At 48.1% G+C, this 72,089-nt stretch overlaps 1 pseudogene; it reads left to right on the forward strand.

Moving 5' to 3' along the window:
* The first annotated feature begins 9,859 nt into the window (after positions 1-9,859).
* LOC146174596 (uncharacterized) lies at positions 9,860-46,920 on the forward strand (annotated as a pseudogene).
* Positions 46,921-72,089: the final 25,169 nt, after the last annotated feature.

Raw genomic sequence — 72,089 nt, forward strand, 5'->3', positions numbered from 1 at the left:
AAGACTATATGAATGATCGGCTGACCCAACAAATGTAGCGTGATTAGCATTGCTCCTAAACGTGACATGAAAAGGCTACATTCGCTTGCTTTTTCCCTCAAATTGTTACGGTAAGCCGTTTCTAGAAATCATTTAAGAATAAAAAGTAGCCATCGCGGCCAGTGGTGCGCCGCTGCCTCTCTGTGCCACATCAAAGGTACACACTAATTGTAATCAGGCTTGTATAGCCTTCAGTCAACCTGATCAGGAGCATAATTTTTTGTCATTTCTGACCGAATAGCTTCGCTGCTACTGAAAACTTTTTTTCTTTCAGCTAGGTACTTTCAGAAAGCAAAACATTGCACGCGAAAGCTCCAAAATGCCGATTTGTGCTACTTGTCGCCTGTTCCGCGGATGGGGCCCCACATACCAGCATGGCGGTTGTTCACAACTCGGCCGTTAGATGGCGCCACATACACAAAATGGCAGCGCTCATGATAAAACGGTCTATAGATAGACGCGCTCCCGTCTGTACACCGAGCATGCCACAAAATGCACCGTGAGGCGAAGGGGTGTCGGGCAGGTGAAGGCGCAGGTAAAAAAAATATGATGCATGTAGTTAGCCCTGTGACAGCTAACTCAATTTCAAAATTAAATTAAAACATTAGTGCACTGAAATTCGGCGAGCCTGGTGGCACTCAATTATTTGACTGCCGAGCAAGCCAGCGGAGCGGACCTTGCTCAAGAAATACAAGTCACTACAAGCCCCGATTGCACAAACAAAAAGGAGCTAACGCCCGCGGACGAGTAGAGAGAGAGAGATGTTCTTGTTGGGGATGGGTGGAAAGGGGGTAGCGTGGTGCTTTCAACTATCTCCTCGATTGAGGGAATCACCGCCGTTGCACCACGCGGGTTGTGGGAATTAAAAAGAAGGGTTGGTCGTGGCAAAGAGGGCAAGGACAAGGAAAAGAGCAGATCCGCGCCAGGAGCGCGCGCACGAAGTGCGAAAGAGTCGACCGAATGTCCGGCGCGCGGACCTATGAGAAGCGCAGGAGCTGATTGGCTCGTTGTGAGTGCCAATCCCCGAAGGGCAGAGGAGGTCGCCAGAATGCTGGTGCTGGCATAGAGCGGGCTTAGAGCACGCGTTGGAGTGCGTGGTAGAGGCACAAGTTGTGCGTTTGAGTAGGAAAGAGATGAGGAGGTTAGAAAATAGTAAGACGACGAAGAAATAAAAAAAGACAATAGTAATATATAAAAAAAGGTAAAACTGGCTTTACAGCCGCGCAAGAATGCGCGCGTCCTCGGCGAATTTGAGGAAATAGCCGTGTACGTGTCGCGTTTTTTCTCGCGATGCCTTAGGGAATAGGAGATCATTTGAGGAAGCCGGCGGCATCCCGAGTTTGCCGAGGGCATCCTGAAGAGTACGCCTGTGTGCGTCCAGTGCGGGACATTCACATAGCAAATGCGAGAGTGTTTCCACTGCTCCGCAGTCCTGACAGAGAGCGGAGCCGATGCCGCGAAGTCTGCTCAGGCGCTCTGCTGTCCAAACGCATCCAATTCGCATCTTGAGGATGCTCGATCTCTCAGTGGCGTCGTAATCAGCATGATGCAGGACACGTGGCGCATTGCCTGAGGCGACACGGTTATCAGGGTGCTTTTTTAGCTCACATCCTCCCGCTTCGCACATATGACGTTCTCGCGCTACAAGAAACATATGTGCGAGCGGAGGACCTAGCGCTACCTGGCTTCGTCGGGTACAGCAGCGCAACCCAGTGCAAACTGGATTCGTGTCAGGATTCGCCCTGTTTCGACAACTCCCACCCGCCCAGCGCACCTCGCGCGGCTATTTAACGTTCGATCTGCTCTCCCGCACGCGGCTATCTCACTACACAACATCGGAACGGCTCGCATAGAGTGTGTAGCGGTCAAGGTCCGCCTTACTGGTACTGACACTTCCGTGGCATCAGTGTATGTCCGCCCCCTTTTCTCGAAATGGGATGTACGCTTTTTAAACCGCTTTTCCGCATGCTTATCATCTGATAAAATTATCTGCGGGGATTTCAGTGCCCATCTCTCTTAATGGGGCTGCAGCAACAGCACAAAACAGGGCCGTGATCTGCTGGATGCAATTCGGGCGGTGGGTCTCACGATACTTAAAGACGGCAGCCCCACCCGTGTCAGTCCGAGCACCACCCCCTCCGCCATAGACCCAACTCTGGCGTCACCGCGCTGCTCCTACAGCTGGAAAGCCAGTCCTGACACACAGGGCTCCGACCATCTGGGGATCCAGATAATACCAAGGGATGCTCCTCCAGCAAGCAGAAAAGTCTATGCAGTAGTGCGGTGGTCACGATTCCGCGAACTTTCATCTAGGGAGTGCGGAGACAATGACTTCGTCTCTCATATAGCCGAGTGAGCACGTGCAGCTACGAAAATGTGCTCCGTTGCATTTGGGGCCCCGGTCCTGGACATCAAACTCCTCAATGTACGCGCCGCCAGGCGCAGGGCGCAACGCAGGGCGAGACGGACTGGCAAGGCAGAACATTGGACGATATATAACCGCTTAGACGCGGTTTGTCGCAGCCACGAGAAACTACTACGCCGACGTAGCTAGGCTCGGCTCTGCAAATCACTTGACAATATCTCGCCAGGCTGACAGCTTTCTTAGGCGCTAGGAGTGGGCAGACGACGACACCGCCGCCACCGGTACTCCCTATTGTCCCAGCCCATCTCGACCCGATGTCCTAGCACTTTGCACAGAGCAATTCTCAATGCGGGAACTCGAGGCTTGTATCGCGGGGAAGAAAACGAAGTGCGCCGGGCCCCGACGGTGTCATGTATCAAATGCTAAAAAACCTGGACACCAATGAACGGTACCGTTTGCTCCGCAGCTATAATGCCATATTCAGGGATGGCAACCTTCCTGAAATATGGCTTACAGCAAATGTTATACCGATTCATAAGAAAAGGAAGGCGGCGAATAATTTAAATGCATATAGACCCGTCTCGCTCACGTCTGCACCTTGCAAAGTCATGGAAGCGATGACGCTCAAAAAACTGCAATGGATTGCAGACGCAACCGAAGCCCTCGCACCGGAGCAAAGCGGATTCCGAAATTCCCGCTTCACTATCGACGCCATCGCAGATGTTGCGGCTTTTTTAGAGCAGGCCAAACATAATAAGGAGGCCGCCTACCTCTTACTATTGGATGTACAGAGTGCCTTCGATTGCCTTTCACATGAATCCATACTCATGACAGTGCGATCAATGGGCGTGACGGGCAATCTCTACAACTTTGTAAAGGCATTTCTCTCTGGGCGCACATTCCGCGCCAAGGCCGGCTGATATTTCAGCGCTCCTCGTCCTATCACTGCTGGAGTGCCGCAAGGCAGCGTACTCAGCCCGTTTTTATTTAATTTAGTCATGGCTAAACTCCCCTCACTTATACCGAGCAATTGTACATCACCAGTTCGCGTATGTCTATACGCCGACGACATAGCACTTTTTTGCCGCGGCCTTACGCTCCAAGGGAGAACCGTTCGAGCGAACATGCAGTATGCTCTCAGCATAACACAGGACTTCCTCAAATCTGTCGGGCTGGCACTATCTGTCACCAAAACGGTAGCCCTGGTCTTCCACTCACACCCCGCAGCAAGAAGCCTTATTCCCCCCCTCCAGCTAAACGGAGAGGCTATCTCATGGAGGAAAACCGCCAAATACCTTGGCCTGGCATTCGACTGCCAACTAACTTGGCAACCAGCGGGCAGACAACTTAGGAAAGAGGCCGGGCAAGTTCTCACGGCAGGAGGCGCTGCGGTAGCTCGAGGGAGCGGACGTGCTTCGCATGAGCTCCGCAAATTTCGAGCAGCCAGGCCCGATCATCTCAACGGATCTCCAAAATTCTTGTTGGAGCTTGAAGAGGAACAGAAGCGGACCACTTGGACAGCAAATTCGAAGAGGTGGGCCCATTTTTGGGTTTTCTACCGGACTTTGCGTTTGCCGAGCGGTGGGGTGCGAGCTAAGCCTCGTTAGGCCTAGCGCGACAACGGGCGTTCGAGGACTCTCCGGCCTCGTCACGAGCGACGACGGCGATGGAGACGGCCCTCTACCTCGACAACCGACTCAACACTGAGAGGGCATCAGAAGCATCACCAAAAGATTTCATGGAAACCCAGGAGATAGAAGAAGATTGCCACGTCAGCACTCGGCCAGCGGCTGAGGCGGGAAACGCGGCGATTTTCGCGCTAAACGAGGTCGCCATGTTGGACCCGCAGGGCTCGCAGAGCGAAATCGAGCAGGAAGACGACCAAAATTGGGAATTAGCCAGATTGAAACGCAAGAGGAAACCCCGCAAGGAACGGAAAAACCCCGGAGGTCTCCCGCCTCCCGCCCAAGCGGAATTAAGCGCGAAAACCCTGGGGGGCGCATCGACGGCAGCTGGAATGCCAGCTGCGCTGAAGCAAGACAAGAAGGATGCGGCGCGCCGGCCAGGCCCAAGATTGCCGCCGCTCCCGAAAGACGACTTCAAGGTGATCCTGAGACCGAGGGGCCTCGTGATACGATCGCTACAAACCCATCAAGTCGCCCGAGCCGTTGTCGCAGCGACCGGTGCAAAGTTCAAGAGCGAAGACATAATTATAAGACTACGAAACGGTTCGAACATCATCATAGTCAGCACAGACGATGAAGATACGGCCCAGAACGTAAGACGTATTACCCATCTTACGTTTGACAACAGAGCGTATGAAGTCAACGCCTACGTAGCAGCCCCCGAAGGCACTCAGAGAGGCGTGATCCACGGTATAGAACCGGGGACATCATCTGCCGAACTCAAAGCCAACCTAAGGGTGCGGACGCAGGGAGTCAAGATCCACAGCGCCCGGATGCTTGGAAAGTCAAGTTCAGCCGTCATCACGTTTGACGGACCCACCACCCCAACACAAGTACTATAGTACGGAGGAGAGATGTGGTGCTACCCATACCGCCCGGCGCGGCAGATTTGCTATATCTGCTGTCAACAAGGACACAGATCGGACGTCTGCCCCAACCCGGGAAGCAAGGCCTGCAGACTCTGCGGAACGCAGAATCCAATGGAAGGATACTCGTGCACAACCAAGTGCCTGGTCTGCGGAGGCGATCACGCAGCCGGCACGAGGGAGTGCAAGCACTGGCTCAAGACGGCCGAAGAGCTGCGAGGAGGACCCACACGAGGCGGGCCCACACAGCGACAAAGCCGGAACCGAAAGGGAGGACGTGGACCAAGGTGGTTCAGCTCGGAGCGGACCGGGAGCCAGGCCCGGGATGAGGCGAGCCCGTCCAGAAGCCGGTCGCGGAGCCAGAGCCGGGGCCAGAGTAGGACCAGAGACGAGTCCTACCCACCCCTGGTAAAGCAAAGCGGAGACCCGGGACAACAAAACCAACAGAAAAAGGTGGAGTGAAGGTGAGCTGGGATGCAGGCCCTCCCAAATCACTTTTTCCGCACTCGGGACAACAAAATGAAACAAACAATGAAAAGAAACTCGCTGAGGAGAATAGGGCACTTAAAAAGGAGCTCGAACTCTGCCGCGAGGAAACGCGGAAACTTAAAAAAAGAATAGATGACCTCATACAGGAAATGCAGCTCCAGAGACAGGGTTCGCCCCGAGAATAATGAACCCGGTCCCGCAAGCGCCGGAACAGCCCTTGGAGCAGCACACACAACAACCACAAATCTTAGAAAGCAAATTGGAAAATTTTATGAGTATGATGCAAAACCAACTGATGCAATTGCAGCAGAAAGTAGCGCTACAAAATCAAAATTTTCGAACATACGGTAAAAGCCAAAACACACAAAAAACCACAAACGACGCCAGAGAGAGGCTTTTTAATGAAAGAAGATTCGGGGCAGAAAACCAAAGTAGAAAAAGCAGTGATGCAACATGGCAGGACAGAACCAATTAGATATATGGCAGTGGAACTGCAGGGGATACCGGCGCAAGCAAGGACTCCTCCAGCAGTTCATCAATACCAGACACACACCTCCAGACATCATCATGCTACAGGAGACTAACACCACACCCACCCTGAAGGGATACACATGTCAGGAAAACGGACGCGTCGCTACCCTCATCAGCAATAAGCTGGTCACCATAGTACACAAAGAGATAGAGGGCACACAGATAGAACATATAATAACAGAAATTATACCTAAAAAGAAGCACAAGGCAAAGAGCACCTTCGTAGTTAACCTTTACAGCCCCCCAAAACAAAAGGGTGGCGATTTCCGCAAGCTCTTTTCGGAAGCAAATAAACTAGCCAAGACGAACACCTTAGTACTCGCGGGTGACTTCAACGCAAGAAGCGCGAGCTGGGGATACCAAAAAACAGAGAGAAAGGGGAAACAGATATGCGTGGCGGCGGAAAGCATAAACTGTGACCTCCTAACGGACGAAAATCAACCGACTAGGCGAGGTAACAGTGTGAGTCCAGATACCTGCCCTGACCTCACCTATATTAAAGGAACAAAGCAGGCCGAGTGGGAAAATCTGCTGGAAGACCTAGGCAGTGACCACTACATACTAAGAACGACAATTGAAGCAGCCAACGTAAAGAAGAAGATCGGGACGGCCCACCTTACCAACTGGGACGCCTTCCGCAAACACTGCGAACAACTAAAAGGGGAAATCACTTCCGTGGAGGAGTGGGGCCAACAACTGAAACAAATACAAGAACTCTATACGAAAGAAATAGATAGAACAGAACAAATACCGGAGGTGGACAAGCGGCTGCTCGGGCTATGGGAGGCAAGACGCGGGCTCACCAAATGCTGGAAAAAGCAAAAGCTAAATAAAAAACTCAAAAAGAGGATCGCGGAAATCACGATAAAGGCAGAGGAGTACGCAACACAACTGGCCAGGCAGGGATGGCAGCAGTTCAGCAGCTCACTGAACGGCACGCTCAGCACGGCCAACACGTGGCGCATACTAAAGGCCCTCATGGACCCAACCAAGACAAAAACAGAAAGTGGCAAGGCAATTCAGAAATTGGTCCACCAGTACGACGGAACAGAAGAAGAACTGCTAGAAGCAGTCCGCATCAAATGCTACGGAAAGGGCAACCCCCAGGGCTACGACGGGGAGTACCAAGGGGCGGACAATCCTGCAATGGACAGGCCGATCACGAGAGAGGAAGTCCAGGCAGCGATAAGAGCGACAACACGAAATACAGCAGCCGGCGCAGACAAGATCAAGAACGCCTTGATTCGCAACCTCAGCGACGAAGCAGTCGACCAGCTCACGGTGTACCTCAACATGCTGTGGGCAGAGGGGATGGTCCCGAAGGAGTGGAAGCACGCTGTCGTGGTTATGATACCCAAGCCCGACAAGAAGCTTCAGATAGAGAACCTGAGACCCATTTCCCTCACGTCGTGCCTTGGCAAATTGTACGAGAGAATCGTCACCAGGCGAATCCAACAATATCTAGAGGCCGAGGAGCAGTACCCGCACAGCATGTTCGGCTTCCGGGCGAACCTGTCAACGCAAGACGTCCTACTGCAGATCAAGGAAGAAATCATAGACACGGCACCCAGAACTGGCGAAAACATTATCATGGCCCTGGACATCAAAGGGGCCTTCGACAATGTTAGCCACGAAGCCATCATGGAAGGCCTAAACAACGCCAATTGCGGAAGGAGGACCCACGACTACGTAAAATGCTTCCTATCAGAACGCACAGTGACAGTGGGCTTGGGAGACCTGCGAAGCGACACCTTCACCACCCCACGAAAGGGCACGCCGCAAGGATCCGTAATCTCACCAGTGCTCTTCAACACTGGCCAGAAAACTGGCCAGAAAACTCAGCAAGATCGATGGCATCCAGCACGCAATGTACGCCGACGACTTTACGGTCTGGACGAATCGAGGCTCGCTAGGACAAAAGCAAGAGAGACTGCAGGAAGCAGCAACATGTGTAAGAAGAGTACGTGAGAGAAAGGGGCCTAACCTGTGCCACGGAGAAGTCGGAACTTCTTAGGGTAGGGTCCAACCCCACCAAGGTGGACCTGACAGTAAGGTTAGAAGGCCAAAATATACCGGAAAGGGACATGATACGCATCCTAAGCATGTGGATCCAAGGAAGCAGAAGATGTACCCACACAATCAGTCTACTCAAGACGTCAACAGAACAAGTAAGCCGCATGATAAAGAGGATATCGCAGAACAGAAGCGGGATGAAGGAAAGCGACACGATCAAGCTCGTCAAAAGCCTGATAGTCAGCAGAGTCACGTACTCATTGCCATACCACCGCATGACCAAGAAAGACAAAGAACAGACGGAGGCGCTGCTAAGAATAGCGTACAAGACGGCACTCCACCTACCAAAAAACACATCAAATGAAAAGTTGCTACAAATGGGCCTAAACAACACATTCGAAGAACTAACGGACGCCCAGCTAAGTGCGCAAATAGTCAGGCTCCAACAGACAGTCACCGGCCGCAAGCTCCTAGAGAGATTAGGACACGACGTAGAAGGGATCGCAGATAGAACAGCCACCATTCCAGACGAGGTCTGTCAAACACTGGATGTCAGCCCCCTGCCGAGAAACATGGATCCCAACCTCCACGCCGCTAGAAGGCAGGCCAGGGCAGACTATGTGCAGCGGAACCTAGCCACAATTGAAAATACGGTATACACAGACGCGGCCCTATACCCATGGGACCGCAGGACCAGAAAGTTCAGAGTCGCGGCAGCAGTGGTAGACCACATGGGGGAACCAATCAGCAGTGCGACGTTAAGAAACTGTACGGTAACGGAGGGGGAGGAGGCTGCCGTAGCTCTAGCGGCCGCCGAAGGTTACCGTAGGAACAAGTCTCTCATAATCCTAACAGACTCCAAAGCAGCATGCAGGGCAAAATAAGCAAGGAAGCGCTGAGCATCCTCCTCGAAGCAAGGCTTCCAAATAAGACCTTAAGACACACGATTTTCTGGATACCGGCACACACCAGGATAGAGGGTAACTCGAGGGTAGACAGCCTAGTTCGCGAGATCACGAACCGAGCAGGGCAGTCAGAAGCCCTGGAGGACCCCATAACGGTGGAACCAACGTATACAGAAATACTAAACTGTCACAGAGGGCGGAGATTCAAATACCCACCACCCCACACATCATTAACACAGCACGAGGCGGTCTGCTGGCGGAGACTGCAAGCAGGGACATTCCACAATCTATACATACTACACAAGATGTTCCCTACACAATACAGGAACACATGTCCGTGGTGCGGGGCAACCCCCACACTATACCACATCACATGGGAATGCGAACGAAACAGAGCCTTCCACAAACTAAATAACCCGAGTGCGGAACAATGGGAGGGTCTGCTGACCAGCAGCGAGCTCACGGCCCAAAGGGCACTGGTGCGGCACGCCTGCGAAGCAGCAAGACTCAGCGGTGCCCTGGAATAGGGGCGCCGACCTTGTGAAGAGGCCGACGATATGAAGACATCGGCCCGCCGCTAAAACGAGAAACTTTTTAGAGCAATAAATGCTTTCTCTCTCTCTCACGGCAGCCTCTAAACTCATGGCCAAAGGCGATGGCTGCTCCCCTCTGCTGGCTCTCCGCTTTTATGACGGCATCGCGGTAGCCAAGTTTCTTTACGTCCTCCCGTACCTAGACATTCGTCCGCGACTATGGGATTCCATAGACGGTGACCACCGAAATGCTATTAGGCGCATTTTGGGGATCCCCAGCTATTCACAAATCGCGGCAACCTATGCTGAGGCAGCGGCGTCGCCAGTTTCTTTGCGAGCGGAACGCGCGGCACTGAATGCAATCGAACGCATTAGAAGGGCGCCTGGAACAGGGCCCTTTATAGCGCGCCTCAAAGCGGCGCCAGAGTCCAAGATGGGGTGCATGCTTAACCTCTTTGACGCCCACATAGCCGAGCCTCCTCCCCGAGCTCCCATGCCCACTCCACCGCATCGCTACTGCTCTCTGAATGTCGGGCTCAGCATTCCTGGCATTAAGAGCAAGCGCAGCACCCCTGTCTGCGATTTAAGGCAGGCAACCGCGGCCATAATCTACGAGGAATTTAGCGGTAAGACGCTGCTTTACACCGACTGCTCGGTCTCACGCGACGGCGCTTCTGCAACAACAGCCTGCATTGTTCCAGCACTAAACTTGAGCAGGCAGTGCAAAATCCCCTATCGCGCGTCCTCCACAATCGCAGAGCTAGCGGCCCTACACTTGGCGGCGGATATTGTCCTCGAAAGACAGGATATTAGCGACGCTGCCATCTTAACAGACTCACGCGCTGCTCTTATGCAGCTGAAGAATGACAGGCCACCGCCAGCTACCGGTTCACTGGAGGCGAAAATCCGCGCAGCGGAAACCTGCGGCAAAAGCGTCTGCCTGCAATGGCTCCCCTCCCACGTTGGGATTGCAGGCAACGAAGCAGTGGACGAACTCGCCAAACGGGCGCATAACAACAATGCCCCCGATTCTAACGCGATCACGCGCTTTGATGTGGCGCGTCTAAGCATCTTCTGCAGGGCGATACAGAAGCACCCTGATAGCCGTGTCGCCTCAGGCAATGCGCCACGTGTCCTGCATCATGCTGACTACGACGCCACTGAGAGATCGAGCATCCTCAAGATGCGAATTGGCTGTGTTTGGACAGCAGAACGCCTGAGCAGACTTCGCGGCATCGGCTCCGTTCTCTGTCAGGACTGCGGAGCAGTGGAAACACTCTCGCATTTGCTATGTGAATGCCCCGCACTAGACGCACACAGGCGTACTCTTCAGGATGCCCTCGTCAAACTCGGGATGCCGTCGGCTTCCTCAAATGATCTCCTATTCTCTAAGGCGTCGCGAGAAAAAACGCGACGCGTACACGGCTATGTCCTCAAATTCGCCGAGGACGCGCGCATTCTTGCGCGGCTGTAAAGCCAGTTTTTACCCTTTTTATATATATATTACTACTGTCTCTTTTTTGTTCTCCCCTATTTCTCCCCTATGGTTGGAGCGCATTTGGCAAGCACTCGCAGATTATGACTAGCAGCTTACCGGTATCGCTCAAGAGGAAAGTGTACAACAGTTGCATCTCGCCTGTACTCACCTATGGGGCTGAAACGTGGAGGCTAACCAAGAGAGTTCTACTTAAGTTGAGGACAACCCAGAGGGCTATGGAACGAAAAATGGTAGGGGTAACATTAAGAGATAGGAAGCGTGCACAGTGGGTCAGAGAAATAACTCAAGTTACCGACATTCTAGTGGAAATTAAGAAGAAATGGACATGGGCAGGACATGTAGTGCGAAGAGAGGATAACTGATGGTCGCTGAGGGTAACAAACTGGATTCCAAGGGAAGGAAAGCGTAGCAGAGGGCGGCAGAAAGTTAGGTGGGCGGATGAGATTAAGAAGTTCGCAGGGGTCAAGTGGATGCAACAAGCACAGAACCGGGTTAAGTGGAGAATTATGGGAGAGGCCTTCGCCCTACAGTGGGTATAGTCAGGCTGATGATGATGATGATTTCTTCTCCGTCTTACTATTCTCTAACCTCCTCATCTCTTCCCTATTCAAACGCACAACTTGTGTCTCTACCACGCATTACAACGCGTGCTCTAAGCCCGCTCTATGCCGGCACCAGCATTCTGGCGATCTCCGCTGCCCCTTGGGGATTGGCGCTCACAACGAGCCAATCAGCTCCTGCGCTCCCCATAAGTCCGCGCGCCGGAGATTCGGCCGACTCTTGCGCACTTCGTGCGCGCGCGGATCTGCTCTTTTACTTGTCCTTGCCCTATTGGCCACGACCAACCCTTCTTTTCTTTTATTCCCACAACCCACGTGGTGCAACGGCGGTGATTCCCTCGATCGAGGAGACAGTTGAAAGCACCACGCTACCCCCTTTTTCACCCAACCCCAACAAGAACATCACCTCCTCCTTCGGCAAGCGAGAAAGAAGTGATCAATATTTTTAATCTCACCGCAAGCCTCACAAAGGTTTGTGGGGCTGATTCCGCATCTACATAAATAAAAATTTAGGCGAGGAATCCTGCATCTCATGAGAGTCATCGTTACCTCACACTGCCGTGATTTACATGAACAAACTTTCCATGAGTATATGAGATGCTGATATTCGGTTATAGATAGCAAGGGATCATTGCATGAAGCGGCTAGGTATTGATAACGATGGAAACGTGACATTTCAAAAATGGTGATATTAGGGTTGGTACATGAAACAGATGCATCAAGAGCTTGTTTAGCCAGGAAATCTGCTGATTCGTTCTGGAAAATACCGCTGTGACCGGGAACACAGCTGAAGCGTATTTCTTTCACCTACCCCGGTATGAAATACTTTAGTGAGCGGCTCAACAGAGCATCCCGTGCTGACATCAGTGACAGCAAAACAGAAAGACAGTCTGATAGAAAAATTATTTTTGATTGACTGCAGGGAACCTTTAGCAGTGCTACCCCAATTGCCATAAACTCTGCTAAAAATATCGGTGTGTAATCCGGGACACGCACCGAAAACCTCCAGGAAAGAGACTGAAAAAATTGCAATCGCTGCTTTCTGCGCATTCACAGACGCATCGGTGGCAATTACAGTGTGACCAGGCAGCGTTTCAAGGTGATCACATAGGGGAGTGGATATTAGACCTGAAGGTAAGTGCTTCACATTAGATGGAAATATAGAATGATAATTTATATCCACAAATGATATTTAGCAACCAATGGGACATATAGAACCGAGGTCCACACCAATGTTTGCTAAAATGCTCTGCGTGAAAACAACCTGGAGCGTGCAGAGTGAGAAAGAGGGCGGGGTTTGACACAAAAATAGGTATAGCCGCACCGGGAGTAGCCTCAAATGATCGCAAGAATGATCTAACAGTTAGAAAGCGGAAACAGGAGTTAAGGTCCGGAATGCGGGCCTCCAAGTACAGAACAGGGGTAGAGACTGACTGTGGAAGCCCTAGGCAGAGGCGTAGTGAGGAGCCTAGATGGAATATGTAGCAAGCCGTGAAGACCCCTGCCTGGCTGAGATCCTCTGTCTCGCTGAAGGAGCTCGGAGAATCGCCCAATTACGATCTGATGCTTCGCAAGAAGGTTCTAAAGTACGATACGATGCCAGTCACCGGCGGGTCACTCTATAGGTGATTTAGTCTGGCTGTGGTGTCCAATTCGGTGCCGTGGCCTACATCTAAAACTCTTGGCCCACTATGAAGGCCCATATGTGGTTGTCAAACGCATCAGTGATTTAACTTATGCTATATAGCCCGCCTGACAGCACCTGGTCGTCGGTCTGCCAAAACCTAACTATGTCATGTTGCCCACTTGAAGCCCTGTCAGCCTCGCACGACTCACGAACACACCCAGAAGGCTTCGGCTGAGCAGGGGGGAAATGTCTGCATCGTGCTGGTGCGGCAGAAGAAGAGGAAGTAGCGTTGGTGTCTGGGGGCTAGTAGGCTTCACCTAGCACTGTAAATAAACACCCCTTTCATATTTCACGGTAGCAATATATATATATATATATATATATATATATATATATATATATATATATTGTGAGCGCAGCGCGTGAACTTTCACCTCTTCCATCTGTATAGATCCATCATCACCATCATCATCGCCGACTGCTGCTCGGAGCGCCGCGCGCTGTGTGCCAGCTGGTTCTGAAAAAGAACAGACGTTTGTGCAAGTGCTGTCTCACAAGTGGCGGAGGTGCGATTCGTATTCCCCACCTCTCGCATTAGACCCACTTACCGTTCTCCCTGGAGCTCCGTTCAGGCCTTCGCTTGCGTCCGCGGTACTGTGCTATGGATGAGGGCAACGGTGCTCGCTCACCCCCGGCGTCTCCTGCTTCTACTGCGGCTGCCCCTGCCTGGACAGTCACCAGCCGCCAGCGCGATCCCCAAATCTTTGCTGGCCTTCGCGGTAAAGATGTCGACGACTGGCTTGACAACTACAACAGGGTCAGTACGTTTAACCGCTGATATGACGCTCATAAACTTCTCAACGTCGTCTTCTACTTGGCTGACGTCGCCAAAACCTGGTTCCTCAATCATGAGGATGACATCGCGGACTGGCCTACATTCACGGACCAGCTAAAGAAAATTTTCAGCACTCCGGCTGGTCGCTCAGAGCAGGCAAAGAAAAAAACTTGAAGCTCGTCTCCAGCAGCCCGGCGAGTCCTATACCTCGTATATCGAGGACGTTCTAGCCCTTTGTCGACGTGTCGACGCTGCTATGCCTGAATCTGAGCGTGTTCGCCACTTAATTAAGGGCATCAACACTGCTGCTTTTAATGCATTCGTGGTTAAAAATCCGTCGACCGTATCTGACATCACATCCACATGTCAGCGTCTGGACCAGCTACAGTCGTGCCGCCTCATACAAGACCCCAGTGATGGCGGCTCCCTCATAAATGAAAATTTGCGGTCCCTGATACGCACAATGATCCGAGAGGAGCTCTACGGCCTGACCAACCCCTCTGCTGTTTCTCCAACTCTTCCGCCAGCAACGGTGAATTTGCGCAGCATTATCAAGGATGAATTGATGAATTTCAACTGCCCTGTGGCACCTGCCACACCTCCCATTGCCTCCCAACCTCCCTCGCCGCCTCCCATCGCCTCCCAACATTCTTTGCCAACCTATGCCGAGATAACTTCACGTCAACCCATCCCGCCTTCCCCGACTTGTTCGGCACCCGTGTGCGGTCACGTCGCTGCCATGGCACCATATCCTCCAGTGCACCGTCCTGTTACAGCCTGGCGCCCCTCCCGCCCTGTGTGCTACTATTGTGGGATACGTGGCCACATTGCCCGTGTCTGTCGCCGCCGCCAGCAAGACGAGCAACGGGGTTATGCTCCCTTTGAACGTCCCCGCGTGCGCCAGTCTGATGATTATACACTGCCCTACTCAGACATTTACCGGCGTTCTTCCTCTCCTCCGAATTCCACCAATGTTTCACGGCCCTCGCGTTCTTCCCGACGCCGATCGCCTTCGCCTTTTCGCCGCACGTCACCGCTTCGTCCTGCCTCGCAACCCTTCCAACCTATAACGGAAAACTAACCGAAGCAGTTTTTGGTGGGAAAGCTGCTTCGAGTTCGAAATCTACAATTCCTCCTGGGCGACCGTCGAATATGTTAGTAGTGATTGTTGAAGGATTGTACGTTTAGGCCCTCATCGACATCGGCGCCGCTTATTCCGTCATGCATTTCTCTCTGTGTTCTCATCTGCTCAAAGTTCTAACGCCATACATCGGTCCGCCACTTTGTGGAGCTAATGGAACTCTTATGAAACCCACCGGCCAATGCACAGCGCGTGTCCTCATCGATAACCAGCGGCATCATATTGAATTTATTGTGCTCCCCACGTGCGTTCATCTCATGATCTTGGGGTGGGATTTCTTATCGTCGGCGTCCGCCCTCATCTCTTGCGTGAGCGCCTTATTCATCTTGCGGACCCCGATATATTACCGACTTCTGATTGTTCATCACCACACGTGTTCGCAGCAGGTGATTTCGTTTTGCCCCCAGGACGCGAGCAGCTGATCATCGTGGCATTGGACTACCCTCTCGATGGCGAGGCCTTCGTTATGCCCGCTCCTCGGTGGACCTCTGACGGCCTAGCTCTTGCCTCGTGCCTCACCTCCTTCACCCGTGGTTGCGCGGTGGTTGCGGCCCTCAATACAACTCTCCAGCCGTTCTTACTGCCCAGAGGAGCCACAGTTGGGTTTATTTTTGACTGCGATCCCGTTCCCCTCAACACACTTCCAGCGCACCACCGCCTGCTGTCAAGCCTACATTTCCGACATCCTCTGCGCTCGCAGCCGCCATCAGCCCTGACCTTACATCCGAGCAGTCCACAGCTCTGCTAGACGTCCTCATGCGGCACCGAGAGTCTTTTGATGTGTGCGCCTCAGCGTTAGGGAAGACCTCCGTCACCTCTCATCGCATAGAGACGGACGGCTCTGCTATTGTTCGACGACGGCCGTATCGCGTTTCAGCAGTAGAACGCAAAGTCACTGAGGAGCAAGTTGCCGACATGCTTGCTCGAAATGTAATCCGGCCATCCACGAGCTCTTGGTCCTCACCTGTGGTTCTCGTTCGAAAAAAAAGGTGGCTCAGTCTGCTTCTGCGTGGATTACCGGGCACTTAACAAGATCACGCGCAAGGATGTTTACCCTTTGCCTCGTGTTGATGACGCATTAGACTGTCTCCAAGACGCTGAGTATTTCTGCAGTCTCGACCTCCGCTCGGGATACTGGCAAATTCCTATGCACGATGCAGACAAGGACAAGACTGCCTTTTCTACCCCCGACGGTCTCTACGAATTTAACGTGATGCCTTTCGGGCTCTGCAATGCGCCGGCTACCTTTGAGCGCATGATTGATACCGTGCTTCGCGGCATGAAATGGAAAACATGCCTATGTTATCTCGACGACATCATTGTCTTGTCGTCAAACTTCGCTCAGCACTTACAGCGTCTCACTGAAGTCCTCACGTCCCTTGCCCAGGCGGGGCTTCAGCTGAATACCAAGAAATGCCACTTTGCCAGTAAGACCATCAAAGTACTCGGCCATGTCATCAGTAAGGCAGGAATCCAGCCTGATCCCGAAAAAATTGCGGCTGTCGTTAATTTTCTTCGGCCCCAACATCAGAAAGATCTTCGCAGCTTCCTTGGCTTAGCCTCCTACTTCCGCCGTTTTATTCGGAACTTTGCAACAATTGCGGCCCCGTTACACAAGCTCGTGTCTTCCCATGTGTTTTACACCTGGTCCACTGAATGTGAAGACGCCTTCAAAGCTCTCAAGCAGGGACTCATTTGCACTCCTGTGCTTCGCCATTATGACGCTGACGCGCCCACCATACTTCACACAGACGCCAGTGGCCACGGTATTGGCGCGGTGCTCTTGCAACGCAACGCAGTGTCTGAAGAGCAAGTCGTCGAATACGCCAGTCGTACGCTTATTGAGCGTAACCATACTATTACCGAGCAAGAGTGCCTCGCCGTTGTTTGGTCGGTTCAAAAATTTTGACCTTATTTGTATGGCCGCCACTTCACTATTGTCACAGACCATCACACACTTTGTTGGCTGTCATCGCTGAAGAACTTAACGGGTCGACTGGGTCGCTGGGTACTACGTCTTCAAGAATACACATTCACCATCACTTATAAATCTGGGCGAAAACACCTCGACGCTGACGCTCTCTCTCGCTGCCCATTGATACCTACTGACGCGGCCCCACATACGGTCTCCTCTCCCTCCTGCCATCCGAGTCAGCCTTCTGCGGGCCACCTGAATGTTGCACCCATCGCTACAGCTCCACTCGAGAATAATAATAATAATAATTGGTTCACAGGAAGGGAAAGGCGCAGTATCTGTCACACTTGCTATGTGGACACCTGAACCGCGCCGTAAGGGAAGGGATGAAGGTGGGAGTGAAAGTCGAAAGAGAGAAAGGGGAGCCGTAGTGGAGGGCTACGGAGTAATTTCGACCACCTGGGGATCTTTAACGTGCGCTGACATCGCACAGTTAAAGATCCCCAGGTGGTCGAAATTACTCCGTAGCCCTCCACTACGGCTCCCCTTTCTCTCTTTCGACTTTCACTCCCACCTTCATCCCTTCCCTTACGGCAATGGTGATTTCTCGTCCCTGCAGCTGACTGACTCTTACTGCCGCACAATCATTGCTCGCCTCCGTGGAGAATCAGTTGTCCCAAACAGTCGCTTGCGCCGTCAGCTTCGTCGTTTCCGATTTCACCATGGAACACTTTACCGCGACGTTTATCACCCTACGGGTCAACGCTGGGTACCCGTTGCCCCTCGCGCCCTTCGTTTTAAAATTATGGAGGCTTACCACGACGACCCCACTGCTGGACATTTAGGCCACTCTAAAACTTACGACCGTATCAAGAGCCGCTACTTCTGGCCTGGGCTTTCTGCCAGCGTCGCCAAATATATTTCATCATGTCCGTCTTGCCAGCATCGCAAGTGTTCAACATCCCCTCCTGCTGGCCTACTACGACCTCTACCTTGCCCATCTGTGCCTTTTGACACGGTCGCCATTGACTTGTTCGGTCCTCTCCCTTTGACGTCAGACGGCAACTGTTTTGTTGTCACTGCCATCGACCATCTAACGCGGTACGCTGAAATCGCACCTCTTCGCTCCGGTGCCGCCTCTGAAGTTGCCGATTTTTTCCTGCGTGCGATAGTTTTGCGTCATGGTGCTCCTCGTATTCTCATTAGCGACCGTGAAAAGACATTTCTTTCTCAAGTCCTTGAGGAAGTACTGCGCGCAGCCAACACCATCCATAAGACTTCTTCTAGCTACCACCCTCAGACCAACGGACTCATCGAGCGGTTTCATCGCACTCTGTCCGACATGATATCCATGTATATTGCTCCATGATCACCGGAACTGGGACAATGTTTTACCTTTCGTCACCTACGCCTACAACTCCGCTGTTCAGCGCACTGCTGGTTATAGCCCTTTCTTTTTAGTTTATGGCCGTCAACCATCGACAGTATTCGACACTACTTTCTTCTCTGCTCCCTCTACGTCTGAATCTCTGGGCGAAGAATTTACCACTCGTATGGCCCAGTGTCGCCAACTTGCCCGTTTGAACACTGAAGATGCTCAACAAGAACGCAAAGCCCTGTATGATCAACGCCATCGAACTCCCTCCTTTTACCCCGGTGATGAAGTGCTCCTGTGGACACCAATCCGCATTCCTGGCCTGTGTGAGAAGTTCCTCCATCGTTACATTGGCCCTTATACAGTACTCCAACAAACGCGTCCGGTGAACTACCGCGTTACTCCCTCGCACACCGTCGCAGATCGACGTCGTCGCTCCGAAGAGATCGTCCACGTCTCGAGCATGAAGCCTTGTGCCCGTCGTCCCTCATCCCTGTAATCAGCGACCAGGGTGGCCGCTCTCTTGTCGGGGGGATTTGTGTGAGCGCAGCGCGTGAACTTTCACCTCTTTCATCTGTATATATCCATCATCGTCATCATCATCATCGCCGACTGCTGCTCGGAGCGTCGCGCGCTGTGTGCCAGCTGGTTCTGAAAAAGAACAGACGTTTGTGCAAGTGCTGTCTCACAATATATATATATATATATATATATATACCTATTAATTTGGTTCCTTCCATGTGGTGTCTTTTTTTATTCTTTTTTTTCGCACTACCCACCTGCACTTTCTTTCCCTCCCCGCCTGCACCTGCTTTTTACCCCACCCACCGCTACAATGCCATTGTATGCCTCAGCGCCACCTGTTTCTTTTTCCCCTCTTTGCTTATAGAACCTACCCCCATCGCTTGCATTCGCAATCCTGATGAAGGCCAGCTTCTGGTCGAAACGTCGAGTCCAATAAAATGTTTCTTTAAATGAAGCGTACACTTCGCTCTCTCTCTCTCTCTATATATATATATATATATATATATATATTGTAGGGGTGTGTTTATTCGGTGAACCCAGATGATTCCAGCCGCTCAGGGGAGACTCGCAGCGAAGCGTCAGGCGTGGCGAAAGAGCAAGGCAGCGAACAACTTCTTCGTCCTTGAGAGCGGCAGCACGCGACGCATGTCAGTGGTTATATCGATGAAGATTACCACACTACAGTTTCCCCCCGGGCAGAGAAGGAGCCATCCTGGCGACTCATGGTGCCGAAAGGACAGACGGATCGTAGTAGGGCTTGATTCGGTCCACATGAACTATTTCGCGTCCACGGCGACGCAAGTCCGCAGATGGCGTAACGGGCTCAACTACGTAGTTCACAGGAGATGTTTTTTGAAGGACTCGGTATGGACCGTGATACCGAGGAAGAAGCTTCTTTGACAGGCCGGCGGTTGTGGCAGGAACCCAGAGCCACACCAGGGAGTTGGGCGCATATGAAGGCGCCTCACCAGTGTCACGATGGTGTTTTTGTTGCCACTGATTTTCCTTTGTGAGCGAACGAGCGAGCTGACGGCATTCTTCTGCATACTGGGCGGCGTCCGAGAGTGGCGTCGATTCAGAAACATCAGGGCGGTAGGGAAAAAGCGCGTCCATTGTGCAGGTTGGCTCGCGCCCGTAAAGAAGAAAAAAGGGAGAGAATCCAGTGGTGGTCTGTATCGCAGTGTTGTACGCGTAGGTTACGAAGGGAAGAACGTGGTCCCAGTTGGAATGAGCGTCGTTGACGTACATGGCCAGCATGTCACTCAGAGTACGGTTGAAGCGTTCTGTCAGGCCATTCGTCTGAGGGTGGTAAGAAGTAGCGGTGCGATGAATGATGCGACATTCTTTCAGTAGGGCCTCGAGAGCGTCGCACAAGAAAACGCGTCCGCGGTCACTGAGCAGTTCCTTCGGAGTCCCGTGGCGAAGAATCAAGTTGTTGAGAATGAACAAAGCAACGTCTCTTGCAGAGGCAGAGGGTAACGGTGATGTTTCAGTGTAGCGAGTCAGATGGTCTACTGCCACAATAATCCACCGGTTTCCAGCAGGAGTAGTCGGAAGAGGGCCATAGAGATCTATGCCAACGCGGTCAAACGGACGAGCAGGGCAGGGTAACGGCTGCAACGAAACAGAGGACTTCTGAGGAGTTTTTCGGCGTTGACAAGATTCGCAAGCGCGCACGAAATGTCTTACGAAGCGGTACATTCCACGCCAGTAAAATCGCAGACGTAGGCGCGTGTAGGTTTTCAATACGCCACCGTGAGCACATTGTGGGTCACCATGGTACGCAGCACAAATGTCGGCGCGGAGATGACGCGGGATGACTAGAAGCCACTTCCGTCCATCAAGCAAATAATTGCGGCGATAGAGAAGACCGTCACGAATGGAGAAGTGGTGGGCTTGGCGGACGAGCGCTTTGTATGAATGACCGGGAGTAGGACTTGAGAGAAAATTCAAAAGTGCATTGATCCAGGGGTCATTCCGCTGCTCGGTAGCCATGTCGATAGTTGTAAGAGTCGACAAATCGTAGGCACAGACGTGGTCAGACGAATTATCTCTAGGCAATGGCGAGCGGGAAAGAGCATCCGCGTCCGTATGCTTCAGGCCTGATCGATAAATGACATGAATGTCAAACTCCTGGAGACGAAGAGCCCAGCGAGCAAGGCGACCGGATGGGTCTTTCAGAGAGGCAAGCCAGCACAAAGCGTGGTGATCGGTGACAACGTAAAACGGTCGACCATACACATAAGGACGAAATTTTCCGATAGCCCAAATAATGGCCAAACATTCCCTTTCTGTGACTGAATAATGAGATTCTGCCTTTGTCAATGTTCGGCTGGCGTATGCCACAACATACTCGCTGTAACCAGGCTTACGTTGGGTAAGGACGGCACCAAGCCCAATACCGCTGGCATCAGTGTGGATCTCCGTAGGCGCAGCCGGATCAAAGTGGCGTAGAATGGGCGGCGAAACCAAAAGGCGGCGTAAAGTGTCGAAGGCTTTATCGCAGGCTGGAGTCCAGGCGGAAAGGTCGGAGCTGCCGGCAAGGAGCTGGGTCAGAGGAGCGATGATAGAGGCGAAGTTCAAGATGAAACGTCGAAAGTAGGAGCAGAGGCCGATAAAGCTCCGAAGCTGCTTCAGGGAGGTTGGCTTCGGGAACTCTGCAACTGCGCGAAGTTTGGTGGGGTCGGGAAGAATGCCGTCCTTAGAAACTACGTGGCCTAAAATTGTGAGTTTTCGAGCGGCAAAGTGGCACTTCTTCAAATTCAACTGAAGCCCAGCGCCGGCGAGACACGTGAGGACATCCTTTAGGCGGAGAAGGTGAGAAGAAAAGTCGGCAGAAAAAACTACGATGTCGTCCAGATAACAAAGACAGGTCTGCCACTTGAGTCCATGAAGAACAGTGTCCATCAGGCGCTCGAAAGTAGCCGGGGCATTGCAGAGGCCAAAGGGCATAACGTTGAACTCGTATAATCCATCCGGTGTTATAAAGGCAGTTTTCGAGCGGTCATTATCAGCCATCGGTACCTGCCAGTAGCCGGAGCGCAGATCCAAAGAGGAGAAATACTCGGCTCCCTGTAAACAGTCCAAGGCGTCGTCGATTCGCGGCAAAGGATAGACATCTTTGCGCGTGATTTTGTTAAGCCTACGGTAATCGACGCAAAACCGGATGGAACCATCTTTCTTGGTGACCAAAACAACCGGAGAAGCCCATGGACTGTTAGATGGCTGTATGACGCCCCGGCGAAGCATGTCGTCCACGTTGTCAGCAATGACTTGGCGCTCAGAGGCCGACACGCGATAAGGACGCTGTCGTAAAGGTGCGTTTGTACCAGTGTCGATTGCGTGCGTAACGACAGACGTGCGACCCAGAGCAGTGTGAGGAAGGTCGAAGGCAGAAGTGAAGTTCTGTAGAAGAGCAGCGAGTTGATCGCGTTGTGCGGGTGGGAGATCTGCGTCAATAGCTTGTTGAAGAACATCGGGTGGTGTCGAAGCGGTCACTGTATCGCAAGAGCTGAGCACATTAACGTCTAATGAAGTAGGCGTTGCAGGAAGAGTATTTACAAGCGCGGGATCAAGTTCTTCAATACGACCGAGACACTCGCCGCGTAGCAGGACGGACGGGCACGAAAATGGATTTGAGACGTACATTGCACTAAGGCCATCTTCGAACTTGAGGACCGCAAATGGAAGCAGGAGGCAGGGATGGCGTGAAGCGGCGTCGGAAGGTGTGAAGAAGACAGTAGAACTAATAACGCTTTCACAGGAGAGTGGAACGAGGGCAGCAGAAAATGGAGGAATGTCTGTGTCACTGGCGACGAGGAGTTTTGCAGGCCGGGTAGGGACGTCACACAAGACGGTATCACAAAGAGGTAAAAAGGAAACTTCCGCGCGGGCGCAGTCAATAACGGCATGATGAGTGGAAAGGAAATCGTAGCCCAGGATGATGTCGTGTGAGCAGCGAGACAGTACAATAAACTCGATGGTGTATAAGACGTCTTCGATGAGAACACGGGCCGTGCACGCCGCTGAGGGATGAATGCGCTGTGATGAGGCGGTGCGAAGCGAAAAGTCGGAAAGTGCGGTGGTCACCTTACGAAGACGACGGCAAAGAGCTTCACTGATGACTGATACGGCAGCGCCCGTGTCGACTAGAGCGAGTACTGCGACGCCGTCGACAAACACTTGAATTACGTTAGTGGGAGAACACCGAGGACTTGAAGAGTTCGAACCAAGCGCAGTTCTTGCCCCGGGAACTGCGACTGTTAGTTTCCCTCAACGGTGCCGGTAGAACGTCGGAGTGGGGACGGGGAACGGCGACGAGGGGAAGGTGATCGGCGAGTTGTGTACGTTTGATTGTCACGAGATACAAATTCGGAACTGGGCGGATTTCTCGGCGAGGGCTGGTCTGTATTGTAGGAGTAGTTCCATAGTTCAGGTCGAGAAGGTGGAAGGCGTTGGCGGCAAAGGCGTGCGACATGGCCCGGCAGCCCGCAAGAGTAGCAGATTGGTCGGTTGTCCGCGGTACGCCAAGGGTTCGTAGGGCGTTGGCGTACCCTTGGAATAGGGACATGGAATGCAGACCCAGGCAAAGGCGAAGGAAGGTTGGAAGGAGCGGCCTGGTAGGAAAGAGATGCTGATGGCATGAGCGGCCTGGCCGCAACTTGGGCGTATGTCAGTGGTGCCGTTACTTGCGCCGGCACGGGGCTGGGCGGCAGCACAGGGCTGGGCGGGAGCATGGAGCTGGGAGGAAGGACGTCAGCGATGTGATCTTGAACGGCACGCCGTATGGTAGGGGCCAAAGACGGAGCCATGTCAGGAGCAAGGCGGCCAGTATCCTGTAACTGAGGGACCAGCGATAGCTGGCGGGCGACCTCTTCTCGAACGAAGGCTTTGATTTGCTGAAGTAAAGGGCTGTCCTCTGATGGGGTAGAACCGCCCAGCGCAAGTGTAGAGATGGCGTCGTCTCTAACACCGGACCGCCGGGTAGAAGCGCGCTTCTTACGAAGCACGTCGTAGCTCTGGCAAAGCTTGATCACGTCACTCACCGTGGCAGGATTTTTTACCCAGAGCATTTGGCACGCGTCGTCAGAGATGCCTTTCATGATGTTCTCGATCTTATCCGCTTCAGTCATTAGCGGATCGACACGCTTGCATAGGTCCACGATGTCCTCTATATAACTAGTGAACGACTCATCGACTTGCTGAGTGCGCTCACGCAAGCGTTGTTCTGCCCGGAGCTTGCGAACTGCAGGGCGGCCGAACACTTCTGCAAAATTCTTTTTAAATGCAGACCAAGATGGCAGGTCTGCCTCATGGTTGCGAAACCAGAGGTTCGCCACGTCAGTCAGATAAAAGATTACATTACTTAGCTTGATAGCTTCGTCCCATCTGTTGTAGCTACTGACGCGCTCATATGCCGCCAACCAATCGTCGACGTCCTGGTCGGCTGTGCCACTGAAGAAGCACGGATCACGCTGCCGTAGAGCTCCAGAACACAGCACGGTGGTTGGGAGGGGCGACGATGTCGTGGCAGTGTCGTCCGGCATGCTGGAAGCAGAGGGTAACGTGCGGCTTCTTAGTTCCAGGGTGGACGGGAACGTACCCCGCACCTCCACCAATTGTAGGGGTGTGTTTATTCGGTGAACCCAGATGATTCCAGCCGCTCAGGGGAGACTCGCAGCGAAGCGTCAGGCGTGGCGAAAGAGCAAGGCAGCGAACAACTTCTTCGTCCTTGAGAGCGGCAGCACGCGACGCATGTCAGTGGTTATATCGATGAAGATTACCACACTACAATATATATATATATATATATATATATATATATATATATATATATATATACTGGCAAAGTGACTGCCGCCGTGGCCGTCACCACGGCCACGGCGGCAGTCGGCATCGCCTTTGCCGGAAAACTAATCAGCGCGGCCGCTGGCGACAGTGCGCTGCCTAAAGAAATTCCTCCATCTGTTGTTATGTTAAAGAACACGGTCTATGTGCTTGTGGATGGTGTGGCGACAATGGCTTTAGTGGATACCGGGGCAACCATTTCAATAATGAGTTTATCGTTTAACATAACTTTGCGTCAGGACGCAAAGTTATGTTTGTTTGGGACAGAAATGTGAATTTTCATGGCGCGAGCGGTGAGGTGTTGTGTCCCCTGGGAATGTGTAGTCCCTGGGTGGAACGGTATTCGCAGCAGAGTTTGCCGTGCTTTTGCGATGCACGCATGACATAATTGTAGGTATTCGCTTTTTGAGAATGTGTGGCGCTACGGTCGACTGCCGCTTTGGGGAATCTGCGTTGATGATTCCCTTCCTTCTGGACTTTCAAGGAGCCACACGTGCGTGAGGATGTGTTCTGCGCAACAGAGGATACTAATGTGCCAGCCTTGTCTATGGTGTTCGTCCCAGTTTTGTGCCCCAGCCGTGCTTCCGACACCTTCGACGCTACAGTGGCACCGCTTCATTCTAACTGTGCAAAGAAATACATTCTGGTTCCTCATTGCCTACTGTCGGTGGTCAAGGGCTGCTCACGGCTGTGGGCCAGTAATTGTTCTTCGCAACCAGTAGTTTTGCCTAGGAATATGAAGATTGCGATGTGCAGCCAAGACGACGCCTTGTCGGTGGCTTTGGTTACTGATGCACCTGCGAAAGTACTGCCGCTCCAACTGCATCGGATGATCAGCCGCTCTCTAACCAGTGAACAGCGTGACGTTTTGGAGGCCTTACTGGTCAAGTATTCTTCCATCTTTGATTTTTCGGAGCCCAGCGGCTCAGGGTGCATTCCCGTGACACGTACCCGGCATCGCATTGACACAGGCTACTCACACCCAATTCGACAGAAGCCGTACAGAGCGTCGCCAACAGAACGCCAGGTCGTCAGTGAGCAGGTTCGGTATAGGCTGGAAAAGGGTGTTATTCAAGAGTCATGCAGTCCCTGGGTCGCCCCTGTAATTCTGGCGAAGAAGAAAGATTGTACATGGCGCATTTGCGTCGACTATCACCGCCTGAATGCTGCAACAAAGAAAGATGTGTATCCCGTTCCCCGGATCGATGACGCCATAGATTGTCTGTTCTCTGCATCATATTTTTAATCCGTCGATCTGCGATCGGGATATTAGCAGATCCCTATGCACCCTGACAAGGAAAAAACGGCTTTTATGACACCCAATGGCCTGTTTGAATTTAATGTAATGCCTTTCGGGCTCTGCAATGCTCCTGCAACTTTCGAGAGAATTATGAACGCGATCCTACGGGGACTAAAATGGCAAATATGTATGTGCAACCTCGATGACGTCGTCAGTTTTGGCCGGACATTCAATGAGCACAATGAACGCCTCGCTCTCGTGCTGGACGGCTTCAACGATGCTGGTCTAGTACTTAATTCGAAGAAGTGTCGATTCGGTGAGCGTCAGAGTTTGGTACTGGGACACCTCGTCTATCGTGAAGGCGTCAGACCTGACCCTCAAAAGACCGCGGCCGTTGCATCGTTTCCAACACCTCAGAACGTGAAGGAACTTCGAAGTTTCCTAGAGCTGTGCTCATATTTCCGCCGCTTCATTCCCCGTTTTGCTGACATCGCTAACCCGCTCACGTGCCTTCTCCACAAGGACGCTCCCTTCGAATGGACATCAGAGTGTGACTCTTCTTTTTGCCAGCTTAAGTTTTTACTAACATCACATCCGATTCTCCGGCATTTCAACCCTTCTGCTCCAACAGAACTGCACACGGACACCAGTGGTGTTGGCATTGGTGCTGTGCTGATTCAGCGTTACGGCGACAAGGAACATGTTATTGCTTGCACCAGTTATTCCTTAAGCAAACCTGAACACAATTACACAATCACTGAGCAGGAATGCCTCGCGGTAGTTTTCGCCGTTCAGCGGTTTCGCTGTTGTCTATACGGGCGGCCCTTCACAGTGGTCACTGATCATCATTCCCTGTGCTGGCGGATAAACCTCCGTGACACATCTGGCCGTCTTGCACGGTGGGCAATCCGTTTACAAGAGTTTTATTACACAGTTTCGTATAAGAGTGGACGCCGGCACGCTGACGCGGACTGTCACTCACTTTTACCGCTTCCTACAACGGAATGTGACGCCGACAATTTTGATCATTACATCGCTGCGGTTTTACCTCCATTCCCCGATACCCGTACGTTCTGCACTGAGCAGAGCAAAGATGAGAATCTCCAACCATTCTTTACCGCTGCAGGGGACCGTACATCTTCCAGTCCCTATTGTATACGGGGTGGTCTTTTGTACAAAAAGGACTATTCTCCCACTGATCTTCGCTACCTTCTGGTGGTGCCCGTCAGCCTGCACTCCTCTGTTCTGCGCGTTATGCACGACGACCTTACTTCGGAACACCTGGAATCTGCGCGGACGCTCTATCGCATCCGAGAACGTTTCTACTGGCCCCGGATGCGCGAAACCTCTGAGAAGTATGTGGCTAGCTGTGCTCAGTATGCGAGTCACAAACGCCCCGCAGGCACTATTCCTGGTCTCCTTCATCCTATGACGCCTCCAAGATCCCCTTTTGAGAAGGTCGGGGTAGACCTCTTGGGACCCTTTCCCTAGTCTCATTCTTGCAACCGCTGGATCGTCATCTGCACTGATCACCACACTCGTTACTGTGAGACAGCAGCCCTTCCATCGGCTACTGCGCTCCAAGTCTCTCTCTTCCTGCTGCACTTTGTTATACTGCGCCATGGGCGTCCCCGAGTGTTGATCAGCGACCGAGGGCGTCAGTTCACCGCTGATGTTGTCGAAGAACTCCTTCATTTTTGCCATACGCATTTCCGACATTCTACCCCGTATCATCCGCAAACAAATGGGTTGACCGAGCGAACCAACCGGACACTCACCAACATGCTTTCAATGTACGTCGCCGCCGACCACAAGGACTGGGACTCTGTGCTACCATTTATAACATACGCATACAATACCGCCCAACAGGAAACAACAAGTTACAGTCCATTCTTTCTCCTCTATGCCCGGTCTCCTCGACACACCCTCGACACCATCCTCCCGTTCTCCACAGACGACGATCCTGGGATTGCTGAGATCCTCTGCCGAGCTGAAGAAGCCCGCCAGATAGCCCGCCTGAGAACTCTCGCCTCACAAAAGCGCTCGAAATCCTGCTACGACGACCACCATCGCCACGTCACCTACCTCCCTGGCGAGATGGTCTGGCTTTGGCGTCCACTAAGGAAGCGTGGCTTAAGTCAGAAACTGCTCGCGCACTATATCGGTCCCTATGTTATCCTCGCGGCAATTAGTGACCTCGCCTATTGGATTGTGCGCCTTACCAAAAGTGGCCGACGTTCTTCACGAACTGAGCTTGCCCACGTCGCGCGTCTAAAACTCTGCCATCCTCGTGCTGACTATTGACTCGCCCGGAGGGCTTCGCCTGCGACTAGGGAAGTGTTACGGACTTGTTCTCAAACAGAGCACGGAGGAAGAAAGAAGGAAGAGGAAGAAGTGTGCGCACCCGTTCGACCTTTGTCTTGTGGCACCTGTGTCGTCCCCGCTGGCCGTGTGTACCTAGCGTAGTGAACCGGCTAGAACGTCTCGGTCGCGACGCTCAGGGCGTAACAATATATATATATATATATATATATATATATATATATATATATATATATATATATATATATATATATATATATATATATATATATATGAAGGAAAGAAGGCAACAGTCGGCGAGGCCAAGGAAAGCGTTGGAGATGGTCCTTTTACGTCTTTTTTTTTTTTTAATGTTAAAAAAAAGACGTAAAAGTACCATCCCCAACGCTTTCCTTGGCCTCGCCGACTGTTGCCTTCTTTCCTTCATGTATTATAACGAGCCCCCTCATTTCCCCCCTTAATTGATATATATATATATATATATATATATATATATATATATATATATATATATATATATATATATATATGTATAATAGACACGATATCATTCCTCACACACCAAAGTAGGTTTCTCAGTTTTTATCTTGATATTGTTCCTTAACAATACATATATTGTTTCTTATGGCCTGCCGCGCGATGACATTAGTGGTAAGCTCGAACACCGCTTCATAAAACATGGTGCGTCACAGTGCGCGTTCAGCGGAACGCGCTGTTTGCTTTCTATGCGCCGCGGGGAGACTCCACCAATAATTACGCAATAGCGTTCCACAGACACGGACGATGTTTTGCACTTCTTTTTTCTTTCGCCATACAAAGGACAGCAACCACGCCGACACCGGCTTTTCGACGACATAGAGTTCTTACTCTATCGCATAACCTGCGCAGCTTGCTACAAAGTGTCGTCAACGATGCAGCTTCTATCATAAATTGCGCAGTGTGAAGTTTCTACAAGGGGCATGCGATATACTATGTGCAGCAGCAACGCCGAGGCTTACGTATATCTCCCGCGCAAATTCTCCATTGCTCTTGGAATTTTTAATGCTGATCCTCACTGCGTCTTCATAAATGTGAACTTTCTAAGACCTCAAATAAAACCAAGTGAGGAATGCAGTTGATTGACTGACAAGAGTTCATAACCTTTTGAACCACCACAAGACATATTTAACCTTACTCGGCATTCATTCTTTTTGGTAAACTTCAGAAAAAACACAAAGGTGTACTTCGTGGAACGTACGTGATTATTGTTCTTTTTTCATTGTATTCTTGCATGTACTGTTCTTGAAAATTTTCTTCTGGTACGCTTTGCAGTTGCATTACATCCCAACGTGTGAACCACTATTTAGCGCTGATACCTGTCGAGTGTGTTGCACGTTAACCGTTACTGAAGGCTCAGTCAAGTGACTTGTACGTCACCTTTATCCACAGTCCCACGGAAAGAAAGTGTTTTGCTGGACACATCATTAAACAAATCCAACAGAATTCGTATAATGCCTGGTCGATGTAACCAGTCATTTTTATATGGCCAGCCTTTTTCTATAAACTGATTGATAGTATAGATATGACCGATAGCAGAGTATACCTTTTCCGGAAGCCAGCTTGATCCTTTGGTTGACTGAAGTCGAAGGTTGTCCTAATTCTATTAGCGGGTACCTTAGAATCGCTACTTTCGGCACCTTACAATCCTCTGGCCACTGCTCTGCAGCTTTCCGATCCCCTCTACATCCTTCACAATGCCAGGAGTTTTTACTTCCTGCAAGGGCTTTCCAAAATTCATTCCGGGATCTTCCGTATGCTGAAAAAGGTATTCACGATTCTGAAGTTATTGTGCTCTGTAGATTTAACTAGTAACTCCCCTGCTAATCCTAGAACCAATGCCATAGTCACTCATTGCCTGGTCTCCTGCTCGCTTTTTCCTACCTTGGCATTGAAGTTGCACATTAGTAAAGTATACTGCGTCTTTCCTTTCCGCATGGCCGATTCTACATCTTCGTTGAAGCTTTAAACTACCTGGTCATCATGACTACATGCAGATGCGTAGGGCCTGTACAACCTTCAGTTCATACCGCTTATTAAGCTTAATTACAATGCCTGTCATCATCGCATTAAAGCTATTGAATTCATCTATATTACCAGCAATATACTTATTGACAAAGAACCCTATTCCTAGTTCTCGCCTCTCCGTTAAACCTCGGTAAAACAATAAATATCCTTCCTTCAGTACAGCATATGCCTAACTTGGTGACCTAACCTCACTAAGCACTGTGATATCCCATTTCATACCTGCTGGCTAAACTCGTCTTACAAGTTAGGGTTCTAACATTGAATGTTGCCAATGTCAGTTTCAGTTTCCTGTCCACAGCCAGACATCTTAGCACCCGCTGCTGTGTCACAGGTCTGACCGCCCCGTGGTCAGTTGCTCATCAGCCGCTGAGGACTGAGAGCTGAGGGTTTATTGGAGTATTCATAGCTGGGTGCGGCCAACTATTACACAAAGGTGGCCAACTCTTTTTCTGTGAGGGAGTGCGTTTCCAGAGGTGTACACTGGCATCAGGTCACCCCCCAAACCTTTTTATGCAATTCTGTCGACACACAGATTTTTTTTTGGTCCGGTGGAGAATTGCGCGGCACCAGGATTCGAAACGGTCCTCTTGCATGCGAGACGGATGCTCTACCTCTACGCCACTGCTGCACCAGCTTTGCGATTACATGAAATGAGATTTCGCTGCCATGCAGATGGAAATAACGTTTATTAAAGCTGGTTGCTCTTTTTGTATTTATTTATTTAAAGCGTATCATGGGGGGGGGGGGGGGGGGGGAATACAAAGAAACTGTTTGGACCCACAGCCAATAGCTAGCTGTTGGTCCAAATGGAAAGTGATTCAATTTCTTTATCCTTTTCCATCAAATTTGTACTTTATCACCTTACTTTAGAGGGCCACACTCCTGAAAAAAAAAACAAATTTTTATATTAATGAATACATCCCTGTTGAGCATTTGATAGAAAATGTATGAAAGGCTGCAACATCGGAATATCCAACACGTATTAATGATAAACCATGCGCCTATAAAATTGCCTCATCGGCAGTGGAAATCTGAGTACGCGTTGGATAGAAGGAAAAGAGGGAACTTTTTGAATGAGGGGGTGTAGCATTTGCCACCTTGTCGTGTCCCTGAATACATTTTTTACTTTTGTAACGTGAGCTACACTACGCTAGCCCCTTCGCCTCTTCGGTATGATCGCACTTTCGTCGTGGTTACACCTTGACCGTGGTCGCACTGACCTTGAGCCGAAAAAGAAAAGAAAAAGAAGAAAATAAGAAGAATACAGATAACTCGGTAGTTGGTAGAGACGAGCGGCAAAAGCGAGTTGCTAGGAGAGGAGGTTCCTTCTACCGTTATAACGGTAGTGTACCTTGGAATTCGACCTATAGAGACAATGTCATACCACTACATGTCTTCCACACCCGAATAAGAATGGTCAACGACGAGAGGCAAGGGGTGCTTATGCGTGAAGTGATCCCCCTATGGCATAAATAAAGCTGGAACCATGAAGTAAACTGCCACGTGCAAAACCCATGTCTTCACTTTCAAGCCGTATCAAAGCGTAGCCATGCAGATTGCTCTCGCGTAAGTTCAGGTTTAACCACAAGCTAAACCACAGCTAATTTTTTATTGCTTTCTTTCCAGCAATCAATCGGATGACACCAGAACAATATTTGCTACCTAATCAGTCTTTTTCCTGCACTACCTTTAAGCCACAATGCTTTCAACGAATAACGTTCGTTGCATTATAATCTGCGTTAGAACCCTTTGTAGAAATGTACGTAATGTTCAGCTGTTTCCGTTTTTCAGCGCATGCTACATATCGTGCCCATTCAATGATAGTTCACTTTACGTATATTAGCCCCCCAGTAATCACGTCCAGGCTTCAAACAAAAAAAATATTTATCCTGAAATATTGTAGATATTTTATTTGGTTATTTCCTGCTTTAACGTTGTGCATGTTTCCAGTACTTGTTTGGCCTGCATCTTAATTTTACACAGCGTCTCCTTTTTCAACCTTTTTGCTTAACAATCATTCCTGGTTTGCCTCCATCCTTAATGTTAAAATATAAGCTGAGGGTACTGTAGTTTGTTTTCACAAGACTTGTTGCGACGTTTCTTATGTACAAGTAACAGAAAACGTTCCTACCCTATCATTTTTCGACCATTTCTCTCTATTGCTCTTTGATTCTATCTTTCTCCCTTCTTCCCTTCTTTCACGCTAAAGCCACCCCAAAGTACCTTGGAGTGTCTGATTTGGTGAAATGTGATTCGTTTTAGAAGCAAGCTTACCCGCCGAACCCTTATAAGTTTCGAACTGTTCGGGAACCTGTTACCTCAAACGTGACTGTATGTCAAGTCGGTCTAGAAACCCTCGTTTCTTTCCGAGCCCTTTCTACAATTTTCTACCAGCTGTGATTCTACGACGCCCAGTTTTAATGCTAAGAGACAAATTTTTTCATCGCATGTAGAACAAGAAAATTGTCTTGGGTCTATGCATACTTCATGCACCAAGTTTTCTACTGCTAAAACATTGTTGGCTCATGTATAGTGTAGACGGAAGTGTTCGCAGGAAATGTCGGCATGACGTAACTCGTAAAGAAACATCTGTCTTCAATCGAACCACTATCCCACCGATTCGTGGCTATGCATGAAAACCATTACCGCATTTTTTGAATTTAGTACTGTGCTCAAAATTTATAATATATACATAAGACTCCTCAGCCGTATTTGACTCTAACGGAGGTAACATGGCTAAAATCTTTCAATGTCTTTAACGTTTTCATGTGCTAGAGCCAGTCAGGTGCTGGATCCACATGTTTCATTACTTGAAAAAAGCTTGTTATTGCTTCCTTGAAGTGCTCTATCACTGGTCGTGCGTCATGATCTGCCTGACGGACCGCAATCCTACTTCTCCATATACTGTAGGCCCAATGCCATTAAAAGAGCATATGGAATGCCTTCCTAGTCTTCACTCTGGGGAGATCTGATACAGTGAGTCTTAAGCGGAAAATATTACTTAAAAGCACTTTGGAGGGCTCCCATAGAAAGCTGCATACCAGCAGTCCAAGAAAATATGCTCAGTGGGGTATCATACTTTTTTGCATAGAAGGCAGTGAAGTTGCCAAGGAAAAAAAATATTCCGTTGTCTTGTAACCCCACCTAAGCCGATAAAGTGCCGCTACGTAGTCTGGCAAATAATGTTTTGCGTGCAGGAGAAAATGACAAAATTTTGAACTCGTTTTAGAGCATCTTGACCTTAGGCCTGCACTCTACATATACAATAGTGGAGCGAACAGTGAGTCCCATCTATCACTAAAGTTTTTCCATTTAACATTATCCACGCCGCGCTCGTTAAAACAGACAGTAGACAGTTTTAGTTGACCGTGTTTTACATTGAACGTTTGTACCAAAATCATTTTGTGTTTCGCATGCGACGTGCTTCCCGATGCAGCGAGCTCTCCTGCTGCTTCAGACATCTTATAGTAGCGCGAACAAAAACACACAAGACAGGGTACAGGACGAGCGCTATCCTGTACCAACTGGGCCGACAACACATCTTACTGAAGCATATTTCTCCTGCTGCTCTTTGTCAAATGAAATAAGAACCGCTAGATATGATAAACTATATAGGTTCATGAACTTCTGTGTGTGATGCAAAATATTTTTATTTCAGAGTATTTTATGCCGCTGAAAAAAATTATAAAGTAAGGATTGTTTAAATTTAATTTCAGTACACATTTAAAGTCGATTTCTCGTCTCGATATTCATTAAGAGACTACTGCAGACCTAGCTTTAGCCACTATACTAGCACTGACTGCAGTGTTTACTTTCCTCAGAGTCGGGAAACTGCTGAAAAAATCATCGTGCGAGTTGTACAGTTTATGAGTGCAATAACACGTCAAATATCCTGGTAGACCAATTTCTGCTGTAATTAATAGTGGCAAGGAACGGAAGGCCTCTCACATATTGTAACACTCTTGATACCACTACGTAAAGCAACGTTACTGAGATAAAAGACGGTGAATCTGAGCCAGATGGCACCTCAAGTCTCACATAGTTATTCGTCCTCCTACAGCAAGTTCCTTATCTTCATCCTACTAGTCTTTAACACCCCCTCCCCCCCCCCTTCGCCTCGAGCGAAGCCCTCCGGGCGAGTCAGGTGTTTTCACGACAATGACACTGCTTCAGGCGGGCGACATGCGTCGCAGCTTTCGCCGAATGTCGTCCACTGGCCGTAAGGGTTGAAATCCGGTAGTTCAGTTTACTGTATTTCTAGGATAAAATATTGGCCAGTGCAGCGTGCCAGCATTTTCTGCTGTAAACCGCACTTTCCTGCCGATTTCCAAAAGCAGACTCTGGGCTGTAGGTGATTTGGCGACGGAGGTCGTCATATCGATCTTTGGATCGGTCGTGTGATGCCAAGGTGATCAGTAGTGCAATCCGCCGTGCTTCTTCAGCCAGACAAATGGTTTCCGCTAAGCACGGGTGGTCGTAAGTGGAAAATGGGAATGGTGTCGAGGGGAGTGGAAGAATAAAGTGTATCTTGTGGTCTCATGCCTGGCAGTGTTGAAGGCGTATGTGATAAACCGAAGAACACAGCCCCATGGTCATATGTGACGTGCATTGCAAACATAATAGTGAGAGTGTTGGTGCGTTCTGTTTATATATTGCAATACCTTCAGCTCCGCAAGCGGCATTACAGTGCTTTCTGTTAAACCCTTATTGTTAGACGGTGATAAGGGGTACAGTAAAATCTCAGGTTCTTTGTTGCCTTCAAATCTTCCGCACCTCTCTAAGGTGCTCGTCGAGTCGGCAAGCGATATGTAGTTCACACAAGCACACTGAGACGAGGGGTGATGAACTTAAAGTAAAACGACGAAAATTACTTCATATGACACGAACACAGAATGCAGAATACTTATTTACAAAACAGAGGCGACTATACTGTAAGAGAGGCGACTGAATGAAAACTTCGTGCAGCTGCACGAGCTAACGCGGTAACAGCAACATGAGCTCATTGCTCTCTTTTTACGACTATTAAGTCGAAGCGTGCCTGCTACTGCTATTGTCGTCGACGACCACAATCAGAACTAGAACCGCCGCTGGTTGCGCGCCGTGCTCTTAAATAACCTCCGCCGAATTCTCCAGAAGCGGAGGAGGAGCGGAAATAGCTTGGCGCTGCCAAAGCTATGCCTCCCTCCCTCGGCTCTCTAGACAAACCTGGAAGCTAGTAGAAAGCCATCGTCAGCGCGCGCGGCCTTCTTATTGAGGAGGAGGAGGGCAAGGTCCATGCGGGGGGATGCACGCGTGAGTTAGCCCATGTCGACGAGGGCGAGGAGGCGCAGCGCGGTGGCCGAGATTGCACAATTGGTCGCGTTGCCGTATGGAAGCTGGTCGAACTTTCCATCACCGCTTTCTGCGGCGCGGCGCGCGCGCCGAAACATTAGAGAATGAGCCACCGCGGCATTACAGGTATCATGTCTGAAACCAGATGCACGTAATCGGAGTTCTTCAACCACATCGGCAATTAATTGGCGGCCTCTAGCACTTATCACAAGTCTCGAGGACCATGTCGCAGGATGTCGAAATGCAGCATAAAAAGGGACACTTGGTATGCTGTAGCGGCGGGAAGAGCGGCCGTCTCACAGCAACGATTAAGATGGTCCACACATACAACAATCTAACGATAGCCTTTTTGTAACTTTGGGAAAGACCAGAAAGGTTCACTGCGACTTTCTCAAAGGGAGCCTTGGACGGTGCCACAGGGTGAAGCATTCCGGGGGCTACACCAGTAGGACATTTGTGGTTCTGGCACTGAGGACAGCTGGCCACATACTGCTCAATCGTGTGGCGCATCCGCGATCAGTAGAATCGCTCCTGAATACGGTGCAAAGTTTTCGCGGATCCCAGGTGTCCCGAAGCTGGATCGTCGTGCATGACACGTAAAACAGAAATACTGAGGCTTCAGGCACAACCAGCAGGGACCGACGGCCGGTGTCTGAATAAGCTCTTTTGGAAAGCAAGCCATCACGTATACAGAACTGGCTGTTCGAGGTTAGGTCCTGGGCAGCTTTCAAGAACAGTTCCAGATGCTGGTCGTGTTGCTCTGTTTGGAAACAGCGAGTATCAGGGAACCTTTCAGACAACGCAATGATGCAATGATTGAAGCTTTCTATGTTACTTTCCGTAGTGTCGAGTAGGAACCGGGAGAGACAGTCCACATCTGCGTGCCATCGGCCACTCTTGTATGAAATTGTGTAATATGGTCGTACTCTTGCAAGCAAAGTGTTCAGCGGGCCAGGTGACCAGGTGGATTACGAAGATTTAGTAGCCAATGGCGATCGGTTACTACTATGAAAGGCCGTCCGTACAGGTAGCAGCGAAACCACTGCACGGCGAAACCAGCCGCGAGATAGTCGTGCTCAGTGATGGTTAGTTACGTTCAGTCTTACTTAGAGTCCGACGGGCGTAAGCAATCACGTGTTTTCACAGCGCTGAATGAAGATAGCACCGATGCCTAGACCACTTGCGTCAGTATGCATTTTCATTGGAGCAGGATTGAAGCGCCGTAAGATAGGATGCGAAGTTAAGAGGAACTTCAGTTGCCGAAAAGACAAGTCGCACCAAGATGAATACTGAAACGGAGTGTGTTTATGTAGTAGGAATGTGAGCGGGTAGGCGACGTCTGCTGAACGAGGTATGTAGCTTCGGAAATAGGAGCAAAGCCAGAAAGATTGCGGAGCTCCTTCACAATCAGAGGTTGCTGAAACGAGGCAATGGCTACGGTCTTCTGAGGATCAGGACGGACGCCGTCACCATCGACGAAGTGACCAAGCAACATCTGCCACTAACCGAAACGACACTTCGAACTCAAAACTAGGCCAGCTTGACGTAAGCAGTCCAGTACGAGCAATACGCGATCGTGGTGTTCTTTGAATATCCTGAGAAAGGTGCCTACGTTATGTAGATAGCACATACAGACCTCCCATTTCAGTCCACATTGTACAGAATCGATGAAGCTTTCAAATGCCACAGGCGCAAGGCACACACCGAAGGGAATAAAATTAAATTCGAACAGTCCATTGGGAGTGATGAAGCGGTCTTCTCGTTATCTGCTGGATTCATTGGAACCTGCCAGCATCCAGACCGCAGGTCTGCAGATGAAACGGATGACGCAGAGTACAAGCAGTCAATGGCGCCATCAATGCGGGGAAGCGGGTAGACGTCTTTTTTGTGACTGAATTCAGGCTGCGGTTCTCATACAAAAATTTGGAGGATGCTTAAGCTTCGCCAGAATGGAACGCGATAGCGTTATCAAGCCCCGTTCGCACCGTCTACTCATTTGCTTGTCGAGCTTTTGAGTGACACAAAGACACAGTTTACATGATACAACACTCGTTAACTTCTCCAATGATAAGCTCTATAAAACCTCGGCCCTCAGTCACCAGCGGCTGCGGAACAACTGACCACGGCGGCGGCCAGACCTGTGATGCAGCAGGGGGTGCTAAGAACTTCTGGCTCCGCTGGACAGGCCGTCATTGGAATCTGACCCTGGCAACGTTTAACGTTAGAACCCTAGAAAGTGAAGCTAGCTTAGCAGTACTGTTAGAGGAACTAGAAGGTATGAAATGGGATGTCATAGGGCTTAGTGAGGTTAGGAGGCCGAATGAGGCATATACTGTACTGAAGGATGGGCATGTACTGTGTTATCGAGGCTTACCAGAAAGGCGACAACTAGAAGTAGGTTTCCTTGTCATTACGTATATAGCGGGCAATATAGATGAATTCCATAGTAATAATGAGAGGGTGGCAGTCATCGTAATTAGGCTTAATAAGCGGTATAAACTGAATGTTGTACAGGCCTATGCACCAACATGTAGTTATGATCACAAGGCAGTTGAAAGCTTCTACGAAGATGTAGAATCGGCAATGCAAAACGTAAAGACGCAGTATACTGTACTAATGGGCGACTTCAATGCCAAGGTAGGAAAAAAGCAGGCAGGAGACCAGGCAGTAGGTGACTATGGCATTGGTTCTAGGAATAGCAGGGGGGAGTTACTAGTTGAGATTGCAGAGCGCAATAACTTACGAATCATGAGTACCTTCTTCAGCAAACGTAAGAACCGGAAATAAACATGGAAAAGTCCTAACGGGGAGACTAAAAATGAAATTGACTTCATAATGTGTTCAACCCCCGCCATTGTGCAAGATGTAGAGGTAATTGGGAAAGTGCGAGGCAGTGACCACAGGATAGTGAGGTCCCGAATTAGCCTAGATCTGAAGAAGGAACGCAACATATTAGTAAGAAATAAACCCATCAACGAATTAGCGGTGAGGGGGAGGGCAGAAGAATTCAGGATCTCACTACAGAATAGATATTCGGCTCTAACCGAGGATGGCGGCATTACCCTGGAAGCAATGAAGAGTAATTTTAGAGATATCATTACGGAGTGTGCGGTAGAAGTAGGCGGTAGGATAGTTAGAGAGGATACGGTAAGCTGTCTAAGGAGACGAAAGATTTGATTCAGAAACGCCAGAATATGAAAGCTTCCAATCCAACAGACCAGATCGAATAGGCCGAGCTATCAAAGCTAATCAATAACCGCAAGGTGGCTGATATAAGGAAGTATAACATGGAGAAAATCGAGCATGCTGTAAAGAACGGGGGAAGCCTTAAAGTGGTAAAGAAGAAATTGGGCATAGGCAAAAACCAGATGGATGCGATAAGGGACAAGGCGGGCAACGTCATCACCAATATGGACAAGATAGTCAAAGTAGTCAAGGAGTTCTATACTGATCTCTACAACAGCCAAAGTAGTCAGGACCGTAACGAGATTGGCGGCAGGGAAAAACAGTCAGACGTTCCACCAGTGACGAAGGACGAGGTCAAGAAAGCATTAGAATCTATGAAAAGGGGGAAATCAGCTGGAGAGGATCAGATAACTATAGATTTGCTAAAGGACGGGGGGGATATCGTGCTAGAAAAACTTGCCACCCTGTATACGCAGTGCCTGGTGTCATCGACGGTACCAGAACCATGGAAGAATGCAAACATTATTCTCATTCATAAGAAAGGGGACTGTAAGGACCTTAAAAATTACTGACCAATCAGCTTACTGTCTGTTACGTATAAGGTATTTACTAAGGTAATCACTAATAGAATCAGGACAACCTTAGACTGCCACCAAGCAAAGGATCAAGCAGGTTTTCGGAAACGGTACTCTACTATCGATCATATCCATACCATCAATCAGGTGATAGAAAAATGCTCGGAATATAACCAGCCCTTATACATAACATTCATTGATTACGAAAAAGCATTTGACTCATGACACATCGGCGGTGATGCAGGCATTACGAAATCAGGGAGTAGACGAGCCGTACATGAAAGTGCTGGAATATATATATAGTGGCTGCACAGCAACCATAGTTCTTCATAAAGAAAGTAACAAAATTCCCATAAGGAAAGGTGTTAGGCAAGGAGACACAATCTCCCCAGTACTATTCACAGCTTGCTTAGAGGAAGTATTCAGATACTTGAAATGGTTACTCAAGACTCCTCGCACTTCTGCGCCGCTCGTCTATCACGGGAGACGCGCTGCAGCATCAACAACACCTCTAGCCACTTCATCCCATATATATTCATTAACTTCAAATAAACAGTCTGCTGTTTAACCTTTAAACTCAGAGCAGGTAGTTCTCATTCTTTGTCTGCCTAACAAGGCTCTCACAAAAAACATATTAATAATGCTGCCATAAAAGTGCAGCAATAGCACCATAGGATACTGGTACCGAAATAAAATGATGATACATAATGAAAGTGCTATCACACAAACGTTGGGGCTCTGACAGAACATGTCTTATGCGTGTATATCACTCAGTAGTACACTCTTCCCTGGACTATGGATGTGTTGTGTATGTGTCAGTAAGACCCTCTTACTTAAAACGTCTAGATCCTGTGCAAAACCTTGGCCTGCGGCTTACAACTTGCGCATACAGAACATCCCCCGTAAATAGCCTCCATTTAGAAACAAATGAACCACCTCTCGCAGACAGAAAAAGAATGCTTGCGTGTGCTTACGTGCTAAAGATAAGGTCCATCCCAAAACACCTTTGCCACTCTGTAGTCACAAAATGCCCATCTACAAGACTTTTTAACAATAAACCGCTAGCAATAAGGCCCCTAATTCTCTGTTATGAACAGTTATGGCAGGAACTAAACATATATGATACAGTTCCAAACGTTGTCCATTGTCCCGAACAAATTGCCCCTTGGTACAGCTTCCCTTCAGTATGTGACCTCTCACTAACACAGTTTCGTAAAAAGCAGACACTACCTGATCATATAATACAAGAGTTCCAAGCCTTGAAGGAAAAGTACAACAACCACACTGCATTTTATACAGGCAGTTCTAAAAACGTTTTACGTTGGTAGTGGTGTAGTAGAAGAAGAACTTGAAAACAAAATAGTTAAGCTACTTCTGTGTGCAACAGGTTTTACTGCCGAATGTTATGCCATCTCCTTAGCTGCGGAAAAGGTAGTAAAGTGCAACATCGTAAAAAGTATAATCTACACGGACTCACTTAGTGTGATCACAGCACTACACGCCAGAAATGCAACACAGTCCTTATCAGGAAATATAATACATTGCATAAAAACAGCTGAAACACGGGGACACGAAATTAAATTCTTCTGGGTGCCAAGTCACGTAGGTATAAATGGAAATGAAAGAGCTGATGCGTGTGCTGCAGTCGCCCAGAATGCAAACATAGAACAAGTAAATGCACCTCATAGAGATGTCATAAAATATATACAAAGAAAACTGAAAGAGGCATGGCAGGGTTCATGGGACAAGGAAATCAACAATAAGTTACACGTACTGAAGCCCGTGGTAGAGGAATGGAAAACATGTAGCCACCAAGAGCGTTTCACTGAAGTGGTTCTATGTCGTCTTCGTATCGGTCACACACACCTTACACATAACGTTGTACTAACGGAACACGGTCAGCCTACTTGTGAAGAATGTGGAGACGTGCTCACAATCAACAATATCCTAATCAGTTGTACAAGACGTGAAGATCTACGACAGAAGCACTTCCCACAACTTTACAATGAACATATACCATTCCGCCCAAGATTACTTTTAGGAGAAAGGTCACTCATTGACATTTACTGCATAGTTTCGTTCATAAAAAAAGAAGCAAAGTATCTAAATAAGTTATAGAACCTATAACTTTTTAAAGCTCTTAAACAAAGTCCAGATTTTAAACCTTGCTTTTGGCGCATGATGGCCTTAGTTGCCTATGTGCCGTAAAACACAACATACAACAACAAGCAAACATCATTGTTTAGTATATCTCTATATATTATAGTTCACCGATTAGGCTGCATCAAGCTATAATGGAAATTTCAAAAATGCTTCAAAGTGGTTGATATGAAATTTTCACTTTTTTCAGGCCTGACGAGGTGCATCTGAAGTGCACTTGTTTTCGGAGCCAAAAGACGGCATCGAAGGCTTATGAGGTCTGCCTTACATTTAAAGGATGCGGGTCAGTAGCATCCGCAAGATGCGGTTGTCCAGTTGGTGCCAGTGGAGTGTGTAGCCGCAGTGTAGCCGCATTAAAGCTGGTGTTGATACTAAAGGGAAGTGGATACAAGGAACCACCACCAGAGGTGGCATGCACTGAGCTGCCTCAGCAGTGGAGGCGCCCTCGTAGCAGCCCACTTGCACCGCTGCCTTTGCAGTTTGTGAACTGGAGGAGTGTGCGACAAGGTGGCCTCTCAAAGCCTATCAACAGCAGGTTTTATGATGCAAGGCAGAACGCCCAACCATTTCAAGAATTTTCTTCGAGAATAAGGACACTCGGGGCAAACATTGGTAAGCTGTGTCCTTCGTCATTTTCAAGACACCTGGAAAGCGTTGAGCTTGTTAAAGCATCATCAAAACTAGGACCGACACCGATTGGCAGTCCTCTGCAGTATCTGATGCCTCTTGTGCCACATAGATTTCAAGTCCACGTGGTACCAGAAATAGTGTTCACAAATGCAAGGACTGCAGAATTGCCGACACCACCACGACTGTTTGAGTCGTGTCACCAGTGGCACCTGCAAGATGAGGACTTCCCTGCCGCTGAAGCAGCCATCCTTAAGGTATGTTCACCTTTTACCTGGAGGCTGGAGATAACCAAGTAAATGGCCTCCTGATCTATTCGTGCAAGCCTCAATGACACCGAGGATGCACTGGATTCAGTACAGTTGGATACGACTTAAGACAAAGTGCCATTCGCCCTTCCAGTGATCCTGTGGTTAATCCCAGGGAGTGTCATCGCGTGAAGTGGCAGATGAAAGGCTGTTAACGACAACTTAATCGAATTGAATGTGGCACTATGAAAATATGTCGACACTTTTTTCTGGTGGGTAGTCATCCGATGGGCAATGCCACATTTTTATTTAGTTGTATCCAACCATAATGCGGCTTCCATGTTTTGCTGTTTCTGTCACATTTTTTGCATTGAGAACCTAGTTTCACCAAATCGCATAGCAGTCTGTTTTGTAAGAAGAAATAAAAATAGATGGCGACATATTAATCACAAAAAAAAACCGAAGCAACAACTAGCACGTGGTAGTTTAAGTAGCAGCTATCCATGATAACGATTTCATTATTTCAGTTGCAGACCACTACCTTTCACTTAAAGCATTATTACACTCGCTCAGATTTTGAACCAACTGTTCATACAAGCCTCGGGGGAAAGAAAAAGTTTGATGTGTGATTGCTAGACCACTTTGCATAATAGCGGCCTGAAAATGTCCCCTTTTCTAGAGAAACATATTGAAGCTATCTACGTAAAATTGTAGAACCACATCAAACAGCACGGCCAGTATAAATAAGCCTGAGGTGATAAACTGTCTAAACAATTTTTGATTTCCAGGGATTACAAGTATCCAGCCAGGAGGCCATCGATCTTGAAAAAACACAAGGCAGCAGTCTGGCAGTGAGCTGTGGAAGAGAGCTCGCATCTATCGATTGACTGGTTCGTCATTTGGGGTTGTCGTCAAGCGGCAGGCGTGGACAGAAAAAGGCCTGCATAACGTGACTGCAGACAAAGACCTGTTTCGTGTCAGGGCTGTTCAGTAAGTGAGATCTCATCTTACTAAGTACAGGAAATGAATTTCAAACAGCCCATGGCATCATGGGTAGTGCTGCGAAACCTCCTGTGTGCATTTTGAATAGCCCAACCGGTAACTATAAGAAGTAAAATTAATCATTGTTAATCTGAAATGACCAGAGGCCAAATTTTTCCCTTCAGAAAATGAAAAATGAATACCAACAGGTGTGGAGCATGTGACACGACATACAGAAGGTTCCCTGGAGAGCTCACCTTTGGAAACTCGGCAAAATATGCGGACATCTGGGATGGTGGTGGTGATGAAAACTTCATTTCCGTAAAAAAGAGGTCAGATAATTAGTGGACTTCTTTTCGTTGGCTTCGGGATGTAGCTGTCAGACCGTGTCTTTCGGCTACTTCCAAAGCTCAACTCACCGCCCGCAGTTGTGCCATAGGTTCAGGACTGATCACCGCAGCCTCCCATTGCAGTGGGTTAGATAATAGCCATTCGGCTTTGGGGTTGGAGCTCAGGGCACATGCGTAGAATATGCGCTAAGTTGGCCTTTTTGGCATTGCAAAGCGTGCATTCGAGGGTGCACAGCTCTGGGTTAACCAGGGACATCTGGGAAAAAAAAGCATTATCCTTTATAAACCTTTTCAAAAAGAGGTCAAAGGGCGTGGCCACATTGCACATTGGGCTATGCTCGTAGAATGGGAAAGAGCTGATGATTCAGCTCCCCTGTGCTCTCCCACAACCAAAAAATTGTCTGCTCAGTTAAGTTGTGAAAATGTGTATTTGTGGTTAATCAGGATTGCTAGCACACTGCATTCTCGTGAAGGTGGATTGTAATGATGGTATGCAAGTCAGTAGATTCCATCAGTTGGAGGGCTTCCTTCTGAAAGCATTAGATTCTTTGCTGTGGAATTATATCCATATATATGTACCAAGTCAGACTCTGAACAGCATGTGTTCTTTCCTTTATCTTCATTATTTGATTATCCGAGTACCCTGCAATGCAGTGCGAACAGTTTTTTTTATTTAGTATAGACCAAGAGAGTGCACCCGGTTTTGTTCTGTATGGAAGTTCCTCTTGAGATGAAAGTAAAATATTGGCTTGCCTCTTTTATGGTTGTTAATACAGATACGGCATTACGAATGAACCACCGGCTATGCAGCGATACATGGCTGTGATGAAAGCCTTTCGAAGCGGGTTGGTTGTGGACCCCTCGTGTCCATGGTTGGGAGCTTCACCGGACAGGCTTGTGTTTGACCCGTGTTAAACTCCTTCACATGGCCTACTTGAGGTGAAGTGCCCATACAGTTTAAAGGGAAAAACTCCCGACGATATTGGAGATGGGCACTGCCTCAAGAAGGACAGCATGGGTGTGTTTAGACTGGACCGCAGCCATGGCCAGGTCCTTGGCCAGATGGCATTGTCTGGTCTGTCCTGGACCGATTTTGTTGTTTTTTTTCTGATCAGTTCGTAATTATCGACCGCATCAGGTTTTCTGCTCAAGATTGGACTTTCGCAAGACGAAAACTTCATGAGTTCTTTTTTTCTGTGCGGTTGCCATGCATGGCCTCTAAAGTCTCTCAATGCATAGTGCCTATAAAATAAAGACTATGCTGACATTATTGTTATGAAGCAAACGAAGAAGCGACCAGTAGCACAGGACGTGCTCATGCTAGGCTCACAACTATTGATATCATTTCCTCTGTCCTATGTCGCCCTGATAATTGGCTTTCCACCCCTTATCATTATCGTTGAAGAAATGTAGACACCATATTTTTGCATCTTTTCTCTCCTATCCACTGCAGCATTAAAGCAAGGCTGCCTCAAGAGCCAGGAGTGGACGAGTATCACATCATCTAGTGTCATCCCTGGTAACCAAGCAACAAGGGATGAAGACCCTTCAGAACTTGCTGGTTTGCCCGAGTGACTAATGAAGCCAAGCTAACTATTCAGTTCTTACATTCATTCTTAATGTGTATTAGACGTGCTTGCTGCATTTACGGATATCTCGGATGTTCTCGCTGCACGTCATATTCTGATAATGCATCGTGTAGGTTTTGTCCTCTTTCATGTCCGTGAAAACAATGACTGTCACGGTTATGAGAAATGGGTAATGGGTTGTAGAGCTATCCTATTCAGAAAGTTCAGTGCCAGTTTTCAAGCATCGCTTATTTGCAGCCACATAGTAATTAAGATCAAGGCTTCGAAAAAGCAGAAAAAAGCTTGCCTCTTATTGCGGCAGGAGCAGATTTGTGAACACTCATTCATTAGATGGCTGCACCAGTGGTGACTGGAAGTTTGTTAGAATAATGCACACAATCCATCTTTAGTTTATGATGGGTCCCAGAGAAAGCGGTACAGGCCTATCAAAGATATGAAAACCTTTGATGCGTTGTATCTGTCGCTCTACATGTATGTGTAGTGATACAATTTCTTCCGTTTCTGTTATCTCCTCTTCACTGAATTGATATCTTCCGAGGAAAGTCGGGTTGTTCAAAGCCATCTTTATTGTTTAAAGTATATCTTCTATCTTAAAACCTTTGTCCGCCATGACAACGTCGCCATCATTGAAAGAGAGGGCTAGGAAGCCACTCTTTCTCACACATTCTTTGTCAGAAATGGAACCTGGAAACAAGTAGGAGACAAACGTCACTGTACCATCGGGTGAGATGCCAATCAGTCCTTTGAAGGTGTTTGCTGATTTGTAAGGAGAAAATGTTGCCGACTGCAGCACAAGTGAGCTGGCTGCCTGACATTTAATTTCTGTTGCATCCAGGATGATTCTTGTTGCTGAATACTTCCCTTGGAAAGAAAGTGGCATTTACTTTTGAACATGTTCCTTAGACTTCCACAGAGGTATCTTTGTTAGCTTAGTAAAAACAAATCTGGCCCAGGTAATACAGATTCTTGATACTGTGGCAGTTGACACACAGAACCTGTCATCAAGATCCTTTTCAAAAAGTCCCAGGTGCATTCTTACAAGGAAGAGGAAAACTCATTTTCCGCTTTGAGGCTCTTTGGCCTACCTGCCTACGATGGGTTCACTTGTGAAGAAGATTTGAGCGTGATGTTCACTCCCTGTTCCCCGGGACTACAGAAATCTAAAATTGTTTTAAACATGGCATACGATGGCAAACCAGTATAAAATCGCACGTCATCGTCGCTGTGGTTAAATCGGTCAACAGAAAACTCTTCCAATTTTTTGTTCAAGCTTTTCTGCTGTTTCTTTGGTGAGTTCTAGTTCCCTGCTGGAGCGAAATAGCATTTCGTTTACTGATTTCACTTCTTCCTTTTCTTTTGCTTCTTGTTTTTTCTTTGAAGTTCCACATGAGCATGTTGTAGTTCTTCTTTGGTAGCTTTCAGCTCATTCTTCACTGTTGCAAGTGATTGACTCAGCTCTTGTGCTTCTCTTTGTCCGGTGCAGTCCCATGTGCATTGAGGCGACTGTGAAACCAAGGAGCTGTTGTCATTTCGACATCTGGACATGCTGCTTGTACACGAAACGTTCTAGATTGTTCGTAACAAACGTCGTCAGCTTGCATTCCACTGGTCGTAATCACTTCTGTATTCAGAGCACCATTCTGTACGCAACACTCTTTCGGTGGCTTCCTTTGCACCTTACTTCGCTTTTGTGCAAAACTAAATATGTTTCGCCCCACGTCATCATTCAGGCGCCTCGTGCCGGAAGCATAGTTTGCGTAAAAGTCGCTATCGGCAAATTGCTTTGAGCACACCTTTGTGTGCTTGTTAATACTGAACCCTTTGCCTTCGTCTCGCCTTATGGCGACAATCCATTTTTTTCAAGCCAGGATTTGTGGAGAACCCTAGGAAAGAAGCCTGCAAAATTACAGCGTACTTAGTAATTGGTCAGGATGCACAATGCAAAAGCACAAATAAGCATGCAGTTTGCAAAGAAATGATATCTGATGTAGTCTTTTTTTCATATTCATCAAGGAAATGAAATGAGAAGTAAACATTTGTTCTCACCTCTTCCGTACGTGAACCGGCAAAGTAACCAGGCTGCGTAGTTTGCCTCTAGCTCGTTTAGTTTTCTGAAAACCTTATGGCTTCTCTAACGATGAAAATATATTGGAAGGTAAGAAGACCCCAGTCCTCGGCATTGGCAGGGGCGTGCAAAAAGGGCACCATGCCCCCCCCCCCCCCCCCAAACCTCTATCTCCTCCTAGCCACACCAGCTTATAGGTAGTGGTTATTGATGAGCTGTGCAGCCTGTTTGTTGGACCCCCCCCCCCCCCCCCCCGCACTTCTGCATGTGAACAAATCTTGTCGAAGCCCATGTTCCCAATCCTTTAACAACCATGTCAGCTTTAGGGGGGTCGTAAGGGCTAGAGCTAAACAATAGGAGCTAGAAGCAAACCACACAGTCTGGTTACTTTTGACAAAGGCGGTACAGTTTAAGACAGAATAATGGGGACCACGCTTGTGCACTCAGGCTCGTCTAAGCTTCTACTACCATAGTAATCTAGTGTCTTGTACTTCTACACAGGAAGAGAACCTTCGTATGTTCATTACCCAATGCGAGGCAAGAGTTGAAACCACGGAGTGTGGCCTTTATTATTTTGTCTACAGATGCTTCACTCCGGCACAGAGTTCGCGGAATGCGTGTGCACAGGAAAATGTTATCCATTGCTATGCAGCCAGTTGTTGAGGTCGGTGCGGGGCGCGCGATTCCAGAGTTCAGTGTTTTTAAGCGCACCGCCGTACTGTTAGTTTACTACAAAGCTGGTGGGACGACTCTGAACACGCTGGCTACTAAAGGCTGAGCTCTATGTACACGAAATTTCGAATGAAGGCCTTAGCGAAGAACGATGCCGTCGCGCCCTTTTGACCATGTCGCGATATAGGTTCCGCATTTACAGAAAATGTTGCCATAGCCCGGAAATGTACGCCGCTCAAACTTCGTTTTAGGCGCCCTGGTAGTGCCGATGCGGTAGCCATCTGTGTAACAACACTCGCGGTGTGGCTGTTCACATGTATAGTTAGTTCACTTAAGATCAAGGTAATATATTACTGGAGTGTATGCTAATCTGCAGTACGGAGGCACGTTGGGCGAGTTGGTTGAACGTTATTTTAATACAGCGCTAGAATACGGACAGATAGAAAATGTGTGTTTGTCTCTATCTGTCCATATTCTAGCGCTGCTAAAATAAAACGGAAATAAAAAACACTGCTGCTGCTTCACTTTGGGGGTTGTTTGCTGCACGTTCGTAATGGAGAGAGATACGGCGCTGCTCGCCGCGTCGCACCAACGTGCTCATCTTTGGTGCACACGGAACGAACTCACTATGTATGGCTGAAAAGCGGATGCTGGTAAATTTCAAAACCAAGCCCGCGCGAGCAACCACTTGATTTTGAGACACGCACCGAATCGGTCGCGGGCATTGGAAACTGCTTGTGCTCGATTACACCGAAGGTGGCCCATTTATTTGTGCTCACTATATAGCGGAACGGCTACACGGCAGGAGGAACTTTTCGCTGTCCTTGTGATACTTATATCATTTATTTTAACGTAAAAACGAACATGTCACGGACGAAAACAAAAAGCGTGCAGCTAATTCATACGCCCCGTGCGCTGGATGCACACCTTGTTTCCGTGCGAGTCTCTGACGCCGCGCTGGTTGCAGAAAGGCACGCAGCAGTATGCCGGCATCTCGACTGTAGTTTGTAGCAGAGAGCCAGGAGTTAAGAGTCATGATACTTGTAGGAGCTTTGATAAAGACATTTCCGTTTGGTGATAACGTTATTGATGGCAGTAGCGACGACAATGACGGTCCATTATTTGATAATGATAATAGTAGAGATAGCTGTGATAGAAGCGATGCCATTTACTGTTCTGGTAGTCACAAGGGTTCCTGTATAGTGGCATTCACCATTTCCGCTCTTAAGCAGACTTAAGTGCAATTCTGTAATTTTTTTGACGTGCGGTAAGGGACCCACGCAATACAAATTTGCAGTTCAGCAGAATTGATGTCACGATATTGTCGCGGTAATGGAGTACGGGATGGTATCGGTATAGCCGCAGCAGATTACCTTGCTACGACACACTCTCGCGCTGTGCATCGCGTCATTTCCATTAACTTCCGATTGTGCGCAAAAGCTTTCGAATATCCTGCTCAGCTTAATTACGTTAAAAACGCTGCCCTCTATTCACGAAGGCGGCACTTCCAATTCTTTTAATTTTTGAGTGTTGTTAGTTATCTGTAAGAGAATCACATCCATCATTTATCATCAATAAAAGGTACCAGTACTTATCCGCAACTTTCATTATTATCTCCTGTGTCCGGTCTCTACCTTTGTTATTACAATGTCACGGGTGCCTGTTTTACAGTGCTGGAGGGCTAATATGCCTTCATGCGTACCTGAAACACCATTAAGCCTCGGCAAGTCATCCTTTTTTTCTTTTCTGGCATTAGTAGTAATATCCACAGCATGCATCAGCCCTTGGTTTGGTTTCGTCTGAGTGGTTTAACGTCCCCAAGCAACTCAGGCTTTGAGATAGGCCACAGTGGAGGCGCTCCAGAAATTTCAACCACCCGGGATTCTTTTACGTGCTCTGACAATGCGCAACGTACGGGCGCATTGCATTTCACCGCCATCTAAAAGCGGCCGCCGAGGTCGGGATTGGATCCTGCATCCTTGGGCACAGTATCCGAGCGCCTCACCTCCGGCCCCACCCCGGCAGGGTGTACATCAATCCTGGTAACAGCTGTTCAGTCCATGTTTCCGGCTCGAAGAAATATTGAAGCCATGTCTGTTCCTCCGTAGCTGGAGTGCTAACCCTTTCAGGTACTTTACGAATAATGAAGGTAATAGAGCACACCCTTGCCTAAGTCCTAGTGTCATCTTTAATGCCTGTGATGTTATTTTCTGTCATGTACAAATGCATTGGAAACTTTGGAGATAAAGTTTAAAAGATTGGTTATTCTACCTTTCGAATGTATTTCTTAAGAAAACTGCTCCAATGGGAAGAGTTTGTCCTTCATCCTCCTTTTTCTTTTCGAAACCATTTTGTACCTCCAACAGCATCCTCTCCTCTGCCTAAGCGTGCAGTTTCTCTAAATAAGCTGCATCGATATTCTATAAATCCATGCGCCAATGTTTGGGATGATAGTTTGTTTATTGTAGTTTATGGAATAGCTACATCGCTCATAGGCCGTTAAAGCAGGGGGCTACATATGCTATTTGTGACGTTGCATATTATTTCAATGTATTACCGGTAAAAGGCATCATTCGACGGAATATACACAGTACTTGATGGCAAACTGTTACCACCTCAGACAGCTGTAACAAAAACAGTAACGAAAGACAATTCTTTGACATTCATGTTGTGGTCCAATCGTTTCGATATACAATTTGATTAGGTGTTGGGTAGGCGTTCGGTTTATTCCTATTTTTCTTATATATCGTTCTTGTATTGCTTTATATCCATCAGCTAGAGGCTTTACTGTCAATAGCAAATCTGCTCACTACCTTTCCTAGGGCCTGCTGAGACTAGAGGCCCAGTTTCTTCGTATACAACAACAGAACAATATCTGGGCCTGCCGCCGCGCGGCGCCGAAAAACAAAAAGAGCACTGCAGAATCTTCATTGGAGTATTGCGAAAGCGCGGATGATGGTGTTCGTTGCTTCTGGTTGCTTCTAGGTACTTAATTCACTTCTTGTTTACACATTTTAGTCTTTGGAGCTTTAAAATTTGCCCGCCAATTTCTTTCTATGCCCTTTTTCTGCTCTAATTCCGGTTGCGTGAAGTAAGATCCTCTACGTCACATTAATTCACTTATTGTTTCCCCATTTTAATATTTGGTACTTTCAAATCGCGCGCCAATCCCTTCCTATGCCCTTTTTCAGCTATACTTCCGGTTGCATGACGCCACACTCTTGACGTCAACACAATTGACAGCCTTATTAACTATTTTAGTACTTCATACATTCAAATTTGGAGCCAAACCATTGACTAATGAGAGCATTTTCGCCTTTACATTTACAGTTTATGCCTCTAATTATTTACTAATCAACTTATTGGTCTAATGATTCTTTCGGACACAACACTATGTGACCCTCTGTCGACTGACACCACTCAATGACCTCTATCACTTCTCAATTACTCACAACTTCTGCAGACAACTTTTACATTTTTGCCTGTAAATGATTGCCTGAATAACGTTTTGGCCTAATTACTTTTTCTGCAACAACATTGCGTCACCCTCTATCGATTCACACCATTCATTAACCTCTACCGCTTCTCAATTACTCACAACTGCTGCGGACACGAATTTGCTGACGCGGTTTGCGGATGCGGCCTGCGGGCAGAAACCTGTGAACATCGCGAAGTAATGCTTTCGCATTAATAAACTAACAGGATTACCCGCTTGCATTGGTGTCATGTCTCTTTCCTTAAGTTTCAGTCATTGTTTCTTCCAATCGAAGTCGATTACCTTGATGTATAACTAATATTTCCGATGTGCAATCACTATCAAGAGTTCTAGAGTCTTGTCCATTTGCATTCTTGACCCTTAGCCAGTCGTTGACACTATGCCTTATTGATGCTTAACCTACAGTCGAATGTACACTCCCAAACTCCAATGTTATAGTCTTCTTACACATCTCAGCTCTGTTAAAGTCTATTATGATATGAATTTCCCACTGCTGATTAGGTGTATCTATTTTTACCCCTCATGTACGAATTGATGTCCTCTAGCATAATTCCCACCATTTTGTTGACTCGCAGCTGAGAACATTGTCCCGTGGGCATAGAACGTTCCTTAATACCAACAGTGACATTTGATACTTACCGAGTACACCTTTTTTATGTAGCAACAGTCATCATTGAACTTCGGGGCTATAAGATTGGTGTACTGAGCTCGCTGAGCGATCTTTACAGTTTTGTCAAAACTTGTGTGTACAAGCCATCCTTTTGCTGCATTCCGAATGAAGACTGTGAACTCTTCGTTGTTTTGCAAAGCTGGTCCATCAAAAGAGGTCTCTACGTCGCCTCCTGATGGTTGTGAAAATAACAGAACCAACCTGAAAGGACGTTTTACAAAGAATGTAATCAAGCGAGCTTGCACATAATTTTTGTACATGTTTTGAAACCTGAAAGCTACCTAACTAGCAGTAGGTGACATACACAAAAAAGTAACCCACGTTAGTGTAAAATTTAAAAACAATACAAAGTCGTCTACATTCTGTACTACGCTAACTCAATGCCGCTCGACTAGGAGTAGGCTACTTATTATGGCTTACGTTTTTAGTAATGATAGGACACTCACATACACTTGAAAACCTGCTGAAATCTCTTCCCTTCCGACGCTGATCGAAAATATTCATTGATGATTGTTAATTGTAATTTCAAAATATTAAGTAGGATACGTGTGTTAGGTTGTCTCCTTGGTTGTCATGTATTCTGGACCCTTCCATTTCAGTAGCGCGAAAGAGCGGGAGCTTATTTTTTGGGGGGCTCAGAGGCAACTTCCTAGAGTACACCATAGTCATCATCATCATCAGCCTGATTATACCCACTGCAGGGCGAAGGCCTCTCCCATATTTCTCCACTTAATCCGGTTCTGTGCTAGCTGCATCCACTTGACCCCTGCGAAATTCTTAATCTCATCCGCCCACCTAACTTTCTGCCGCCACCTGCTACGCTTTCCTTCCCTTGGAATCCAATTTGTTACCCTCAGCGACCATCGGTTATCCTCTCTTCGCACTAAATCTCCTGCCCATGTCCATTTCTTCTTCTTAATTTGTACTAGCATGTCGGTAACTTGAGGTATTTCTCTGAGCCACTCTGCACGCTTTCTATCTCCTAATGTTACCCTTAGCATCTTTCGTTCCATAGCCCTCTGGGTTGTCCTCAACTTAAGTAGAACTCTCTTGGTTAGCCTCCACGTTTCAGCTCCATAGGTGAGTACAGGTAAGATGCAACTGTTGTATACTTTCCTCTCGAGCGATACCGGTAAGCTGCTAGTCATAATCTGCGAGTGCTTGCCAAATGCGCTCCATCCCAATCTTATTCTTCTTGTTATTTCCTTTTCATGGTCCTGATCTGCGGTTACTACCTGTCCTAAGTAGATATATTCGCCTACTACTTCCAGTATTTCGCTACCTAATGTAAACTGCTGTACCTTCCCGAGGCTGTTGAACATTACCTTAGTCTTCTGCATATTGATTTTCAAGCCTATCTTTCTACTTTTCCTGTCTAGGTTATCAATCATTATTTGCAGTTCATCCCCCGAGTTGCTTAGCAAGGCAATGTCATCAGCAAATCGCAGATTACTGAGGTATTCTCCATCTACCCTTATCCCTAACTGCTCCCATTCCAACTCTCTGAATACTTCCTCTAAACAAGCTGTGAATAGTACTGGAGATTGTGCCTCCTTGCCTAACACCTTTCTTTATGGGGATTTTGTTGCTTTCTTTATGCAGAACTATGGTTGCTGTGCAGCCACTATATATATCTTCCAGCACTTTCACGTACGGCTAGTCTACCCCCTGATTTCGCAATGCCTGCATCACCGCCGAGGTTTCAACTGAGTCAAATGCTTTTTCGTAATCAATGAATGCTATAGATATGTATAAGGGCTGGTTATATTCCGAGCATTTTTCTATCACCTGATTGATGGTATGGATATGATCGATAGTGGAGTACCTTTCCAAAACCCTGCTTGATCCTTTGCTTGATTGCAATCTAAGGTTGTTCTGATTCTATTAGCGATTACCTTAGTAAATACCTTATATGTAACAGACAGTAAGCTGATTGGTCTGTAATTTTTAAGGTCCTTAGAGTCCCCTTTCTTGTGAATGAGGATAATGTTTGCGTTCTTCCATGGTTCCGGCACCGTCGATGACACCAGGCACTGCGTATACAGAAGGAGCCGAGCCGGCTCCGAAACGTCGGGTTTTATAAAATAAAAGTGTTGGTTGGAGAAATTTCAAGTTTTATTAAGTTTTTCTAGCACGATATCCCCCCCGTCCTTCAGCAAATCTGTAGTTATCTGATCCTCTCCAGCTGATTTCCCCCTTTTCATAGTTTCTAGTGCTTTCTTGACCTCATCCTTCGTCACTGGTGGAACGTCTGACTGTTTTTCCCTACCGCCAATCTTATTACGGTCCTGACCACTTTGGCTACTGTAGAGATCTGTATAGAACTCCTCGGCTACTTTGACTATCTCTTCCATATTAGTGATGACGTTGCCCGCCTTGTCCCTTATCGCATACATCTGGTTTTTGCCTATGCCCAATTTCTTCTTTACCGCTTTAAGGATTCCCCCGTTCTTTATAGCATGCTCAATTTTCTCCATGTTATACTTCCTTATATCGGCCACCTTGCGCTTATTTATTTGCTTTGATATCTCGGCCAATTCGATCTGGTCTGTTGGATTGGAAGCTTTCATACTCTGGCGTTTGTTAATCAAATCTTTCGTCTCCTTAGACAGCTTACCGGTATCCTCTCTAACTATCCTACCGCCTACTTCTACCGCGCACTCAGTAATGGTATCTCTGAAATTGTTGTTCCCTGCCTCTAGGGTAATGTCGCCATCCTCAGTTAGAACTGAAAACCTATTCTGTAGGGAGATCCTGAACCCTTCTGCCCTCCACCTCACCGCTAATTCGTTGATGGGTTTCTTTCTTGCTAATCTGTTGCGTTGCTTCTTCAGATTTAGGCTAATTCGGGACCTTACCATCCTGTGGTCACTGCATCGCACTTTCCCGATTACCTCTACATCTTGCATAATGGCGGGGGTTGAACACATTATGAAGTCGATTTCATTTTTAGTCTCTCCGTTAGGACTTTTCCATGTCCATTTCCGGTTCTTGCGTTTGCTGAAGAAAGTACTCATGATTCGTAAGTTATTGCGCTCTGCAAACTCAACTAGTAACTCCCCCCTGCTATTCCTAGAACCAATGCCATAGTCACCTACTGCCTTGTCTCCTGCCTGTTTTTTCTCTACCTTGGCATTGAAGTCGCCCATTAGTACAGTATACTGCGTCTTTACTTTTCGCATTGCCGATTCTACATCTTCATAGAAGCTTTCAACTACCTGGTCATCATAACTACATGTAGGAGCATAGGCCTGTACAACCTTCAGTTTATACCGCTTATTAAGCCTAATTATGATGCCTGCAACCCTCTCATTAATACTATAGAATTCATCTATATTACCCGCTATATACTTATTGACAAGGAAACCTACTCCTAGTTGTCGCCTCTCTGGTAAGCCTTGATAACACAGTACATGCCCATCCTTCAGTACAGTATATGCCTCATTCGGCCTCCTACAGCACTGCTAAACTAGCTTCACTAGCTAGGGTTCTAGCATTAAACGTTGCCAGGGTCAGTTTCCAATGGCGGCCTGTCCAAGCGGAGCCAGGCTTTCTTAGCAGCCCCTGCTGCGCACAGGGCTGACCGCCGCCGTGGTCAGTTGTTCCGCAGCGGCTGGTGACTGAGGGCCGGGGTTTTATGGAGCTTATCATAGGAGGTTGCGGCCAATTACTGCACCAGGGTGGCCAACTCCTGTTCTGGTGAGGGAGTGCTTTGCCGGAGGTGTTCACCGGCATCAAGTCGCACCCCAAACCTGTTTATGCAATTCAATCAACACGCGGATTTCTTTTTTTTTCATCCGGTGGAGAATTGCGCGGCACCGGGATTTGAACCCCGGTCCTCTTGCACGTGAGGCGGATGTTCTACCGCTACGCCACCGCTGCACCCCTGAAAAAGCATTTGACTCAGTTGAAACCTCGGCGGTGATGCAGGCATTGCGAAATCAGGGGGTAGACGAGCCGTACGTGAAAGTGCTGGAAGATATATATAGTGGCTGCACAGCAACCATAGTTCTGCATAAAGAAATTAACAAAATTCCCATAAAGAAAGGTGCTAGGCAAGGAGACACAATCTCCCCAGTACTATTCACAGCTTGTTTAGAGGAAGTATTCAGAGACTTGGAATGGGAGCAGTTAGGGATTAGGGTAGATGGAGAATACCTCAGTAATCTGCGATTTGCTGATGACATTGCCTTGCTAAGCAACTCGGGGGATGAACTGCAAATAATGATTGATGACCTAGACAGGAAAAGTAGAAAGGTAGGCTTGAAAATCAATATGCAGAAGACTAAGGTAACGTTCAACAGCCTCGGGAAGGAACAGCAGTTTACATTAGGTAGCGAAATACTGGAAGTAGGCGAATATGTCTACTTAGGACAGGTAGTAACCGCAGATCCGGACCGCGAAAAGGAAATAACAAGAAGAATACGATTGGGATGGAGCGCATTTGGCAAGCACTCGCAGATTATGACTAGCAGCTTACGGGTATCGCTCAAGAGGAAAGTATACAACAGTTGCATCTTGCCTGTACTCACCTATGGGGCTGAAACGTGGAGGCTAACCAAGAGAGTTCTACTTAAGTTGAGGACAACCCAGAGGGCTATGGAACGAAAAATGGTAGGGGTAACATTAAGAGATAGAAAGCGTGCAGAGTGGGTCAGAGAAATAACTAAAGTTACCGACATTCTAGCAGAAATTAAGAAGAAATGGACATGGGCAGGACATGTAGTGCGAAGAGAGGATAACGGATGGTCGCTGAGGGTAACAAACTGGATTCCAAGGGAAGGAAAGTGTAGCAGGGGGCGGCAGAAAGTTATGTGGGTGGATGAGATTAAGAAGTTCGCAGGGGTCAAGTGGATGCAGCTAGCACAGAACTGGGTTAAGTGGAGAAATATGGGAGAAGCCTTCGCCCTGCAGTGGGTATAATCAGGCTGGTGATGATGATGATGAATCGGTATAAACTGATGGTTGTGCAGGCTTATGCACCTACATGTAGTTATGATGACCAGACAGTTGAAAGCGTCTATGAAGATGTAGAATCGGCAATGCGAAAAGTAAAGAGTACACCATAAGCCGGCCTTAAATCCCGGGCTGGGCCCGGACACTAGCTGTTCTGCCGAGCGCTGGCTAGAAGTAACGGGCCCGGGCTGGACACAGGCTTTAACTTGCGAGCCCAGTTAGGGCTTGGGCCCGCACTTGGAGGGTCTATGCCCGCCTTTTGATTCTGTGTTACAGAGTCACAACTCTTGGGGTATTACAGCAGCTTGATGGATGAAAAAACCCCTTGTCCGCGCTGTAAAAGTTAATTTTGACTTGGTAAGCAAGACAAGGAACACAGCGCCGCGGCATCGTGATTGCCATCTCTTGTCTTTGGCGTCCATTTCTCGAACTGAAGCTGTACCCAGCGGCTGGTAATCCTCCCCTACTGTGTCCGACGTACTGGAAGCGTTCGCCCTCAGACCAAGCCAATAACATCTTTTTCAACTTGATTATATTTCGCGAAGCGTATACAGCTCATTCGGTCGAAAAGCTGTCGCCATACCCTAGTTTCGCCTTTGGGATTGTAAGTTTTCAGAATGAACCGGTAGAAATGGAGGCCTTCAGTTGATCTAGAATTCCTGGGTAATGCTTGGTAAGTGTGACTGATGGCTTGTGCCTAATACTAAAGCCACTATATGTACAATTGTTATAAAAAATAATAAAAAGCAAATATTGACAAAATAAAATAATACTAATAAGAATGTAATGTGTTGCAACATAAAAATAAATAAAAAGAAAAGTAAATAGAAGTAAATAAAGCAATCGAACGCGCGCCATGGCGTCTACTCTGAAGCCGAAGCTGAATGATCCTAACTTTTATTATCCCGATCCTGTGGCTCAGTGTTTAAAAGGCTCTAAACTTTTGATCCGGGATGCACTGTTTTCAGCGTGGTCGAGGCAACCTCGCTTCGTTAGAAGCAGAGAGCATGTACGCCACCACGTGCTGTAGATGTCAATGCTGGTTAAAGAACCCGAATGGTAGAAATTATTCGGAGCTGCCCACTACGGCCCCTCTCTTAAAGTGCACACAAGCCTTTTTGCTTTCTGCTTCCATTGAAAGGCGACGAGTTCGGACATAAATTTGTCTCATAATACTGTATTTATGAAAAAGATATCTACATAATAAATCATCCTTCCATACAGTGGGCTGAGGTCACGTGACTCAAAATTTAAAAGGAACGCGAAGTTTGTTAGGTGAGCTTGCCGTTCTCATTTTCCTATTTGAATTTAAAAACCCCTCTTTGTTATCTCTGCGCATTAACGAGATCACTGGTATAAAACTCGGCCGGTCCAACACTTTTCATTTCTACTACCTTTGCATTAAAATGTTGTTTAGGCGCTATTGTAATCTCAGCATTACTGTGTGTCAGTTCTTAGTGAGGTAGGAGCCTGCTGCCTTAAGCTTTATCGTGAGAACAATCCCTGAACTTGCCGTTCTCATTTTGCTATTTGAATTTAAAAACCCCTCCTTGTTATCTCTGCGCATTTACCAGATCACTGTTATAAAACTCGGCCGGTCCAACACTTTTAGTAACACCAGCACACCGTACAAATTGGCTCCATAACATTTAGCACTCATGAAGTTTTCGCAGGTCCCGCTCAGCCAGATGAGAACGGTTCAGCGCGCCACTGCAATTCAGTTGAGGAGCCACAAATTCCAATCGGCGCGTGCTTGTCAGGCGTTCTGGGGCTGTCATATCTTCTGTGGCCGGACCAAGATGGCATGCTACAGGGCCCTCCTCTAGTGATGAAGCTATGGGGGAAGGGTGAATTGCGAAAAGCTGATCGTACGCGCCAAGGACTAGCACGGTCGGAAGGGGATGCAGCTGGACAGTCGGAGTATAGGTGGGCAGGTTTAAGACTGTCAACGGAGGTCATGTCCTACCGGCCATTGATGAGCAGAAGAAAGTAATTAGGAGCACGCTGGAGCACATTGACCAGACCATCGCATGGTGGCCGTAAGGGTGAACATATGGCGTCATGGCGAACAAAGACTTGAGTGCACCGCTGAAGATCAGAGCAACGTGGGCACGACGAGAATACTGACGCGAGGTGGTTGAATGACAGTTCTCATAACGCTACGTAGACGGCAGGAGCAATCTGAGATGTCAGCAGGCGTGGGTGGCGAGGGCTCGAATTCGGCGGGGACACGGAGCGTAGTGCCAAAAGTGAAAGCCGGCACCATAAGTGAAGCTTTTAATTGCAGGTGAAAACGCTCATTGATACCATTGGAAATTAGGCGGTAACAGGTCGTACTGATGTGATTGACGCGGAGCAGCCGGTGTAGGCTGGCAAATTATCTGTAGTCGAATTGACGACCACGATCCGTCATATGGTGGAAGCGGCACCGTAGCAGCTTATCCAGAGTGTGATGAGTGTTCTTGCTATCCACTTCGCCATTATGTTCAGAATTAGCATTGCTTCAGGCTATCTCGTAAACATGTCAGTGCAGGTTAACAGGTATCATTGGTCCCACAGTGAGAAAGGGGAGAGACAATACCGACATGCAGGCGGCTCAAACGGGCGTTCGGGGACGCGAATCCAAGAGGCGTCGTAGTGTGTCAATGAACTTGGCCTTGCTGACAGTTGAGGCATGTGTGTGACCAGCGGCCGACGTTGTCGTTGATTCCAGGCCAAGAATAACGAGCTGTGACGAGGCGCTGGGATGCGTGGATGCTAGTATGGGCCAAATAATGGAGGAAATCGAAGATAATTCGACGATACGGTGGAGGAACATAAGGCGAGGGCGACCTGTAAACGTATCACAAACGAGGGGAACGGCGCAGTCTGGTAGCAAGATGTTCTCCAATGTCACAGAGGTGTCGCACATGCGAAGTCGTTGTAACTCAGTATCGGCTTATTGAGCAGAAGCCTTAGCTGTAAGCCGATGACTGGCCATTCATTTTCTTTCGCATTGACTTCAGCACGAGATGATCGTCAATAACAATGTTCTATCTACCGTTGGTTAGGAAGGGGGGGGGGGGATATTGTGCTAGAAAAAATTTTCCACCCTGTGTACACAGTGCCTGGTGTCACCGACGGTACCGGAACCATTGAAGAATGCAAACATTATCCTCATTCACAAGAAAGGGGACGCTAAGGACCTTAAAAATTACAGACCAATCAGCTTAGTGTCTGTTACGTATGAGGTATTTTTTAAGGGAATCGCTAATAGGATGAATACAACTTTAGACTGCAATCAACCAAAGGATCAAGCAGATTTTCGGAAACGGTACCCTACTATCATATCCATACCATCAACCAGGTGATAGAAAAATGCTCGGAATATAACCAGCCCTTATACATAGCATTCATTGATTACGTAAAAGCATTTGACTCAGTTGAAACATCGGTGGTCATGCAGGCATTGCGAAATCAGGGGGTAGACGAGCCGTACGTGAAAGTGCTGGAAGATATATATAGTGGCTGCACAGCAACCATAGTTCTGTATGAAGAAACAAAATTCCCATAAAGAAAGGTGTTAGGCCAGGAGACACAATCTCCCCAGTACTATTCACAGCTTGTTTAGAGGAAGTATTGAGAGACTTGGAATGGGAGCAGTTAGGGATAAGGGTTTATTTAGAATACCTCAGTAATCTGCGATTTGCTGATGACATAGCCTTGCTAAGTAACTCGGGGGATGAACTGCAAATAACGATTGATGACCTAGACAGGATAAGTAGAAAGATAGGCTTGAAAATCAATATACAGAAGACTAAGGTAATGCTCAACAGCCTCGGGAAGGAACAACAGTTTACGTTAGGTAGCGAAGCACTGGAAATAGTAGGCAAATATGTTTACTGAGGACAGGTAGTAACCGCAGATCCAGACCATGAAAAGGAAATAGGAAGAATAAGATTGGGATGGAACGCATTTGGCAAGCACTCGCAGATTATGACTAGCAGCCTAGCGGTATCGCTCAAGAGGAAAGTGTACAATAGTTGGATCTTACCTGTACTCACCTATGGGGCTGAGACCTGGAGGCTAACCAAGAGGGTTCTACTTAAGTTGAACACAACGCAAGGGCTATGGAACGAAAGATGGTAGGGGTAACATTAAGAGATAGGAAGCGTGCAGAGTAGGTTAGAGAAATAACCCAAGTTACTGACATTCTGTGGAAATCAGGAATTATAGACGAAATGGGCATGGGCAGGACATTTAGTTCGAAGAGAGGATAACCGATGGTTGCTTAGGGTAACAAACTGGATTCCAAGGGAAGCAAAGCGTAGCAGGGGGCGGCAGAAAGTTAGGTGGGCGGATGAGGTTAAGAAGGTCGCAGGGGTCAAGTGGATGCAGCTAGCCCAGAATCGGGTTAATTGGAGAAATTTGGGAGAGGCCTTCGCCGTGCAGTCGGTATAGTCCAGCTGATGATGATGATGGTGATCTGCCGTTGACCTGATGAATTTCGCTGGCACATTAGGAAATGCAAGTGGGCTGCCTGATTTTGCAAGGAGCATAAGAGGTACTGCTGGATTCCAGCATGTACGTCAGAGGTTTGTGCTCAGTAAGGATATGAAAGGTGCGTCCTCCGAGAAAAGGGGGGAAGTGCTTCACGGCCGAATATATTGCTATCAGCACTCGGCCGTAGGGGCTGTAGCAGCATTCATGGGGCGCGAGCTTCTTAAAAAAAGGCAAATGGCTGCCAAACGCCAGAGACGAACTGTTTCAAGACAGCGCCGACAGCAGTGCCCGATGCGTCAACCATGACGATTGTGGGCACGTCACAATTGGGATGACGCCGGAAATGGCTGCTTTGATAGCGCTGAAAGCGTGGTCAGCGGTATCGATCGAAGCGATAAAAGCGATCAGCCTGCTGTGGCCCGAGAGGAGGTCATGGTGAGGCTTCGGTATTGCCGCGTAGAGAGGAATGGAGAGCCGATAATAATGGGTGAAGCCAAGAAATTCGCGCAATGGCCAGGTGGTGGTGGGCCGGGAAATTAACTGATAGCGGTAACACGCGTCGGTAACGTACGAATACCGTAGATGTTGATGCGATGGCTGAAGAAGTCCAACTCTGCAGCGCCGGACTGTCTTCACGGTTAGTAGACCAGAGCGGCTGAGTTGTGCGAGCAATTGACGCAGGTGGAGCGCGATGACGAGAATGTCGTCAAGATAGGCAAAGCAGCACGTAAAACTGCGTAGGGCTTGGTCAACAAAGTCCTGAAAAGACTGGGCCGCATTGCGAAGACCGAAAAGCATCTTCAGGTATTCAAACGTATTAAAGACGATGTTCAGTATATCCTAGGGCTCAACAGGAATCAGCTGATATGCCATATCACAAGATCGACCTTACCGAATATTGTGAAATCATGAAGGGCCAATGTAAAATCGTAGATGTGGTGAATCGGGTAGCGGTCAGGGACTGCAGCCTTGTTGAGAGCCCGGTAATCGCGGCACGGGTGTTAAACGCTGGGTTTTCTGGGCACCATGCGGAGGGGCGATGCCAAAGAACTGGAGGAGGGAGGGACGAAGCCAAGCTCTAATATATGCTCAAATTATTGTTTGGTGACAACAAGGCGACGAGCGCGAGCAAACTGGGGAGACCCAGTAATCAGAATATGATGAGTCACGATGTAGAGACCGGTGCTTGAAGGAACGGGGGTCCGAAGACATCTGGATGCTCGGTAAGTATGCTAGACCAAAGTCGGGAATGGTGGTGCCCGCCTGAAGGAGCCGGAGTGGTGGATCGTGGCAAGAGACGCTTGTATAGGCTCGTTTCAGAATAGAGGATGCAGTTGTGCCGCATGTCAACTAGGAGCCTGTAGTGCCATTGGAAGTCGGTGCTGATGATTGGTGAGCGCACGTCCACAATGACAAATATCCAGCGAAAAGTACGGCACAGCCCGATGTCAAGAGCCGTCAACGTCTGGCCTTATGCCCGTATGTTTGATCTGTTGACTGCGGTCAGAGGAGGAGAGTCTGAAGGACACCGTGGCTGAGCCAACATAGGCGCATGAATGAGATCTCGGCACCAGTGTGGATGAGGTAGCGAATGTTTGTAACATGGTGAGTGATCTGGAAGAGGCAACTGGATCGGGGGTCGAGAATACCGGTCGTCTTCAGAGTTTGGCCTGACTGTTACCCGTGAAGGAGCAGGGCTGACAAGAATGGCATGTGCGAGAGCTATAGCGGTGGGGGTACCAGTAAAAGGCCCTGGAGGGTGGGGAACGGTTGTCAGGCGCTCTGGGGCTAGTACGGCGGGCTAGACACGAGGACCTCGGCCGGCGAGTACGAAAGACGACAACCTCAGCTGTCAACCGTCCTACTGACTGGCTTAGCCCCTGATTGTCATCGGTGAGACAGGCACCGCCATCGTCAGCCGCTGCGCTGCGTAACTGAGGGGCAAGAGGGCGATGAATTGTTGCCACGGAGGGAAAACCGGCGTTCATGATTCTGCCAGCGTAAGCAGGGATTCCAGGGTCTAGGACGAAGACACACTCAGGATCATGCGCGCCTGCGGTAGCTAGCGCTGCAGGAAGAGTTGTCACAGGGGAGCACTGTCATGCGAAGTAACCATGTCTCAAGCTGAGGTCTGTCATGGACGCAGCACCTTCGTAGGCTTGCGATCTCCGAGCTCTTCTGAGGTAAGGTGCAGCTGCAGACAACGCGGCTCCGTTTCAGAAGTTCGCTAATAAGTGTCGTCCTAAGACGATCGTAATGGTGATCGGCAGGTGCAGAGCTGAAGACGTCACGAACAACTGCGCCAGTAGTAGGCTTGAGCGCCACAATGACATGGCCGAATATGGTCACCTGCGAAGTAACACGTTGCTGGCGTAACAAGGTCTTGATGGTGAGGAACTAATGTTCCGAGTCCGATGGTCAGAAGTCGGGGAGCGTGAAGGTGGAAACCGCGCACTCATGAACTGCGGCGTGGGAGGCGACTGAGACAGTGCATGAGTGGAGGTATCCGTGGCCATGGCTTACATGATGGAAGGTAGGCGGAATCTCGAGCTCCGGGTGGTGGTAGACTTAGCGAAGCGGCTGATTCAAGCGTAAGGAAGGAGCAGAAAGCGAAGACGCGAATTTGTGCAAATGAATCCCACACATAAGTCTTTGCCGGGTCTCCACAACGTAACTTATTTGCGCGAGCAGAAATACATACCAGAGAAGCTTGGCTGCTGGCTTGCCCATAACTTCAGCACTCCTTCAAGTGGTGTTATGAATGGATGTAGGCAGAATGACATCAATTAGGTGTTCATGTGGTGGATGTCCATCAAAGTATACGTCGGACCCTGAAACTCAGTTACAGTGCTTCCTAATTTATGAGGTCACATCACGCCCAGCAGGCGGGGGAGGCGAGCTCCAGTGTCAACGATGCGCAGGCGTTACTCGTACACGAGACGTGTCCTCAACCCGTGGCGCAGGGTCACCTTTGCGACCAACACCGATCTGTCACATAAGTAAGATGCGTTGGCGCTGCTGTTCCCAGGCTGGGCCGACTGGAGGTGAAAAGAAGGCTTAGAATCCATGGGAATACATAGGAGCAAAAGATTTCAAACCGGTTTTGTGTTTCACAGTGACCCTATGATGACGCATGATTTTCTGCCGATTGGCGCGCCGCCGCGCTGGCACTTCCTTGGGTACTGCGGGGCCGCTGTATCGCCGTGGCCGCGCCTACTTGGTAGACACGTTTAGCTACCCTTCGGGCGCTAGAGAATATCATCAAAATATTTTTACCGCTCGGTTGTTTTAGAGGAAGTTTATTTGCATTGTCGTTGCTCTAAAATTGACTTGTTATTTGTGGATTGATTTTGTTCGCTTTATGAGGTTTAACGTTCCAAAGCGACCCAGTCTATGAGAAACATCGCATTGGAGGGATCCGGAAATTTCGACCACCTGTGGTTCTTTAACGTGAACCGACATTGCGCAGCACGACGGCGCCTATCTTTACGCGCCCACATGGAAAATGGCAGCCGAGGCCGGGATTCAATCCCGCAGCCTTGGGTACACTATTCCAGCGCCCTAACCAATGCGCCACCCTGGCGGCATGCAGTAATTATGTGCTTTGTTTGACTGTCACATTAACTGTGTTGAGGCTGAGCCCGCAGCCGCACTAATGATGCCGTTTCGGTGCCTTCCTCAGGGTAAAACGTACATGAACAATTGAAAACATTACATTTGCGTATGATGCGCATATAATTACCACTTCCGATGCGCTCTTCTTCCTTCCCGCAGCCATTTCGAACTTCGCCAATTAGGCTGTGTTGTTGTTTGCTTGCTGTGTGCAAGATACGTCAACAGATTAGCGCTATGTGCTCATTTTAGTTGACAAGCCAAAAGCAGGCAAATTGTTTTTCGCTTCATTGATAGACACTAAATGTGCGAATCTCCGAGGACCTTTCATAAAGGGGGATTTGGTCGAATCCGCTGTTGGCATCAAGCGTGCTGAAATACTTCGCTCCCGCAAGTTCACTTTAAATGTCCTCCCTACGCGGAAGTTGGAAGTGCTCCCTCTTCAAAGCATCATTTCCTTTTCTGGAATCCATGCAAACACGAAGTTGGCCATTCTTCTTTCGAGCAATAAGTGGCCTTACTCAGTCAGACGGATCTCGCACCTTGGCAGTGATGCTTGCAGCCTCGAGACAATCCAGCTTCTCTTTCAGCCGTGATTGAATCACATGGGGTACCCGATGCACCAGTTCAGCGACTGGACGGGCGCCATCTCTAAGCGTCATGCTGTATTCTAGTTTCAGCTGTCCAATGCCTGTAAAAACTTCGGATACTGCCGGCGAACGCATTCGGAGAAGTCCTCGTCTTTGCTGAATGCTCTGATCCTATTGACAAGACCAAACTTCTCGCAAGCGTGCAGCCCTAAACTCACCTGACGCCCCTTTTTCCAAACAAAGAATTGTACGAGGTGATTGTAAGCGCCAATTCGAACCGGAAGGCATACTCTTCCTATATGCGCTATTTCATTCCCGCCATAGCTGCGTAGTACCGGCCTGGCTGGCGTAGCTGCAGCTTCGGTCTCAGGGCTGGAAACAAACTGCGCGGCAGCAGGTTGCCCTGAACGTAGGTATCGACGTTCAGCCGTACTTCTCGTCCTGAAATATGAATCACAACCTCCCAGTCGCGCCGATCAGCTCCGCTCGCTTTCTTGCATACCGTAGATATGTGCAGCACTGTAAAGCCGTCGACGTCCTGTTGCTCAGCAATGTCTTTAACGTGGGCTGTTCTTACTTTGTATAAAACTGAAAAATGATTGTGTCTTCCGCACCTACAACACTTTTTTCTTTACGCTGAACACTACGAGGCTCATGCGAGTGGTTGCAGTAGCCGCACTTTTGGCTACGTGTCTCCTTTTATCGTAACATAGTGCGCCATTCCTCTGCTGTTGATGCTTGCTTCTCTCTTGCGCTACGGTATCGACTCTGTTGTCTTCGCTCCATATTTTGCTGTGTACATGCTGTGATTTTCCCCGGCCTTGGCCCATCGATACAACTGGTGAGCGTCAAGTACTTTTTGGCTAGAACCTTTTCCCTTAGCACCTTATTAGATGTTCCGTACCCTATTTGGTCACGCCGCATAGAATCTCGGAGGACATCAAAACTGCAGCTCTTAGACTTCCGCTGCAGGTCCCAATAGAAGTGCTCGAAACGCTCACTTTCGGCTTGTGTGCGGCTCCGGAACACCGGAACACATAGCACATCAATGTTTCGTAGCTCTTGGGTAGGCAGAAGGCCTCAAATGATTGCACAAGCTTGTCGTAGACATTTTTTTATTCCACAGTAAGGTCGAAGTTGTTGTAAAGGTCGATGGCCTCTTGACCGGCGAGGTGAAGGAGGATGGCGGTTTCCTTTGCGTTGCTACTCTGCTTTCCAGGTTCCGGAGACTCCGTGGCTACGAAGTACAATTCTACTCTCTGCTTAAATCAAATCCAGTTGTCCGCCACATTATACCCGAAACCTAGCGGCTCTGGAGTCGCAAGCTCCGTCATGTTTCGGCCCGGCAACTTGCCCCTTCTGACACCATGTATTAACGAGACCGACACGTTCTGTGACTGAGGAACGATTGATATTTATTGGCTCCGCACTAGAAATGGCCGAGTACGTTGCCAGACTAGTTGACGTGTGTCGTACAGTTTTAGCGGGTGCCTAAATAGATGGTAGCGAAGCAGCTGTCGATTGTGGGAGGCGCCGTAGTTATATTTCCGAGCCGCTAAATTATATGATGTGCAGAATTTCGCATGCGACACCGAATGAAGAGCGACGCGTACGAAGCGAGCGGGTTTTCGTTGCAAGAGATGCTGAACAGCACAAATGAAAGCAAATGTCTATGACGCATGGGTGCAGGTCTCCTGCCGTTTTTCTACACTGCGAAAAAGTGTGGAAGATGCAAACCGATACCACATACATGTCAACGTTTTCTGCACCACGATAGAAAATTTACTCGTGAAGGTCTTGAATGGTATGTTCACTCAGTCGAGCACGTATTAGAGTGGCATTCCATTTACATAGTTCCCTTTTTAAATTATGCACGACGTATTAAGATGTTGCGCAAAAGTATTCATTTTGAAGTTTGGAAGGCAGCGGCACAATGGAACTTAAGGAAAAATTTTTTTTTTATTTTTTCAAAGGCTACACATTACCTTCATAACTTAAGCTATATTTCAATTACATTGTCAACATTTTCTCATATGCGAATTTTATGTAGCTTTTCTGTACCATTTTTGATCAACAGGCTTAGAGTGCCTGAATGTTGTCGCGAAAAAGTCAAATCTTTATTTGCTTTGTTTTGACAGCCGCCGGTATGCGACCTTATCCACGTGATTGTAACGCACGGACCGATTCCGTATTCTTTATTTGTTCATGATCGTTGTCGCGAAATGCTGCTCTATCATTTTCTTTGTCGCGCATGATGCGGCCAGATTATCGAGAAGATTCCGGTCATTCGCGTGTTCCTGCAATGTTCCAGGTTATGCTAGTCATGGTCTGCGGCCTTATCTAGATATTTCTTCGCTGTCTTTAAATTGAGCTTTGGCGAGTACGACGGGCATTCTTTGTTCGACTACCGCCGAACATGACTGTTGCTATCGACGGCGCCGATTGCTTAGTTCTTTTGCGGGTGCAAGTCAGTCCAATAAAGAGTTTATTGAAGTAGAGTTCAAGCCTCCTCTTTCGTTACCAATGCCATGCTCAATACTACATGACAGTATGAAAGCACATATTCTGCAATATTCACCTAACAGGCAAATACTGTCAGCGTCCGCTATAGAGACAGTTCTGCATGCACGCAAGCAAGTATTAAGGTACAAGGCTGAATACTTACGTGTGCGATGGTCCTGTGAACACAAGTGTGTAAACTGAATATGAACCAGTTGGGAGAAGGAAGCCTTTCTCGAGGACGTATTGCTGTTTCTGCACATACAAAAGAAGAGGTTTTAGATTATTTTCCGGAGTCCTCCACTACGGCGTCTCTCCTAGCCTGAGTTGCTTTGGGACGTTAAACCCCACAAACCAACCCATCACCCACGTTAAATATAGTGTCCACTGAAGAATTCAAACCTCGTTTTCTGCAATAAATGGCTTAGATAACAATACCGTGCTTTTAAGAGGAGCACGGAGCATACTGTCCTAAGCAGATGCTGTATACCGCGAAGAAAAGCCAAAAAGAGAGACCAAGGGTTATCAGCCAAGATAAAATTGTATTAAATTGTAAAAAAACAATCTGACAATGATACTTTGATACTTGAAAAATGCGCATGAAGCCAGAAAAAGGTGGCATCCTGCTTTTATACACTGTCAACGATTACCACGCACAAATATTTGTTGAGAAAGTGCAGACGATGAACGCGATTGATGTGGCACAGTGTAATACGCGTATCAATGCTGAGGAATTTAGACAACGCGGGTGTGAGTTACTATTCTCCCTGTCGATTAGAGTATGACACGCCGCCTTTCATTCCTTGTTTTGTTGCGAATGCAACACTCCGCTAGTCGCTTAGCCCTTTCATGGAGCTCTGGAAAGGCCAAGCAGTGCATGCGCGAGGAGATAATGACGTAACACAGCGCACAGCTGGCGCGCCAGGGCCGCCGCTGTCACCGCGAGCTCTCTGTTGCCTGGTCGATAGTCTCCTTCTCTCTTCCTCTTCCTTTATATCATGCGCAATGGCGATTGCGCATCGCCATATGCGTGGTATGTGGTGCACATGTATGGTTAGGGGCGCGCAACAGCCAGCAAGCTGTAAGCCATGGAGAAGAATAGTAAAGCGGTTGCTAAACGGGTCGCCGGGGTCATCAACTGTTTGTCAAACTCTGTGTGCGCCTATGAGAGAAACATTCGGCCTAGATCAAGTAAATGACCCGCATGTACGAACTACACAGTGGGGGACTACGATCGACCACGTCTTTCGGAGACTAACACTTCAAGTACTGTGTGGGAAGCATGCAAACCGCGTCAAGCTACTTCACAGACCACCGGGCTGTGTTTCTATCGATCATGCGCGATAACCAAGATGAAATATCAATAAAACGGTTCTATATTCACCATGTCTAGCCTCTTCAACAAAACCATAAGCTTCAACCATAGCTAAACAATTAGGCCTAGTCATAGCAAGACGGCAAGCGTAGCCATGGAGACGTTGCTTTCGCAATCCTCCAGGTTTAACCAGAGCTCGAGCACGGCCAATGTGTTTTCTATACAATGCAGACACCGCTGGATTGCAAAAACGATTTTCTGTCTGCTATATATGATCTGGTCTGCATTTTACAGTGGTGCTTGCTGTGCTCCATTTCATGAAAAAGTGTAATATTTTACACAGCCTATATTATGCTTTATGAGAACATGCCAGCACGTTTTGTTAGTCTTATGCTGGTACAGGAGAGCGTTCTCAATAAATACACTGAACGTATAAAACATTAAAAAAATTGTTCAGGCAATCCTCTTGCATTGGACCCTATATGTAGCAAGGCGTTGAGAGTGTGTTGGACATCTTTCTGTATTCAATGAGTTGGACTGAGCGCGTGCTTCGTTCGGATTTTTAACGCACGAATTCATTTCAAAAGTCATTTCATGAATACGTTTCCAGCTCCTATTGTCCGCCGGGATTCCGTCCAAGGCAGGTGAACATCCTGAGGTGGCACGGTTCCTATAAGAGGATTTTCAGAAATTTTCATGCGTTATTATAGTAAGTATTACTTCAACAAAATGCCAGGTTAAGTAGAACTTACTGTGAATAGCCTTTTAATTTTGCGCATTGAAATACAACAATGCGAAGAATTCCCGCTACTGCTCTATTGGCGAGAAATATTTAACCAGTGTTGCCATTTGGAGCACCTATCGCTCAGCGCAATTTTCTTTGATTCGCCCTTTTTGTTTCAGAGTAGCCTTATACGATCGAGGTCTGCTTGAATGACCATTTTTTACTTTTGTTCCCACTCGTTAACTGCCACCTATGTTGCTAAGACACTACGAGCTATGGTTATAGTTGAAATCTCACTTCAAGTCAATGCCAGGTATACATCTTGTACAGATTACACCTTTGCAATTCACGTCAATGTAACCAGCATCAACCATGTATGTTACTTCAGTCATGACATGCTGCTACTCGCTGTCCTGCGCGGCAGCGGAGGAGTCCACATTTGACGAAAACTAAGTTTTCTCACAATCTATATTTTTAATACCAACAGAACGTAGATCAACATTCATGCATTCCTGCAGTGGAATACTCTATGCTTAGCATGGATTAGACCGGCAACATTTACTGCTGAATACAATGCTTAATACCCAAGCTCCAACGGACCGCTCATTCACAATAGCAGAGGCTGGCTTTGCTCCAAGGCGTTACCAGGAGTAAAACATGAGTAGTCAAACATAATTACCATATGCGCATAAACATGGATAGAGAAAATAGAAGGACACAAGCGCTCACTTCTACTTCTTACCTCCAGCACGCAAACACAGAGCAGAAATGTAGGAAAATAAAAAACGCAAATGCCCCAACCAAAAGATAAAGAAAGAGAACTTGATCCTGGGCTAGTTGGTTACATTCGGTGCTTTATATTTAATGGCGAGAATAACACGGGACAAACACAAGTGAAGACGGCGGGATGAAGCGCTTCGTCCTGTCGTCTTCATGTGTGTTTGTCCCGTGTCATTCGCGCCAATGAATATAGAAACATTAAGAAAATAATTGAAATATGAAAGTAATAGGAAACAATACAACTAATAAAAATATTAAACGAAACAAAATGAAGAATGAAAAAAATAGAAACACAAAATTAAAATTAGAAAAAAAAACAATACCACCCGGCGTACATGCTACAAACTAACATCCACGTTTCCAAACCAATAGTCATGGAGGAGAGCGAATCGTTTCTCTCGTTGTCACACCTTCTTCGCCTCCTTGATTCTTCGCTCTGAAAGTCTATTTTCTTGCTCTGGGGGTTTTCATCGCTCGTTTAGCTTTCTCGGCTCCATTGTTCCTACGTTCCGCTTCTTCTCGGGGAGCGATTTCGGCAAGATGAGTAGATCCTGCTGGTAGGTGAGCGTAGAGAGCCCTCGCACTGAGCGCTCATCCGTGGCATAGCACTACAGACTCGCCGCAGTTCACAGCGCCTGCTCCACGGCTTGTATCTCCGGCTGCAGCGCAGCAGGTGAAGAGCACCGCGCATTCGCAGTGAGGCGCACAGCTAAGTCATGACGCCACGCACGGTGCTCCGCGGAGACCGACGATATATATCGGTATGAATTAAGTTTGCCAGGCATGTGAAGAAGAAGCAGGTGTGC

The sequence above is a fragment of the Amblyomma maculatum genome, chromosome 11 (genome assembly GCF_055883805.1).
Source record: "Amblyomma maculatum isolate TAMU_Amacu chromosome 11, ASM5588380v1, whole genome shotgun sequence".
In the NCBI taxonomy this organism is placed as follows: Eukaryota; Metazoa; Arthropoda; class Arachnida; order Ixodida; family Ixodidae; genus Amblyomma; species Amblyomma maculatum.